This window comes from Alexandromys fortis, unplaced genomic scaffold (genome assembly GCF_014885135.2).
Source record: "Alexandromys fortis isolate MF-2015 unplaced genomic scaffold, M_Fortis_MF-2015_v1.1 scaffold_7, whole genome shotgun sequence".
NCBI classification, from domain to species: Eukaryota; Metazoa; Chordata; class Mammalia; order Rodentia; family Cricetidae; genus Alexandromys; species Alexandromys fortis.
In genome coordinates, this window is record NW_026067920.1 from 316,526 (window position 1) to 387,307 (window position 70,782).

General features: G+C 47.5%; 2 protein-coding genes across 4 annotated transcripts; one reads left to right on the top strand and one right to left on the bottom strand.

The window, feature by feature from the left end:
- Window positions 1–16,132: 16,132 nt before the first annotated feature.
- On the bottom strand, window positions 16,133–31,514 carry Lyar (Ly1 antibody reactive). The gene is made up of 9 exons (XM_050141370.1): window positions 31,363–31,514; window positions 27,332–27,504; window positions 25,992–26,106; window positions 24,031–24,138; window positions 23,861–23,944; window positions 19,835–20,258; window positions 19,489–19,569; window positions 17,093–17,178; window positions 16,133–16,439 (listed from the first exon to the last, which is right to left on the bottom strand). The coding sequence occupies exons 2-9, from the start codon at window positions 27,451–27,453 to the stop codon at window positions 16,305–16,307; spliced, it is 1,155 nt and encodes a 384-aa protein (XP_049997327.1). The 5' UTR covers window positions 27,454–27,504; window positions 31,363–31,514; the 3' UTR covers window positions 16,133–16,304.
- Window positions 31,515–31,550: 36 nt separating this feature from the next.
- On the top strand, window positions 31,551–51,321 carry Zbtb49 (zinc finger and BTB domain containing 49). Of its 3 annotated transcripts, XM_050141367.1 has the most exons (8): window positions 31,551–31,684; window positions 35,581–35,747; window positions 37,349–38,433; window positions 41,285–41,331; window positions 46,159–46,232; window positions 48,619–48,701; window positions 48,790–48,951; window positions 50,283–51,321. In XM_050141367.1, the coding sequence occupies exons 2-8, from the start codon at window positions 35,596–35,598 to the stop codon at window positions 50,939–50,941; spliced, it is 2,262 nt and encodes a 753-aa protein (XP_049997324.1). In that variant the 5' UTR covers window positions 31,551–31,684; window positions 35,581–35,595; the 3' UTR covers window positions 50,942–51,321. The 3 variants fall into 3 exon arrangements, with proteins under 3 accessions (XP_049997324.1, XP_049997326.1, XP_049997325.1); XM_050141369.1 differs by lacking the exons at window positions 31,551–31,684; window positions 35,581–35,747; window positions 46,159–46,232 and having other exon boundaries at window positions 38,040–38,433; XM_050141368.1 differs by lacking the exons at window positions 31,551–31,684; window positions 35,581–35,747; window positions 41,285–41,331 and having other exon boundaries at window positions 38,040–38,433.
- Window positions 51,322–70,782: the final 19,461 nt, after the last annotated feature.

The following is a 70,782-nucleotide window of genomic DNA, read 5'->3' on the forward strand; positions in this document are numbered from 1 at the left end:
TGACTCTGCAGGGTGCTCCCCACCCAGACAAGTGATGACACTTTTGTCTCCAGAGTCCACATCCCCCATATAAATAAACTTCAGTTTGCTTTGGTTTTTGGGAGTCAGTTTTGGAAGCAATTCCCCGTGTTCCCATTTGGTGCAAATAAGTTTTGCTGCCATGACTACTTGGTGTTCTGTTCCTTTTGATGTCCACCAAGAGGTGGACCCATTGAGTCTGGTGACGCTGACAAACTGGATGACCTGTGGACAAGAAAGGAACCTCTCTGAGACAGTTTGCTTTTCTGCCTCATAGACATTATACCCACCTCTGTATCTGACTTGCTGGGTTTAAGAGAAGCCCACTGGTTTGTGGCTCCTGTGAGCCCTCTTCTCCCTGCTGATGAAGAACAGCCCTGTCTAGACTGTGGGAACCAGACTGCTTTTCCAGCCAATTGCCCCTTCTACCACCCAGTGCCCATGATCTGCGTTTTACTGGATCACGACTTCTTCCTCTATCAATAACCCTATTGTTTATTCTCCTCCGCTTTCCCTGGTGAGTCATCAGCTGAGAAATTTTGTGCTTAACCATTCAAGCGTTTCTTGCACCTGCTATTTACTGAGAACTGTCGCGCATGAGGCCGGGCTATGGAGACAGTAAGAATTGACCTCGCACTTGAGGTGCCCCTGGTTGAAAAGTGACCCGAGACATAGAAGACAGAAGAGGACTATTAGAAATGTCCAGAAGTGTTTCAGACATCCACCCATTGTTTTCTGACCAGCTACTAGCAGTAAACCGTGAGGAAAGCAGTAGAAATGTAGAGTCGGAGACGATGTCAATGCGGTGCCCTAACAGAAATGCTGTGGGGGGAGGGGGAGGGGTGTGTGGAAGACAGGCGCTGTGTTCTGCCAGAGTGTGTGCGGAAGCCAGAGAAGTGGGCCGACTACAGCGCCACATCCCAGAAGGGAAATCCGAATTAGCCAGTGAGCAGTCTTTAATAGTGTCTATATGTGGTGGGCAGTGGTGAGGACATCATCGATAAAAGAGTTGAGTTCCTCTGAGTCTTTTTCCTGTTGTTACTTTAACGTTCCTGCACCCCTTGAGGCAGAGAGCAACAGCAGAGCAGATCGTATGGCCTTCCTCAACAATGAGTCCCCTTTCCTCGTTTTCTTTTCTCTCCGGGATCTGAAGGAGCTAGACTCAGCTCCTCTTTGCTTTCCCTTCCTTTCTCTTGTACAAGGTTGTTAGGAGTCTTGTTAACAGAAAAGTCAGTTTGTCCCATCAACTACAGACTTCTGTTTGTCTCCTGGAAGAAGGGTCACTGCTGGGCCTCCCCGAAACTGAATATTCCCCGGAGAACTGCAGTCATTCTGGAGTTCCCATAGGTGGTATATTTGGGTCAGGTCAAGTTTCCCCTCTGGTGTTTCCAGAGGCTTTGTATTTAGATGTGAAATCCTTCCAGGATTCCCCCCACACACAGGTATTTCTAAGAGCACTGCTTTTACACCATCTCGATGGTACTTAAAAGCTGATTGGAACCAGTCCAATAGGTAATGACATCGTTGTTGCCGGGGCCCATCTCCCAACTTCTACAGTGTGCTCACTGTGACACCGTAATTATAGATATGTGATATAGGCTGCAGCCAACAAAGGAATTTTCATTTTCAACGCTGATTACCTGTGGGAGAAAATGAATTTGACTGTGACCCAGTTTGCCCCATTAGCCATCTAGTTAAGTCCACATGTTTATAGACTGTTGAATCCTGCTCCATTTCTGTGGGTTCTTGATCGCAGGATTTCAATGTGCCATGTACCAGTCTATTCATCCATGAAGCTGTATACACTCAAGTGGAGAAGACTCCATTCTCATAGCGTTACTCCACGCCTGTTGTGGCCCTATGCATCCAAACGGTGACGCCATTCTGTACACCTGGATCTGACTTGCCAGCCTGCAACACCTGACACTTGCCTTTATGCGTGTTCTGTGTGTGTGTGTGTTGATGGTTGAACCCTCGGTTGTGCATTTGCCAGGGAAGTGTTCTAACCACTTATTTCCAGCCCTGTCCACTTGCTCATTTCTTTATGGGTTTCCCGGTCTCTGCACTCTAGATCCTCGCTGTTCCTGTCATCCTTCCAAGAGTTATGAAGCTCCATTGTCATTCTTCACCTAACCAATTCTCCTCGGTGAGGCTGGAGTGCAAGTAGTCATGTCTTCTTTGTCTAGGAAATATTGAGCACGTATCTGGGACTCCACCACCTAATCACAGACAACTCCCCCACCTTTCCCCCTTTCTGCCGTGCTCCTACTCGGTGTTCAGGAATCTTTCCCTATCTCAGAGGAACCTGACCCAGACCAGGTCTCTCGGTCCTGGGAATTGATGCTGAGCCATTGAGAAGGTCTTCTCTGTTACGTTGGTCGCCTGTGAGGTCACTGTGGACCTCAGGAGACTGTGGAGATGGCTTAGTGCTTAAGGGTACTTGCTGTTCTTCCCAGAGCCCCGAGTTCCATTCCCAGCACCCACACCAGGAAGCTCACTGCCAACCACTGTAGCTCTAACTCCAAGGTTTCTGATGCCTCTGACCTCCAAAGGCACCAGTACATAAGAGAACACCACTCACCCCCCCCCACATATGCAAATAAAAGCAAATCTCTCTCCATGTGAACTCTGGAGCCTGCGGCCTCACTGGCCATCATTACCGGCTGTGGTAGTTTGAATAAGAACGGCCCCATAGAGTTATATATTTGAATGCTTAGTCACCAGGGAGTGGCACTATTTGAGAAGGATTAGACAGATTAGGAGATGTGGCCATCCTTATGAGCCTCACGAGCAATGGCTCGGAGTTTACACATTTTTTTTCCTTAAATTCCCTACCACACACATGTTGATTTATTTGGTTTTTTGTTGTTGTTGTTGTTGTTGTTGTTTTGAGACAGGGTTTCTCTGTAGTTTTGGAGCCTGTCCTGGAACTCACTCTGTAGACCAGGCTGGCCTCGAACAGAGATTCGCCTGTCTCTGCCTCCTAAATGCTGGGATTAAAGGCATGTGCCACCTCCCAGCTCACGTTAATTTTATGAATGCGTGTTTGTGTGTTAGTGGATACACATTCATGTGCAGGTGCACATGGAAGCCAGAGGAAAACCTCCTGTATCATCCTTCAAAACTCTGGCCACTTCTTTGAGACAGGGTCTGCCTTTGGCCTGGAACTCGCCAAGTGAGCAAGGCCAGCTGGCCAGTGGATCCCAGAGATCACATCATCTCCATTCCCCCAGTGCTGGGATTACAGCCTTGTACCACTATCCAGGCATTTGCCCACGGGTTCTGGTGATCAAACGCAGGTCCTCACATTTGGAAGGCAAGCACCCTACCATCTGAGTCAGCTCCCACCCAATGCTATTTTGAGTGGTGTTGTGATTTGTATATGAAGTGTTCCTCCCCACCAGACTCCTTAGCCCAGACACTGGGTCCCTGGGTGCTGAGACTGCTGGGGGGTTGTACAGCCTTGCTGATGAGAGGCGTGACTAATGGGTGTGAATCACTGGGTGGCAGAATCTCTGAGGATTGTGGCCCTGCCCTGCTTTAGGTCTGGTCTCGTTCCCTGCTTCCATCTGCTGTAAGGAACCCTGCTACATAGTCTCCCTGCTGGGACCTTCACCATGCCTTCCCTGCCAGGATAGATTGTAGCCACCAGCCACAGATATCTTCCCTTAAGTTTCTATCAGCCATCCCGTCTCAGCAAGGAGAAGACTAACTAACACAAGTGGTTTCCAGTTCTTACAGCCCTGTGGCCAGACTGATCCACCCCTCTTCTTTCACTGTGCCCCGTAGCTGCCCCGTAGATGAGCAGAGAGGCTGTGAGAACTCCAGGAAAACTGAAACAGGCCCAGCTCTTAGTGAAGTGCCTGTCACCTGGAAAGTGCCCAGTAAGAGTTAATATAGATCGTTTCAAAGTCTTTCCTTCTAAGGAGAAAACATGGTGAAAAATAATGCCCTCACTCGTAAGAAAATTAATGAAATGGGTGTAGTTCTTCACACACGCATCTGACTATTTCCACAACAAAAGCTGTAGTATTACCACGGCCTAGAAAGGTCAAATATTAGCCTTCTGCAGGTTATCAATTGAAAGGGTTTACTTTACATTCCCACCAGCAGGGGGCAGAAGAAGCCATCGATCTTTAGCATTTCCTCCAACAATGAACTTGATCAGTTTAATAACTGTTTCCTAATAGACAACTGGGGGGAAATTGTGCGTTTAATATGCTTTTCTTTGTCTACATATTTTTCCCGTATTAGTTATTTATACATAAATGTGTAACTTTCTCAGGAGCGTTTCTTCCTTGCGTACTTTCACCATGGATATCTGTGACTATCAGATCTATGTTTCTGATTTCAACCTTTCAGTTCAGTCACCTTCACACCCTGCATACCTCCATCCTGCGCTTCACTTCCTACTGCTGGGACAACAGCTTTTGAAGGGTCCAAACGGAGAAGGGCAGTTGGAGGGCCATGCTTTCTGGGGTGTCGCTGACCATCGCCGGCAGCCATCCAGCCGAATTAACAGACCATCCCAACACTAAATAGTCCATAAGCTTGAAATTGTCCTTCTGAGTAGCGTGCCTTTGCGTCATCCCACTTTCTCCTTCCCGGAACACATAAATTGCCCCTTTGTTTGGAATATCTACATTGTATGTACTACCCACCGTGGAGGAAAGGATAGACAGACAGGGACACACACAGAGACAGAGAGCTTTATACAACTTTCATTTCAATACATTCGTTGTGATTGTTCTGTTTGACTCGTAGTTATTGTTAATACCTGACTCTGCCTGACATATGCATTGAGTGTTAACATGGGCACGTATTTACAGGAAAACAGAATGTATGTGGGCTTCAATGCATGCCACTGCAGCGTTCGGCCTTGCTGGATTCTTAGAGCATCACCCACAGATCAGAGAGCCCCTCACTCTAACACCCAGAGGACAGTCTACATCATACCTGTCACCTGAGCACAGCCATGAGCCTGGTTATTACTTCCCAACAGTTAGTCACTTAACTACCCTGGGAAAAGTTCTCTGACTAACAAGCAACTATGATAGACAGTCCCATTCACTCCCAAGGCCAGGCGGCCAGTGGAGAAGAACAGGGCAACCCCCTGGCTGTCTGTTTCAGGTAGACGACAGGTGTTGGTCCCAGCTAACAAGCCTGGCCAGAGAGAGTGCCATTCCTACAGCTACAAGAAAAGAGGCATCGGGAAGCAAGGAGCGGGCTGAGGACTGAGACACCTGATAGGTAGGCAGCCTTAAGTTTGTGTCCTCAGGTGCTCCTCAAGATTTGTGGCCCATCTGGGAGTGCTGGTTCTGTGAAGGGACAGTTTCCGGGGTGAAATTTCCCCATTTGAGTTGTAAGCCACTATCACGCTAGGGGAGATGAGTTGTACGCTGGTGAAACTGTTTGCACCCCCATCTCTACAGTTAGACTGCTGATACCAGTTTTGCTCACTGGTGTACATGGGGCCAAACAGAATGAATTCATTTTTTTTTTCTTTTAGCAGGAAAAAAAAATCTCTGGGGCTGAGGAAGAGACTCCATTGATAAAGTCCCTGCCATACAAAGGTGAGACCTGTATTCGGATCCCAAGCCCATGTATGAAGCTAGACGTGGAGCATGTGCCCATCAACCCAGAGCTGAGGGGAAGGTGTGTGGAGGCCGATAGATGCCTGAAGCTCATTGGCTGGCCAGCTTTGCCAAATCAGTGAGCTTCCGGGTCAGTGAGCAGCTCTGTCTGAAGAAAATAAAAGTAGACAAAATTAAGCAGGCATGAAAAAATTATGGATTGCAACTACTTGGTAATTTTAAAATGTAACTTAAGAGGAAAATTAATTTTATAGGCAAAGGTGAAAAGCCATTGAAGAAAGCTACCTCCTCATGCATGCTGATTCACAATTAATTAGATACTTCCAACATATAATGGCCTTGGATATATATATATATATATATATATATATATATTACCATTCCAAAATACAGGGAAGGGAGCAAAGTGAGGAAATACTGGACCAAAGCAAGACCAAAACCCAGCTGGGCAAGCTCCAAAGTCTGCATCCTCATGTCTGATGTCAAAACCCTCTTCAGAGCTCCAACTCCTTTCAGCTTTGTTGACTGTAACACACTTCTTTCTCTTGGGCTGCTTCCACTCCCTGTTAGCAGCTCTGCTTGGCAGGTATCCCATGGCTGTGGCATCCCTAACATCTTGGGTTCTCCAAGGCAATCCAGGCTTCAATTTCACAGCTTCATGCAATGGTCTCCCTGCTAGGCCTCCATTCAGGGATACCCCTAACACATGCCTGGTCTCAGCAGCTTTCTTTAGGCATGGAGGCAAATTCCACAACTGTTTCTTCTATCCTTAACTCTAAAGCCAGAACCATGTGGCTGAAGGTGCCAAGTTCTGGGGATGGAACATGGCTCCTCATTCAATTACATTTCCACCAGCTTTCACTGCCTAAGTTTGGGTGTCCTGAAACTTGCTCTGTAGACCAGGCCAGTGGTGTAGGAAGTCCTTCTTTCTATGTGTTGCTTATATTGGTTAATAAAGAAACTGTCTTGGCCTGATAGGACAGAACTTAGGTAGGTGAAGGAGATGGGAGAAAGAAGGGTGAAGTCAGGGAGATGCCATAGATCCATCAGAGACAGACACTGGGAATTTTACCTGGTAAGCCACTGCCACGTGGCAATACACAGATTAATAGAAATGGGTTAAATTAAGATGTAAGAATTGGCCAATAAGAAACTAGAGTTAATGGGCCAAGCAATGATTTAATTAATACAGTTTTTGTGTGGATTTCGAAGCTAAGCTAGCTGGGCTGCTGGGATGAAAAAAAGCTTCTTCTCCCTCCTATAGGCTGGCCTAAAATTCCAAAATCTACCAGCCTCTGCCTCCCCAGTGCCAGAAATAAAGATGTGCTCCACCACACTAAACTCTATGTAAGCTTTTTTAAAAATATTTAATTATTTATTATGTATACAATATTCTGTCTGCATGTATGCCTGAAGGCCAGAAGAGGGCACCAGACCCCATTACAGATGGTTGTGAGCCACCATGTGGTTGCTGGGAATTGAACTCAGGACCTTTGGAAGAGCAGGCAATGCTCTTAACCGTTGAGCCATCTCTCCAGCCCTGTAAGCTTTTTCTTAGTTACTTTTCACAAGTTTGAAATTTAGCTGGGTGGAATCTTGTCCTGAGGTCTCGACTCCCTTTATTCTATTTCTTAACCAGTTTATCTCCTTACACACAGATTTTAGCACAATTTCACTTTCTGGTGCACTTTTTCTCCCCAAATATTTTTCCTTGCTCACCTTGCTCCTTTTCATTATAGAATTAACACGAGTAACCACAAATCAGAATCTATATTAGGCTATTTTGAGTTTTTCTCTGCCAACAGAATTAATCTGAAACTACTAATTTTATCCTTAGGCAGACTCTTAGGACAAGGGCAAAAGGCAGCCATTTTCCTCACTAAAATATCACAAGAAGAATCTCTAGGTAACATACTAAAATCCTTCTTCTCTGAAACCTCTTAACCCAGCCCTGGAAAGTTAATCAAAACACACTCAGCACCACTGTCTTCCATGTTCCTATTAGTATAGCCCATTAAGCAGTACTTAAAAGCATCCCATTGTTTTTCTAACCCAAAGTCCAAATTCCCCCAAACAAAACATATTCAAGCCTATTACAGCCATACTCCATTCCTGGTAACAACTTCTATCTCAGTTTGGGTTTCTGTTGCTGTGCAGAGACACCATGACCATGGCAAGTCTTATAAAGGAAAACATTTAATTGGGGTGTCTGGCTTACAGTTTCAGAGGTTCAGTCCATTATCATCATGGCAGGGAGAATGACAATGTGTAGGCAGATGTAGTGTTGCAGGAATAGCTGAGAGTCCTACAACTTGCAGGCAACAGGAAGTCAACTGAGACACCGGGCAGTGTCCTGAGCATAGGAAACCTCAAAGCCTGCCCCCACAGTGACACACTTCCTCCAGCAAGGCCATATCCACTCCAGCAAAGCCACACCTGATAGTGCCACTCCCTGTGACATTATCAGGGCCAATAACATTCCCACTACCACAGCCTCATATTGAAAGCTGACAGATACTGAGGGCTGACTGTGTGTGACAGCTGGGTCACTGCCTTCTTATTCATGCCTATTGTGGTTACTACACACCAGTGACAACATTTCTTTTCTGGGAAGATGTACACAAGATTACTTCTACACCAGTGAGAATCTGTGTGTCATATACTTGACACCTGCTTTTAACATGAACCAAAACCCACAAAGATGGAATACAGAACTGTGTCCTGAAAAGGAAATCACCAAGTTTAGGAAACTCAAGTGGTCCACATTGGCACCGGGAGATAAGTCCCCCCATACATAAGTCGACTGAGTTCTGAGCCTCCCTGTTACAGGTTGAATCCAGATTGTCCCCGACAAAGTGCATATTTAAGCACGTGCTCCCCAGTAGTGGCACTACCTTGAAGCCATGGAAATAAGTCAGAAGTAGTCACTAGGGCAGGGCCTTTTAAGATAATAGCTTTCCTATGCTTTAAGAAAGAGAGAGGCCACCTGGGCTTGCTGGCCAACTAGCTCAGCCTAACTGGTGCAGTAAGCCCCACATACCAGTGGGAGACCCTGTCTCATAAGACAACACAGATGGCTCCTAAGTAACATGTGAGGTTGATGTCTGGCCTCTGTGCACACACACATGTATATATATACACACTGTACAATACGACCATGCCTCCTTCCATGGAGTCACAAGCACTTATACATACAGACACAGACACCGACACACACACACATACACCCCACACACACACACATACAGAGAGAGAGAGAGAGAGAGAGATTGTAAAAGTCTTATGACCTTCACAGTTTTCTGAATCCTTCAAGAGACTGCTGATTCAGGCTCAGTTGTCTAACACTACCCCATGCAAGGAGCCTCTGTGGGGCAGTCCCATGACAGGACTGTCTGTCTTCAGATTCAAGTTCACTGGCAAACCCCCAGAGTAACATTGTTAAGACTGTATCTTACCTCCCTTTGATCTGCAGAGGAGAAATCTAATATGTGGGTGACTGGGGGCCTGAGACAGAAGTCAGCCTGTGGTTACTGGGAAGGATAGAGAGGAGCAGGAAGCTGTTTCAGAGGCTCACAATGGCCACTCTGTGGCCCAACAAAGGCCTGCCCTCCTGAGTGATGCCTGACCTTTAAACTCCCACAAACATATGTATTTGCTCAGCAATTACAATTTAAACAACCGAAGAGGCTGTGTAAACCCTTGTATCAAAGGAACACATGAAAGCTTGCCAGGCTCCCGTAACAAAAGGAGGCTGAACAACACTGGCTCTCCTAGGAAAGCACAGGGGTCTCTTCCCCAGTGCACACTTTCCCTCAGAGACCCCGTGTTTCGTGACTAGGATGACAAAAGGCAGGCTCAACCCCTAGTAATAGAAGCTGGAAATCTGCAGGCTAAGAAGCCTGTGCGAGATGGGAAGTTCTTTTTTTAAATTAATTATTCCACTCTCCCCTCCTCCTGATCCCCCCACCTTCCCCCACCCCATCCCTCATCCACTCCTCAGAGGGGGATAAGGCTTAAATGATTATTTTTTTTTAAGACCAAGAACTTAAAAAAAAAAACAAGAACAGGGGCTGGAGAGATGGCTCAGAAGTTAAGAGCACTGGCTGCTCTTCCAGAGGTCCTGAGTTCAATTCCCAGCAACCACATGGGGGCTTACAATCATCTGTACTGAGATCTGGCGCCCGGGCATACATGGAGGCAGACTGTTGTATACATAATAAATAAATAAATCTTAAAAAAAAAGAACAAAGAACTTTTTTTAAAAGATTCATTTATTATGTATATAGTGTTCTGCCTGCATGGATGCCTGCAGGCCAGAAGAGGGCACCAGATCTCATTACAGATGGCTGTGAGCCACCATGTGGTTGCTGGGAATTGAACTCCGAACCCTTGGAAGTGCAGGCAGTGCTCTTAACCGCTGAGCCATCTCTCCAGCTGAGATGGGAAGTTCTTTAATGAAGAAAACTGAGGTGATGTGGCTCATGCCATTCTTTAGGCAAGGGAGTTCCATATGCCGTCCTGTGGTGTGTGTGCACGGCTGTGCACGTGGTGGGCACACACGCACACATATGGAGGCCAAAGAAAAAGCTTGAGTGTTATAATCAGTCACCATCCACCTCTCTCTCTCTCTCTCTCTCTCTCTCTCTCTCTCTCTTTTTCTCTCTCCCTCCCTTCCTTTCTTTCAAGACAAGGTCTCTAACTGGCCTGGAACTCGGGGATCCCTGCACTACCATGTTCAACTTTTGTTTTTCATTAACATGATGAGAGACAGGAGTTAGGCAGATAGGGACGGGGCCATGACTAAGTAGGCAAAGATGGTGACCTTCCAAGATGGCTGGCTTCTTTCTCATACTCCTGACCAGAGACAGGCTCAGGACGTATTTATGCCAAAGTTGTGGGCCTATCATCTGCCCTGTCTTTGTTCAAACTGATCAACCCTAATTTAGGGAATGAAGAGCCCTCAAAGATTCTTAAAATCCCCCGTTTCAGTTTCTTGAGTACAGAGGGTCTTTCTGTGTGTGCTTGCTGTGTGCATGCGTGTGCGTGTGCGAACACGAATGCACATGCGTGCTTCCTCGCCCCTAATGAAGCCTTTCTTCACTGGCTGATTCTGTCCCCTGCTCCTACTCGTTGTGCTCCAGAGTTTTCCCGTCTTTTAATTCTTTAACTGACAGAGAAAACAACCCCAATCATAGACAGAAACAATGGTTTCTGGGGATGGAACTTGGCCCCTCATGCTTGCACGGCAAGTGCTTTACCAAACCCAGCTCCTTGCTGTCTTTATGAATATCACGCAACACACCTGTGCTATGACCCTCACAGAGACCCTTTTCTCAGTTTTTCAGTGTGATGGTGGCTCCCCTCCCTAATGGCTATATATTTCAAGAACTATTTTGAGGAACGACAGAAGTTTGATAAATATTGGGGACAAAGTTCCCTCAAAGCTGGAGTGGCAGCGTAAGCTGGCAAGCTGCTCTGACAACCCCTTAGTTGGTGAGGCTGGAACGGACTCATCGCTCGGTCACACTCAGCCACAACAGACAGCATGGATGCGAAGTTTCATCTCCAGCCGAGGGGATCCACGATGGACAGACAGCAAGAGAGCCAGCATGGCTTCTGGCTACAGAGCATAGGGACGGGACACACACTGAGCCGGGAGAAAGGTGGCAGATGCAGATAGGCTAGGGAGATTTGCCTGGCAGCAGCGTGTCCTGAGAAATGGCTGTCCCTTGTCTATCAAGTGAAGTGTCATTTCAAACTCCAGCCATCCCCATGCAAACGCCCACACTGCTATGTGGTCCCTGACTGCTCCAGCGCTCTCACTAGCAAGGCTTCATGTAGGGAGGGAGAAGCAAGGCATCGGAGACTCTGCCCTGGGCCAGGGCCTACACAGGAAGCATAGCACATATTCCTGGATTTTATTTCCTGCTGCAGCCAGCGCAGCCTGGATAGCCAAGACTGGCGGGGGTGCCGGGATTGAGACGCGGAGGCTTCTTTTCAGGTGGAAGAACAGCAAGCTTTATTTTGCCCAGCAACTTTTATACCTCTACTCCTTCTGGGGAGACCCACCGGCCAGAAAGAACACAAACATCCTTGTCAATTACAGACCACAAGGAAGTTCTGCTGTCAGTCAGGGAGCGTGAGGGCAGCTGGATCACAATAATTTTCCATTTTTCTTCTTTTCGTGTGTGTGTGTGTGTGTGTGTGTGTGTGTGTGTGTACGCATGTGTGCTATGCTTTTGCATGCCCAGGCCGAAGGAAATCCTTCTCTCTCTTCCACCTCATTCCTTGAGGCTGGGTCTCAGTCACTCAGAGCTTGCCAATACAACCATTCTCACTAGTGAACTTGCTAGGGGATCCCATCTCTGCCTTCCCAGGCTGGAATTACAGGGATGCCATCACACCCACTTGGCATTTCCATGGGTTCCAGGGATCCGAACCTTGGTCCTCTTGGTTGAGTTGCTAGAACTCTTACTGCAGCGCCTTCACCCAAGTCTGTTTTAGATTGTTTCCGGACACCTAAGGCGTGCCAGGGACTGTATGTCCAGCACTCACGTTTGACTCTGTCCTAGGCAGTCAGTATGGGAGATACAATTATGGGGAGCAGAGATGCTCACCGACCTGCTCCAGCGGGGCTACTGACTGGAAAGATACATGATGCGGATTCAAGTCTCTTGTTTGTGGAGAGCCTGCTACTGCATTCTGCACAGGGAGCAGATGGAAAAGATGGCCGAACATGTCAGGGAGTCAATAACTACACACCACTCAAGAATGCAGGGGAGGATGGGGTTGCGGCTAAGTGGAAGAGTCCTTGTCTAGAATACAGGGCCCTGGGTTCCATCCCCTGCACTGCAATAAAGGCTGCTGGCGGGAGGCGGGGAAAGGTCCCAGTTGTGGGTTGGAAGTAGTGTGTGTGTGTGTGTGTGGGGGGGGGTGTTCCAGGTCTACTAAACTAGCACAGTCTGTCCCGACCTGGCAGGACTGCATAACACACATGACTTTTCCCTGAGTTAGACTTGATGTTTTCCTCCCATCCTGAAACCTCCATGTCCAAGCACCCAGTTCTGCCCAGGGCAAGCAATCTGGAATACTATAGTTTGCCATGTGACTCGGGGTAGGGGGGAGTTCAGAGTCAAGAGGCTTCCCCAAAGGGTACCCAAGGACTCAGCATTAAACTTAGGATAAGTGAAGCTCAGGGCACATGACAGCAGCCCGATCAGGACCCCCACATGCTGCGGTCAGAGGCTCTGCGATGGAGAAAATGAGTAACTCTCCTGCAGACCAAGTCTTTTGCCAAACACCAACCCCTTGACACACATAATTCAGAAACCACTACAAAGTAACACTTTCTACTCTTTCTAGAGTGGAAAATAAAATATGCTCTCCTTCGGGCAGCAAGCACTTCTGTAGAAGGCTTAGTCCAGCCATTTCCAGAAAGCAAATTGGAAGAAGGGATAAAGGCTGCAGATTCAGGTCTGGTACCCAGCAACAATGGGTTCTGCTATCGCCATAGCTATGTCCACGCAGGAGTCAACAACATGTAATTATCTTTGCTGGAGTCCATGCTCAGTGTGGAGACAAAGGAGCGTAAGACCAGTGAGGAGGACAGGCTTACCAAGATACACCATCCAGCGCTGACAGCCACTATGGAAATGAATACAATACTGGTCTCTTACAGCCCTTCAACACTTTGACATGGAGAGACAGCTCAGTACTGGGGAGTACCTGCTGCTCTTGCAAGGGCCTGAAATGCAGTTCCCAGCACCCATGCTCAGTGCCTCACAAGTGCCTGTGACGTAGCTCCAGGTCCCGACACTCTCTTCTGGCCTCTGCAGGCACGTGCACTTCTGTGCAGTACTCATATACATAATTAAAAGAAAAAAAAACTTTAGAAAGATGCGGCTAGACAGATGGCTCAGTGGTTAATAGCACTGACTGCTCTTCCAGAGGACCAAGGTTCAATTCCCAGCACCCACATGGCTGTCCACAACTGGCTATCTGTAACTCCAGTTCCAGGGGGATGATGCCCTCTTCTGGTCTCCAATGGGCATTGCATGCAGGTGGTGCATGTACATATATATAGAAAAAACATATGTATAAAACAATAGGATACATTTTAAATATATTTAAATATATACATATATATATATGGGCTAAAGAGATGGCTTAGTGGTTAAGATCACTGGATACTCTTCCAGAGGACCTGAGTTCAGTTCTCAGTATCCACATTGGGCAGCTCACAACCACCTCAAAACACTCAAACACATATGAATAAATCTTTTTAAAAAAATAGTAAAAAGAGGGCATGCAGAAGCTCCTGGGTTTGACACTCCAGTGCCAAAATGTTTAAAAGTTGTCTTAACAATAGAAATTAACATGTACTATCTTGGACAGAATCTATTTGTATCTATATCTTGAGAACAAATTATGTGTTCCTGGGTAAAGAGGCAATCCCAGGCTAGGAAATTATCAAAGGTAAGCATTCAGGACCAGTTCAACTCAAGTTTCAGCTTGGAAGAAAGGAGATGCTTACAAGACAATGACGAAACTTTACGAAAGTATTGATAAAGTACATACATCTGAAAAATTGCTATCCATCTGGATAGTGACTTCTAGTCACTGCCCTGGGGGCTGAGCTTAAACAGAGTGAAGAGCAGGGCTCTGGGAAAGCTGCCTCCTTCGAAGTTTCAATCAACCTTGTTAAACAAAAGCAAGACATTTGAAACTTCTCAGCTTTCCTCATATTTAATGCCCCTCTGTTGTCCACCATCCATGTTCTGACTTCTGCATTAGCCTGAGCCTGGATATTGTTGTCCAGCGTGGAAGAGAAGGCAGCTGAGCCCTCAGTGGTCCCATTTATCTTTTTGAGCCTATTATCAGTATCCAGTTGACTGATTCCATGAATATAAAAATCATGAGGCAGACTGGAGTGGTTAAGAGCACTGCTGCTCTCAGCACTTGGGAGGCAGAGGCAGGCCTCTGAGTTAAGAGGCCAGCCTGGTCTACAGAGCGAGTTTCAGGATAGCCAGGAATACACAAAGAAATCCTGTCTTGGAAAATAAACAAACACTGACTGCTTCTCCAGGGAACTCAGACTTAATACCTAGCACCCACACATTTTGGCAGTTCATAATCATCTCTAATTCTAGTTCTAGCTCTTCTAGCCTTTAGAGAAACCAGGCGTGCATATGGTGCAGATTTACAAGCAGGCAAAACACATAAAAACAACAAATTATTAAGGCATCAAGCTGAGACCGGTATATCAAAACACACCTTTGTGAGATTAGGGGACACCTGAGTGCCAGGCCCTGCCGATGAGCCTGAGAAGACAGCAGGTGGCAGCAGTGGGACTTGACACTGAACTGGGACAGGGACTTGAGCCCTGACAGGAAGGCTGCTTCAGTTTCTAAAGACCCTGCACTGCAAGACTGGGCATGTGTAAGTCAGGCAGGCAACTGGGATGGCTTTTGGGCAAGGACCATGGGATGATGGGCTGTAATGCCAGGGCACTTGCGTGGCCAGCCCTTCTCCCCATTGGCTGTAGGGGACAGCAGAGAAACCCACCATGATGCCAACTGCCGGAACTGACATCAGCAACCTGACTTCTTCCTCCCTGTGGAGTTCTAGCTCCTTTGGGCCCTGGGATAGCTGCTCCACCTGTAAGTCTACTGGAGCACAATATAAAGTTTAATTTTGTTACATCATGGAAAGTTGGTAAAGTAAGATTGCACACTGGCAAACACTGCAGCATTTGGGCATTTTATGAGGCTCCCTAGAGTTCCTTTGTATAAGCCCGTCTCATGTGGACAATGGGGTACACTCTGCTCCTTGGGCACTGGAACAGAGGGTGTCTCCGGCAGACCTCAACAGTCATAAGGCTTTTGTCCCTCGATAGGAGTGCTTTGCTTCATGGAATATCTAAGGATTCTCCCAGCTCAACAGTTAATTCCCAAGACAGCTAAGCAGCCATCAAATGGGCTGCATGCAGGCCTAGCAACTAACTTAGAATTCATTCCAATCCTAGAGAACCTTTACATCTAAACTGTCCAGATGAGAGAGTTACTGGGAAGGGACCAAAGCCACGCCATTTGATTTATCCCCACACAGTGGCGTAGCCTCAGTCACAAGCCTATACATCCCTCTGTGTTACCATCTCCCTTGGACACACACTCTTATCTATCCTTGCAGCACTGTTCTGTCTCCATCTTGTTCTCACCCCAAGGGAGAGTGAACAATGACCGGCCAGAGGGGATTGTGGGTAAAACGCCAACTCTCAGTAGGAGGTGGCTCAGAGCTTCAGCAGCATAGCCCCAGGGTGCACAGTGCCAGCACTGGAGTAGGAGCTGCTGAAGAGCAACAGGTGCAGACGGCCACCCTGACAGCTCACACTTCTCAGTGTCTTCCTGACAAGGCCAACACCTCCCACCTCATCAAATGGGAACCATCTTCACCTGTCATCACCACTTTCTAAAGCTTCCCACAGGGTTTTCTTAAAGCACACGGATTTTTTACCGTTGATAAAGAATTCAACAAGAATATATTTTATTTTTTCATAAAAGTTTAACAAAAATATATTTTTTCATTAACTTAAAAATACAGTTTCAGAAAGCAAATTCCGATTGTTATAATTCATTACACATTTTACAAACAGGAAGAAAGCAGTCAATACAAGTGTGTGAAGCTATGGTGTGCTCACTTCACAAGCTTGACTCTGTCTTTCAGAACCTTAAAGATGGGGTTCTTGTTAATTTTCTTGTTGAAGATGGCCAGGAGCTCCTCCTCTGACATGTGATGGTCGCTCATCACTGCATGGTACTGAGCTATGACCTTTACAAAGAGAAACAAAACAGATGTCAGGCGGGGAGGCCATTTGTAGATGTGCTCGGCAAATCTACCGGTCCAAGGTTCTTTGGGGATGAAGTACACTGAGAAAAGTCCAGATGTAGGTCAACAACACAAAATAAAAGAACCCCAGAAGTTAGTCACATAAGCAAAGACCCAGCAGCTGCCCAGGTGTGCACAAAACTGCATCTCACACAGGACTACAGAATTTAAAAAAAAAAAAAGGGTGGGTGGGTGGGTGGGGACGGCAAGATAGCTCAATGGAAGGGACATTCATGTGCTCTCTGTCTCTCAGGTAAATAAATGCAATAATGCTTTTTTTTTTTTTTTTTTTTTGAAAAAGCAATGGCAACCATTTATATCAGCAAAAGAGAGCAAAGTGCCTGGAAAAATCACTTCTGGTCATTTCCAATACAGTCAACTGTAGGTAATGCATGCAGTCTTTAGACAGGTCCAGAGTCAGAGAGCTACCCTGGCTTGGTTGCAGGATGGATGGGTTTGTTCCAGGCGCACAAGTGAGCCACTCTGGAAGTAGGTGTGAATGTCTGTCTCAGTGTTTTCAGGCTAAACAACACACATGTACACTTTAAAACAACCCCTCCCCAGCTATCCCGTGCCTTATTTGTTGCAGGATGTACCTTTTTCTTTAACTTCTTGACTGATATCTCGTTGTCTGGAGCCTGTTTCAGAACAGCTTTAATGGTCCCCTTCCAGTTGAATTTACCTACAATGCAAAGAATGATGCATAAGGCTCTTTGTTTTGTCTTGTCATCTAAAGAAAAAATGTTCCACAGTTGCGTGCTTCCTGGGAAATGACATCACTCTCCCACGAAAATAAGACACCAAGTCCTTAACTAGTTCAGTAAGAGGGGCCTCTAGGGACCAACTGCACGTTGGAGCGATGTACTCAGTGAGGAGAGATGGTCCTCAGAGTGTCATGGTAGGGACAGCCTCCTGGGAGAAAGGATCGACAGACAGAGCTGAGCATCCACAGAGAGCCTGTGGTACAGAAGATGCAGCTGAGCAGCTCAGCCTGTTCCTGCTTTTCCTGCTAGGCCCAGCTCTCAACTGAATGCCAGACTCCGACCTAAGACAACATGGAAAGGTGGTGAGAGACAGACCGGCAGTGTCTCAGGGCCTGCCATGGGACAGACTCTTTGTTCCATAGTCTAGATTTGGAGTCAAGAAGGCCACCAGGTAAAAGTTAGACCAGCCCACACCTACAGATAAGGAGCAAAGAAAAGGGTAGGCCTGGCTTGCCACCAACACTGATAGCACACCATTAACTCTAGGCTAGTGCCACAGCCTGTGTTCAACTGGTGACTGTTGGCCAAGGTCGAGTTGGGAGGCAGAATCCTGCCTTTCAAAGGCTGTGGCAGGGACAGGGGCAGTGCCAGAGATGAACAAAAAATCTGAGCTTTTGCCCGTATGGTGGGTAATGAGAAACAAGTTGCCTAGATATGGTGACAGCGGAGGCCACAAAAGGAATCCCTTTGGCTGTGACAAGGAACAGGGAACTTGGGACTTCCCACCTCTACCTGGCAGCAGAAACATGCACCACCTTAAGGTCTGGAGAGAAAACTAGGAAAGCAGGAAGTAGTAGGCTATAGGCACAGGCCAGAAATCCCAACTACTTGGGGGTTTGGCAGGAGGATCATAAATTCAAGGTCAGTTAGCCTGGCATACAGAGAAGGACAAGGCCAGCCCACATAATTTTAGTGATACTTTTGTACCAAAATAATAAAAAAGGCTTAGATGCAGCTCAGTGATGCACTGTTTGCTTAGCACAGACAAGGCTTAGTGTGTGTGTGGGGGGGGGGATGTAGACGGGCATGGTGGCGCACACCTTTAATCTCAGCACTCAGAGGCAGAGGCAGGTGGATCTCTGTGAGCTGAAGGCCAGCCTGGTCTACAGAGTGAGTTCCAGAACAGCCAGGGATAAACAGAGAAACACTGTCTCAAAAACAAAACAAATATATATGTATAACACATATGATATATAAAGAAGTTTCAAGTTATAATTGTGAGAAAACAAAAACCCAAAATCCAACCAGAAAAGGGACAGAAGGCCAATAAAAAACAACTTAATCCTTAAAAGCCTTCAGTCTACAAAGTCAGAGAGGCGTCAAGAGACCTGACTAAGTTTGGGCAGTCACTGAACCCTCACCAATGGCTCTAACTCCCATCTTGGCTCATTTCCACAGGCAGGAGAGGGTGGGAGTATACATGGCAAGTGCGGATTTGCCACTTCACAACAGAACTTCCAGCTTCATGAGGCAGGAGCTTTGTGTGAGAGGTGGTAGTTAAGAGGAGACCCACAGTCTTGGATCCTGACAGTGTGTGTGTGTGTGTGTGTGTGTGTGTGTGTGTGTGTGTGTATACATACATATATATATGAATGAGAGAGAGGTGGCCATGGACCTTCACACAGGGAGACACTAGGAACAAACCCAGAGGCTGAGAAGGAGCAGCTATAACTGCCCGGACCTCAGGTCATCTCTACAGGAGGCGGGGCTAGACAAGACACACAGGGAAGGTGGGAATAGAACAAGCCTTGGGAAACCACACTGGGCTCACTGCCAATTTAAGGGCAATATTACTGCTATGGTTTGGAACCATAGTGCCCCCTAAAGACTGGGACCCAGTTTGGTGCCACTGAGAATATTAGTAACCCTGACAGTGTGGGACACTAGTCTATCTTTGGGTCACTGCAGAATTGACCTGTAAGAGGCCGTGGGACCCTTTTGGCCTGTTGAGCACAGACCCCAAATCAATAGGACTAGTGACCATGAGCCAAAATTATTGGTTTTATAGTTTGATCATTGTTGCAGCAATGAATGATGGCCAACATATCTATATATTCAATCCAGATATCCCCTTTTCCATAAGAGAGGATGGAGGCACTGTAGTACCAACCCATACGCCTTAGTTGTGCCTCTAATGGGCATGACCCAACAAGGCGGTGCCTGGCCTACCCTTGGCAGGAGCATCTTTTTCCTACCCACACAGAATATACACAGCCAGTGAGTGGTACCTTTTGCTGGAACCTCATGGTCCTTGGCCTCTCCCTCCTCAGGCTGTCCTGGCAACTTCATCTTTTTTTTCTTGGACTCATCTGTTAGAGAAGCAAAAAGGTTTAGCTGGTTCCAGTTACAAAAGCCCAGCATGGCATAGGCATGCGAGCTCCCTCACCACACCCGGCTCAGCAGGTTGTTCTCATGCTTGCTGGAAATGAGCAATAGAAGGCTGAAGGGAGGTCAGCTGGACCTCTAGAGCTTCTGCCCTTCTCCGTACCTGGCCCAGAATGTGAGACCTAACACATTTCCCTGTACCCCACGCACAGCCTCACTGAGAACCCAGTGTGCAGGCTGAGCACACACCTTCTGAGTGTTTTCGCCGCTTCTGTTTTCCTTTCCCTGTCTTGATCTGCCCCTCATCAGCATTTTCACCAGGGGCCCCATTTCTGTCTGCATCCTCTTCTGAGGCCTGCCCACCCCGGGCCTTCTTCTTTTCTGGCGGGCCGTCAGCCTCTGCGGTCTCCTCCCCACCAGCCTCCTGTTCTGCCTCCTGGCCCTTTTTGCGCTTTTTTGACTTCTGGCCCCTCAGGTTTTCCTGTTGGTTTTCTGACTTCAGCTCTTTCTTCTCTTTCTTTCTATTCTTCTGTCGTTCCTCCTTCCTTTCTCTTTTATTTTTCTTTGCCTCTGCTTTTTCTTCCGTGGTGCCATTTGTTTCCACAGGTGGAACCTTAGCGGGGATCTCTGCATGAGGTTTGGCCACGTTGCTGGGTGGTTGCTGATCTTGCTCCTTATGAAATAAATAAGAATTATCTAAATATTTGGTCCAGTCACACCTACTGTCCATACTATACTGTTTGACTGTGACACCAGCAAGTTCATACCTCATTCTTGATCCTGTTTCATGTTATTAAAGGGTGAAATGATTCTGGCTCACTGTCACCCTTCACCTAGACAAGGACAGAACAGCCAGGTGCAGGGTGTCATGTTGTGGAATATTAGTTGAAGATGTGTTACGTTAGTTTATGCTGTGGAATATCTGTTTAATGATGCAAAGACGTGTTGCATTTGTTTAACTCTGTGAAGCTGTGTTACTTTGCCTGCCTAAAACAATAGTCTAGTAAAGAGCTGAATGGCCAATAGCTGGGCAGGAGACGGACAAGCGGGGCTGGCAGGCAGAGAGAATAAATAGAAAGAAAAAGAGAGAGAAAAGGAGAATGCAAGGGGCCAGCCACCCAGCCAGACTCAGAATAAGAAGGAAAGAAAAGATACACAGAAATAGGGTAAAAGTTCTGAGGCAAAGGTAGATGGAATAATTTAAGAAAAGCTGGCTAGAAACAAACCAAGCTAAGGCCAGGCACTTATAAATAATAATAAGCCTCCGTGTGTTTATTTGAGAGCTGGGTGGTAGGTCCCCAAAGAGCAAAGAGTTTAAAAAAAAAAAAGAAAGGAAAGAGAAAAAAAAAAAAAAAAAACCCCAGCTACAGCACCAGGAAGCTGTGTGTCTGCAGAGCTGGGCTCAAGGTCCAGTTCCACGGATATCTGGTTCCCAGGAGCTACTACTTCTTCTGTAGGACAGAGCATGTGGAAACTACCATTTGTGGCTGAGTCACCTGTAAGACAGAGTTCCACATACAGCTGACATACAGCTAACACGAGAAAAATGTCCTGTGTGGGGGGCAGTGGACACAATGCAAGTAAGTGTTCTGTAAATGAAATAGACAAAGGCACTGTCACATCCTCCTTCTCCCGATGAGATGGCCACCCTCAGGACTGTCACAGACAGTGGCCAGTGTCAAGAACAGAGAATAAAGTCTGCTAGGGTCTGAGTGCCCCTCGCAGGGGCATATGATGGAAGCAGAAGTGGCAGAACCTCAAGACAGAGGGCCTATGGCAGTTAGGTCACCAGGGATGCTGTCCTCAGTGAGTTAAGACCAAACCTACCCTAAACCTTGTTAGCTTCCTGCCAACTAAGTCACCACTCCCAAAATGCTCCTATTACAATACTACCTGTCTGCCAGAAGCTGAACAGAGGGAACTATCACATCTTAGACTTCCAACCTCAAAAAGTGTGAGCTAACCAAGCCTCTTTTCTTCACAAAGAGCTCAGCCTGAGGCTGTTGTAGCCAGGAACAGAAGGCACTACATGCACTGTTACAACAGACTTTCTGCCTACTTCCACACTTAGTAGGAATGGGCAACAGGTCCATGCAAACAGGTCCCGTCTCTGCTATACTCCTACCGTACTGATCTTTCAAGATGTATGAGAACAGTGCACTGAATTGCCGTTAGTTGTGGGCCTATGCAGAGGGACGGATTAGGCTGCTACAGGTGCTGGAATGCCTGGGTTGAGGCATCCACAAGCATAAGAGCAAGTCCCATTCCTTGGTCACTTCCAAATGACATGGAACAAGTTGCCCAGTCCTCTGCAATGCCAAAATGAAGGCAAACCAGCCTTCCCTTGGTGCACTAACTCAGTGCCAGGAAGGGCAGCACTGGGAAGCAGACTAACTGTTGTGGATTTCTCAGAAGCCGACAAGGCTCTAAGGGAAAGGAAGCTTCATGGGAATCCAGAAAGAAATCCAGGAAGAGGAATGGGAGACGTCCAACACTCTCTCAGAGGCATGTCCTCAATGTTCTAACTTCCTCTGACCAGGCCCCACTTGCTAAAATCTCCTCTCCTCCCAACAATGCCAGAAGTTGATGATGAGACTTCAACATATGGGCCTTTGGGGACATTCAATACCCAAACAGTAACACGTGACCACTGAGTGCCAGAATCTTCAACTTTCCTTCTACTAAGCTTAGACCCAATTTCCACCTGGTGTTAAACCAGCTCATGGCTGCGGGATGGACGGCATACAGAGGTTCTTAGAGACTCAGTTCTTTCCACTTCGTCCTACTCCATTGCCCCTGCTTTTGAGTGATCCCTAGCCAACTGTTTTGCAGTGAACACCCCCTTTCCTCTCTGCCCACTGCCTTTTGCTCTTCATAGCACTAAGCCTTGGCCTTATATGGAACCCCTCATCCAGTGCTGGTTCCACCACTCCCAGCTCAATGGAGGCAGAACAACACCCGATGATGGCGGCACCCATTGCACCCTGCTAAATGACACGGGGAGAAGCTGTACACCAGGATAGAAAACTCCACTCCTGCCACACCTGCAGTGCCAGGAGGATATGCCCAAGATATGCCCAAGCCACGGCTAAACCAAGCCAGAGGCCCTTTGGTCTGCAGTCACTGGGCAGAGGTATAGGGCCGCTGTCACCGGTCATAGCTTAGCTGTCGGAAGGAGCTTACTGATCATTGTCTTCAATTCTTAATAACTTAATAACTTCAATTAACTTAATAACTTTGGAATTTCATAAATTCCAAAGAACTAGAAAAAAGTCAAAACCCCACAGTTGAACTAAGCAATTTCAAATCTTTGATTTTTTTGCAAAAATAATAGAAATAACCTTTTAAAATGGTATGTCACATTCATGCCAATTAAATAATAGATGGTTTGAAGATTTCAATCTGTGCATTGTGGAGACAAGTGCAAGATATACCATAAAGGTGAACTTCTTTCTAATCTCACTTTGCTGCTCAAGCTACCTTTTCCTTTCTGGGTGTGCCTATACACAGAACACTGCTCATGTGTGCACATGTGTATCTTTTTAGTCACTTTCCACCCTAAGTTTTGAACCAGGGTCTCTCACAGAACCTGGAGCTTTTTATTTATGCTACACAGGTTAGCCAACAAGTCCTTGGGATCCACCTACCTCTGCTTCCTCATCGCCAGGGTTACAGATAAGAAATGCTATGCCAAGCTCGTATGAGAATACTGGGGATCCAAAGTCAGAGCCTCACACTTGGGCAGCAAGCACTTTATACACCCACTGTACCACTACAACATGCAGGGGGTCTGAGCCCCACACTCTTGGCTGAAAGATGCGATGCCCTCAGCCTGTTTAAATTTCTTTTACAGCACCAAGGCACTCCAGAGACATTTGAGGTCAGCAGTGAATGAGGAATAAATAAAAAGGGTAGAGTAGCACAGATGGTTTAGATTGGGAAACTGAGGATCCAAGCCTAAATGTGACCATGATCAAACACACACAAAGCACAGCAGAGTTCAGAATCAGATCAGCCAGACATCAAATCCTGGATCAATCCCATTCACCCAGCCCGACTGCTATGCCAATCATTCCACAAAAACTGGTCCCACTACCAAGCATGCATGTTGAAAGGCTGTCTCTGCACACCAGGTGCTCCCAGCTCATTCCTGCCCGTCAAGGAGTTGTAGCACAGAGGCTCTCTGGAAATGCCTTCTCAGCCTCCACACACAGCACCCCCATTCCACTATTCCCAGTTGTTCATTATAGTGCGATCAAAGCGGAGTGGACTCACACTGCTGGATGCTTCGGAAAAGATGTTCCACACCTGCTCCAGAACAGCGTCACTGTGCACTTTCAGGCTGTTCCTCATCCAGTTCTGTAGATACAGAAAGAAAGCTGCTATTCCTTGACAGGTCACTGATGGGGCACACCCCAAATTGGGAATGTCATTTAAATCCATACCTGAAACTTAGCCTTTTTTCTGGGAACATTGTCAAAAGCACTGATTTGCTGTAGAAGTTCTCGAACTTTAGGGCTGACATTGGGTTTCTTTATTAATTCATTAATTTTCTATTAAAAAAAAGAATGAACAATAGACATATTGGTACGGCCAAAGGGTTCTCATCTTTGAAGCCAAGATTCTATATTTGCATCTATGTATAATGACAAATATTCCTATTCCACACAACACTGAAGGGCTGCCCAAAGCTATTAGGCAAGAAAAAGAAGCCAAAGCCTTCCTAACAGAAGGGACAAAATCAGGTCAAATATTCAGAGGTAGTACTGGAAGGAATGCGGCTGCACATGTAGAAAGCTCTAGAGGGGCAGCAGTTACAGCTAATCACTCACTAAGCAGAGCTACAGGATACGCAATTCTCAAGAGACAAGCCATATCTTTATATACCAACAAAAAATAATGCAAGTGTGAGCATCAGGGAGATTTCATTTGCAACACAGCATAAAGAATAGACTAATTAGAAAAACCACAGTCAAAGGGGTGAAAGAATTATGCACTAAACACAGTTACAAGAATCAAAGATGGCATTAATCTCATAGGCTGAGACAACATTAAGATGCCAACCCGAAAACAGCTGGCAAAGTCAGCTGCATGTGTGATCTAATTTAAAAGGAACCCTGAGAGACTCCAAACGGACAATATTGAAAAATAATAGTTTCGTGGGTTTTTTTGTTTTGTTTTGTTTTCTTGTTTTTTCCAAGACAGGGTTTCTCTATGTAGCTTTGGAACCTGTCCTGGAACTCGCTCTATAGACTAGGTTGGCCTCAAACTCATAGATATCCGCCTGCCTCTGCCTCCTGAGTGCTGGGATTAAAGGTATGCACCACCCAAATTAGTTTTTTTTTAATTCAAAACTCACTACAAAGCTACAATGACTCAAAGAGTGTGGCACTGCCACAAAGAACACTGGAAAAATGCAGGAATAAGCCCCCGAGGATATGGCTAAAGGGTTTTCGACAAGGATGTGAAGACCACTCCATGAAAGAATGGTCCCCTTTTCAACAAACAGTGCTAGAAATAGTGGATCTTCACATGGAAATTGGACTCTTACGTTATATTACAAAAAAATAACCCCAAATGGATCAAAGACCAAAGCTTAAAAAGTTAAACTATAAAATCTTAGGAGGAAAAAAAAAAAACCTTTCAAGAGATCTAATCTGGTAACAATTTCTTACACATGACCAGACAACATTCAGGGTCAGCAGAATGGCTCAACAGGGAAAGGTGCTTGTGTGGAGGTCAGAGGACAACTTGTACCAATCACTTCTCTCCTACTATGTGAGTCCTGGGGATTAAGCTCAGGTTACTGGATGTGGTGGCCAGTACCTGTATCCCTTCTGAGCCATCTTGCCGGCACTCTACACATCTTCTCAACTGGGCAGCTACTGGAAGCCCTTCTCAAGGGTCATGCCAGGAGTATGAACCTTCAGAGAGCCAACACCCCAAGTTCACACTCACACTCTGCCACTCAATGGGGCAACTACTAATTTGATTTTCAAGAAAATGTAGCCTCTACAAAGGTGACATCTGTCCAGTGATCTCCCTTTTTTCAAACTGGAGCTCACGGCTTTTGTAAATATTTTCACTTTATTAAACTAGAAAATTCCTTGCATTTGTGAAAGTATTTACTTTGTTCAGATGTGACAGACTGACAGGGCCTAAGCTGTAAGCTCTCCACTGGGAGCACACCTGTACATGTTTCAGTTTCATTTTACAGCCAAAACAAAGTTAGCAGGAACCCTCAAACATTGCGAACAAAATCTATAAAAACACATCATCCAAAGGTAAATGCACCAGGATTTTATCTTTCTCAAGATGTTCTGACACTTCTGTTCTGGGACCTATCCCCGAAACCCCAGAAGGAAGCAGGTGCCAGGTGAGTGACAGGATGGGTGGAGACCCTTACCTGAATCCATGCCTGCTGCTTTGCATCACCTTTGTGAGTCTTGGCTTCATAGTCTTTGCCTCCGTACTTCTGGCCTTCACTGATGCACTTCACGTGGCTTTTATAGTCATCGCCCCTGCAGAGGGACCCAGCTCATCACTAGGCTGACAATGTGCTAGTGCACTTGACGTGGCTTTTATAATCATCGCCCCTGCAGAGGGCCCAGCTCATCACTAGGCTGACAATGTGCTAGTGCCTTCATTGACAGCACGCTGCTTACTGTTTGTGACTTTCCACCTGGCAACTGCACAGACAGCCTAATTCTTAATCTAATCTTTCTACTATTTGATTTCTTCGGAGCGATGGTATCTGATAGTACCATAACAAAGGATCATCTCCCCCTGATAACGCTCCCTCGAAAAGTCCCTTATTCTGAGTGCTCACTTCCTTGCACTGGATAATAATAGAAGTAAAATGCCAGTCAAGAAACTGAATGATCAAATTTTCTCTAAGAGTAAATATTTTTTTGATGGTGTTGGGAACTGGACCTAGGGCCTCATGCATACCAGACAAGAGCTCTGCCACTGAATTATAAACTATCTGCTCCCAAACTGTGTGTGTACTAAGTGCCACAGAGTAAACATGGAACTGAGAGGACAATTTGGGGAAGTCATTTCTCTTCCACCTTGAGTCCCAGGAATGGAACTTAGTGGTCCAGCTTGTAGGGCAGGTGCTTCAAAATCCGAGCCACCTTACTAGCCCCAAATTCTCTAACCAACAGGATCTTGTCCCTTTGGTCTTCACTTTCACAAGTTCTTAAAATGAAACGGTGCTGGGGGACAATGGTCTGTATCCTGTCAATTATATTTTAAATAAATGGTGATTGGCCAGTGGCCAGGCAGGAAAGTATAGGCGGGACAACCAGGCAGGAAGTAGAGGCCCGACAAGAACAGGAGAATTCTGGGAAGAGGAAAGCTTGGTCCACAGTCCTGTCCCAGCCACAGAAGAAGCAAGATGTGACTGCCCCACCGAATAAGGTACCGAGCCTTATGGCTAGTATAGACAAGAACAACGGGCTAATATAAGTTATAAGAGTTAATAAGAAGCCTAAGCGAATGGGCCTATCAGTTTCTGACTAATGTAGACCTCTGTGTGACTTCTTTGGGACTTAACAATTGTGGGAACTGGGCAGGACAAAGACCCTCGGACAACAAAAGCACTCTGAGGAATCACATCAAGTTTAGCCAATAGACTGTAAGGTTTCCTTCTTGGTCTCTGTCCTCATTTTTGCGCCTCTATTCTCCCAAGCTTGTAGGGTCTGAGCTTCTATCTGTGGATCTTCAGGAATTATCAGAACTTACCAGAAGTCCTTCCCACAGTCAATACAGGAGAGACATTCACAGTTTCGGCAGGCAGACACGTGCTTTTCCACCTGTGCTTTCTTCACGGATTCACCGCACGCATTGCATGTAAAAAACACCATCTTTGGTTAAATGACTAAATGTTCTATCAGAGACTGGTTTGAACTCTTGCCCTAAAAAACAAAACAGTAAACAAAAAAAGGTAAAGATAATTATAATAAGGGAAACCGTCTCCCAGTAAATGAATTCCACAGTACAAGAGCAGGCTCAAAGCTTGCCAGTAGTCTCAGAAGTAACCTACCACTAGTGTCAGAAAAGCATGTGCTCAGCACAGGCCAGGAAGTGTGCTCAGGAGCTAATGTATCTAGCCCTCACAAGGGAAGGACGTCACGGCTCAATGTTTCTGAGGCCACAGAGGCACAGGGAGTAAGGAACTTGCCCAGAAGAGCATAGAAGGATTTAAACCTGGAAGACTGGCAGCACAGATAAAGCTGTCACTGAAGATCTCAAGCACCCCCCCCATATAAAATGTACAAAATTAAAGTGGTAAAGAGTACCACAGTGCAGGTGTGCAGTGCAGATTGCTACTGTGACTGCAACAGCAACAAAGCAAGGGGCAAGCAGCAGAGCTTAGCAAGTGGAGAAGCCAAAGAACAATTCCAAAAAAGACTAAAATTATTCCTACAAGCACCATGATGAGTCATAATTGTTAAAATGAAGACATTCCCTTGGCCTCAGTGGACGGGGACAAATGAACACATTCCATTAGGACTTATACACATGAGGCAGGAAGAAACATATCACAGGCGCTCCCAAGCCCAGGTGTGCCAGCCTTCCTCTGTGCACTCAGCATGGAGACCATCTGCACACACACAGCCAGTTCATGTTGCATGCATGCTACTGTATGCTCAGGAGTATGCTCGGTGTCACAACTGCCACAGTAACTTTCCATGCTTACAGAGCCTTTTAATCACTGTACTCTAAGAAAGCAGTGCTGCTCTTAATAAAATGGGCTTTGTTCAGAGCTGCTTAACCCAGCACTTGCTTCCTCAGTATGAAACAGTGCTTGTGAGGTCATGCCAAAGCTAGATCAAGATTTTTTCTACTGAGCCCTGAATGGAAATCTTCCTGGTGTACAAAGTCCCTCTGCCTTCTGGAGCATTGTTGGACACTGGTTCATCTTGTATGCTAGATACAAACCACAGGCCCTTGACACCAATGTCCTGTGCCTCCCTCCTTAGCTTGCAAACAGAGCTGATTACCAAAGGAAGGCATGTGGACAGCTACAGCCTGGCACCAAAGGTCAAATGAGGTAGACAGGACCACTCCAGGCCATGTAAGTCCTATTGTCTAGCTTGGTTTGTGTAAAGACATGTGACACAGGCCCAGCTTAGAGAGCAGGGACCATGTTTAATGTTTACCAGTCTGGCTTCTGAGATGCTTACCAGCATTTGGCACAAAACAGGCAGGCAGCTGTTCTGCTGCACTAGTGAGAAAACACAGGAACAAGAGCCTACCTCAGGTGTCACCTAGTCTGGACATTCTTACACATTTATACAAGAGTCACTGATTAGATACCAAGAGACAAACTGCTGCTGTGCGATTAGCTAAAGGAGCCACTAAAAAATCAGAAAGCACTTCCACAATGAGGCAGACGAAGAAAACGCCCCTCCAACGTTACACGGCTTAGAGCTTTCCAACCTCCTCCACTGAGGACTGCTGTTTTTGGCCAAAAGAGGAGACAGCAGGCTTCAGCAAACCTTGAGATCCATGGGTCTGTTGGTTGGGAAACACCAGAATTAAAGGCCCAAGAAGGATACTGAAAACAAGATACAGGAAGTGACAGAGATGGTGTGTCAAAAAAATATTCACACGGCATTTATATAGAACAGGTCCCTATGGTCAGGGCACAGTGTGCACATCCAATCAGGTGAAGGTTGGAATCAGGTCATATGTCCAACTGAAACAGTCTGGAGCCATGCTCAACTGCTTTTCTATTTGACAGGAAAGGGGAAACAGTGTATCCACCTGCTAGGCTAATGAGATAAGATTTGTAAGGAGCTTATTCATGATCCAGGAAGGACAGTCCAGCTCCAGGGTCACCTTGGCTGTGCAGCACTGGGACGTGCTAAGAGTCAGAATCACAAAAGCCAGTTTAACAGTGTCACAAATGTGAAGGCTACAAGCGGAACCCTGGGCTAAGTGCAGCCTGTGCTTTCTTTCCAGTGCTGTGAGATATATACGTATTACTATGTATATATGTCTTACCTCTGTGAATGTGCCTAGTACAGAGGTCAGAAGAAGGCGTTGGATCTCTTGGATTTTGGGTATTGGGAATTGAACCCAGCCCCTCTGAAGGAGCAATGAGTACTTTTTTGAGACAGGGTTTCTTTGTAGCTTTGGATCCTGTCCTGGAACTTGCTCTGTAGACCAGGCTGGCCTCGAACTCACAAAGATCCACCCGCCTCTGCCTCCCAAGTGCTGAGATTAAAGGCGTGCCATCACCACCACAACCAGGAGAGCGGGCTAGAGCATCGAATACTCTTAATTACCATGTCTGTAGCCCCCTAAACTTCATCTGGGAGTTTTGCAGGGTAGCTGGTTAGTGAGCCGGAGGATTCATCACCACACACTGCTTTTTAAACCTGGGTTCAGATCCTCATGCTTGTTTGGCAGGCACTTTACAGAATGGACCATCTCCCTGTTCTCAGCATACTTTTTTACTTATGCACACATGCTGACTAGATTTGCCCTAAAAACAGCAATTTTCCTTTTTTTTTTTTTTTTTTTGAGACACGGTTTCTCTGTAGCTTTGGATCCTGTCCTAGAACTCACTCTGTAGAGCAGGCTGGCCTTCAACTCAGAGATCCTCCGGTCTCTGCCTCCCTAGTGATGGCTGGGATTAAAGGGGTGTGCCGCCACCACCACCTGGCTAAAACAGCACATTTCAAAGGCCAGGCTGGCAACTCCAGCACAAGACCCAGTGAGCAAGTCACTGCTCCCTTTAAGCTTCAAGTTCTCCTGATCCATGAAACAGGGAGTCAACCCACAATACTAGACACAAGCCCCTTCCAGGAGAATTCCCAAAATTCGCAGGTGCAAAACAAGAATAGACAGGCACATATCTCTGCCCTCCTGGGACCTGGAAGACCATGAGTAGGACACCTGTTTCCACTAAAGCTCAAGGAATCCAAGCTATGCCCCTGCCTTGTAGTTAGGGCCTCCCCACCACAACCTCACCTGAACGTTTTAGGCACTATGGTAGACACTATGCACCTGACCTGATTTGAGCAAGTCCCGTGTCCTAAGCCCTCAATGGCCAGAAGTTAGGCCTGCAGGCACACACAACCTTCTTACCTCTCTCTCCTAGGAGGTAGTTGCTGCAGAAAAATCCTGACATTTTCTTTCTTTTTTTTTTTTTTTTTTTTTTTTTTTTTTTTTTTTTTTGGTTTTTCGAGACAGGGCTGCTCTGTGTAACTGTCCTGGAACTTACTTCGTAGACCAGACTCGCCACGAACTCACAGAAATCCGCCTGCCTTTGCCTCCCGGGTGCTGGGATTAAAGGCGAGTGCCACCACAGCCCGGCAATTTTAACATTTTCTGAGCAACTACAACATGCCAAGTCCTTTACCCCTGTAATCTTCACATACACCCCAAGTTAGGGTCTCTAGTATCCCTTTTGGTCAGACGTAGAGCCGAGCACAAGAGGGCTTTTGTATCTAAATAGACTTTTGGGATTCGCGCGCACTTGTGGTCCGCTGGCGCTCCAGGAGCCCACAGGTCCCTCCTCAGAACTGAGTTCTCGAGACTCAGAACAGAGTTTTCTCCCCATCAGACAGCGGGTATGAAGCCCTGTGCGGTGGGAACCAACCATGCCATTTGGACCGCCCCGACTGCCTGACTTAAAACCAGGACGCAATTTCTCCCGGAGGTCGGGACTCCAGCCTTCGTCGGCGAACAGATCCGCAAGGAAGGCGGCCATGCCGCCAAGGTCCCCCACTACAGGCCCCGCTTTAAGCTGCCGCCCTCACCTCTCAGCAGACTTCGCCAACGGTCTTAACCGACTGCCGGGAGCACGTGGAGCCTCAGCCGCCCAACGCAGAGCCGCCACCGACTCTCTCTCTCGCTCTTCCAACTCACCCGCGCAGAATTCACGCCCGGCCGGCGCGCGCCAGTGCGCAAGCGCGTCGCGGCCACGCCTCCGGACGGAAGTGACGGCGACGGAAGCCGCCGATGAGCTGCAGAGGGGGCGTTGTCGGAATGGTTCCGTGGCGCTTGGAGTCCTGCAGTTGACGCAGAGGGTCTACGGGGACGGGTAACGAGGAGGCGGCCGGTTGGGAGCGGCCTCCGAGGGTAAGGCAACCCGGGACTCTGGCCTCCCGCGAGGTGCGGGTCTGCGTGGCTGGAATGTGCGCCGGCCTGCTGACAGCGCGCTGTGGCGGGCCCGACCGAGCACAAAGCTAGACTCGAGGCGTGGGAGCCGGGCTTCCTTCCAGCCCTTGCTGCGATCTGTGCGTCTCTTGATGTCCGCGTCGCCCCAAGATAGGAGAGGCGCTTATGACCCGTCCTCATTGCCGCGCCCTGCCTCATTCTCCACGAGACCATCTGTGCCTTAGTGTCCCATCTGTAGAATGCTGTCACTTCAGCGCCTACTTCTGGGGATCTTATAGGACTAGTCAACGAGTCGGTGCAGGTCAGGTGCTGAGCGAGTATCTGCAGTTTTAGTCAGGGTTCACTAAACGTTCTCAGCCCGTAAGACTGCATTTGGTATACGGTAGTGGTCACCGTTTGCTGCTTAAATGAGTGAGTCAAACAGGCTGTGAGCCGTATTGTAAAAAACAACCCCGGGGCGAACATTTGTCGGTGGTTGCCTGTTTGTTTATTGTGGCTGCCATCTCAGGGTACAACATGCGAGGTGGTTCAGATGAGAGAGGTTTACTTTCTCACAGTTGTGGAGGATGGAGGGTCATGAACGTGGTGTCATCAAGTCTGCTTGCTGTAGCGAACCGTCCCGGCTTACAGGTGGTCGGTCACCTTCTTGCTGTAGCCTCACATGATCTGTCCTCAGTGCCACTGCACCGCCAGCCTTTCTGCTTGTATCTACATCTCCTTATGTTAGGATGTCAGTCAGACTGAAACAGGGCTCATCCTAATGGGCTCTTTTAAGCCACTTGCCTTATTAAGTTCCGCTCTCACAGGTAATCAGCGTCTGTGGTTCTGGAGAATGCAATGGAATACCCCCATTTTGGTAACCTGCACTTGCAATCCCAGCATTGGGGGTGGAGGGTGGAAATAGGTGGTTCTCTGGGATCAGTGAGCCTCTCATCTCAATAAGGGACCCTGTCTCAAAGAACAAGTTGGACAGCTCCCAGGGAACAATGCCTAAGGTTGGCTTCTGGCCTCCAGACATGTGCACCCATGCATACATAAAACATGCACACACACAGAAGGGCTTTCGTTGTAGGAGCCCTCTAGGTTCAGATTCCACTAAGGCTTTTTTTTCCCTCGAGGCACCCCTCTTCATTCATATCACCCAGGCTTTTTTCTTCTGTTTCTCTTTGCCTTGGTATTTCCATTGTTTGCTGTCTTTCACGTTGATCTTTCTACTGTCGTATTCTTTTTTTTTTTTTTTTTTTTTCGAGACATGGGTTTCTCTGTGGCTTTGGAGCTTGTCCTGGAACTAGCTCTGTAGACCAGGCTGGTCTCGAACTCGCCTGCCTCTGCCTCCCGAGTGCTGGGATTAAAGGCGTGCGCCACCATCGCCCGGCTACTGTCGTATTCTTGATTTAGATTTTAGCTTGCTGAGCTAGAAGGAACCCTACTGAACACCTATGAAGCCCAGACACAGGTGTCAGAGCTACAGTGATGAATGAAGCAGATGTGGGCCATGTCTTTACCTCTTAAAGACTGTTGCTTCTGCCCACTAGGTTGCTCCTCAGCAGTCCATTCTGCTGTGAACTTGTCCAGTGGATCAACTCATCAAATGAGTGAGAGTCAAACTGGCTGTGAGCAGTATTATAAGAAACAACCCCGGGGTGAGCATTTGTCGGTGCCAGGGAGGTTGCTCAGTTTGTTTATTGTGGCTGCCATCGCAGGGTACAACATCCGAGGTGGTTCCGATGAGAGAGATTTACTTTCTCACAGTTATGGAGGAAATTCACACCCTCATGGTCCAGCTATCTCACATTTGAGCTCCGCTGCACTGAGCTTAACTCTATCATCTTTGGGAAATATTTCATATCCAAATTACATCAGGGTTCAGGGGCACTGTTAAAAGAATCTCTGAGATTGACTTTGTGGGTGTGACTTTGTCTGCAGTGTTTTTGCCCTAAACATGAAATAAAGAAAACCCATGACTTGTTTGATACTTAGTGTGGGAGGGTCTCTGCAGGCTTTATTGCAGGCAGGGAAAACAATCAGGGTGTGTAGATGGAGTTTGCTTTGGGCTGCCAGTTCACAAAAAATACCATGGAAGCTTGTTATTAATTATGAAAGCTTGGCCTTAGTTTAGGCTTGTTTCTGCCTAGCTCTTATAACTTAAATTAACCCATTTCTATTAATCTATGTGCTGTCACGTGGCTTGTGGCTTTTAATGCTCCTCTTGTATGACCTGCTTCCTCTGTGACCCACTAGAGACCCCCTTTCTTCCCAGAGCTCTCTGATGTCCCGCCTAAACTCTTCGTGCTTAGCTATTGACCATTCAACTGTATTAAGCCAATCAGAAGGCACTGTGGCAAAGACGCATCTTCACATTGTACAAAAAGATTATTCTACAGCAAGGGTGAGGGAAGAATGAAGCTTGGATCAGCCTGATTTTTGTAGCTGGTGCCTGGGCCAGGACTTCTAGAGTCTGACCCAGATCATTTTACTTTAGCCATATTTAAGCACAGCCCAATTTTGGGGAAAAATTTTTTCTAATAATAATTAACTCTGTCCCAAGTGCACAATAATTTTAAGACATGTTTACATTGAGATTCTTTTTTAAATTTTTATTTATTTTTTATTTTTTGAGATGGGGTTTCTCTGTGTAATAGACCTGGCTATCCTTGAACTCACAGAGATCCACCTGCCTCCACCTCCTGAGTGCTGAGATTAAAGGTGTGTACCACCACCAACTGGCACATTGAAATTCTTTACAAAGTAATCTGGTTTCTTTCATAAAAATGGGTACTGTTGATTCAGAGATAGATTCAGGGTCTAGGGAGATTGACTGAGGTAAACATAATGCCTGTGAGTGTCGGGATTGACCTGGCCCTAAGATTCATAGAAGTCACCTAGGCTGTTGTACAAATGACATCTCTCACGGGGATGAGTTTTATGGCCTAGAAGTGATGCTCAAAGTTTTAAGGGGAAAGGATCTGGGATAAGTAAAACATAAATTCCAAAAGATATGGGCAGGGCCTGGCTCAACAGGGAGCAGTGTTTACCAGGTTATAAACTACACTTCCCCGCAGCGTTCCAGGAAAGCAGCTAAGCACCTCATTCCATTGAAGAGGTAAGCTGCGTGTTTAACTTTCCTGGCTTCTCAGTGCTTAACTGTGTGCACAAGGCCATTTTGTCTTCCACCGTCTAGTGCACCAGATTGCCATTTAGACCCTCAGTGTCCTCCCATCCTCTCCCACTGTGTCTGGATGCCAGAGGCTGCACTGATTCAGGTGCTACTGCTTGGCTTCTTTCTGTCTTTTGTTCAATCTGGGATCCCAGCCTATAGGATGATGTCATCCACATTAGGGTGAGTCTTCCCTGCTCATTTATGCCTTTCTGAAGTGCACCAAGAGGAGAACATCCCTTGGATTCTCAGTCCCGTGAAGTTGAAGGTCAAGATTAATTATCACAGGGTGTTTAATAAGTATGGGTTTGGTCTTAGCTGGTTGGGTTTTTTCCCCTTTATGCTTGTTCGTGTATATGTATGGTTTTTTATTTTCAATTTGCATATTCATAGTTGACCATAACAAAATGCATACTCTCTTACCACAGCCACCTTCTATATTAGCAGACTCATGTGCTTTGGGTTTCAAATAACTAAAGACTTCCATAATTGGTCAGTAAGAGGAGGCATTTCCATATTGCAGAGAGGTGGGCTAAACAGCTGTGGACTAGATGCTGCCGAAACAGCTCAGTGGGTAGGTGTGTGTGTTAAGCTGTAACTTTGATACACCAGGCTGAAAGCTAAGAACAGTTTTGCATTTGGGGCCCCTTTTGCCCCAGTGGTGTCCTCGAGAGTCTCTTACCTACATTCTCTGCTGCAGGTCTCATGGTCTAGTATGGACCCTGTTGCTGTTCACAGCTGCCACCTCCTCCAGCAGCTGCGAGAGCAGCGGATCCAAGGCCTGCTTTGTGACTGCATGCTGGTGGTGAGGGGCGTCTGCTTCAAAGCACATAAGAACGTGCTGGCGGCCTTCAGCCAGTATTTCAGGTGAGTGCCTCACTCTGTGTCCTTCCTGCCTGGAGAACCTGGAGGAAAGTCCTGTGGCCACATCCCACTTTTCTCCAGAATGTTTCCGCCTTGCTCTTTGGAGTTTAAACAAAATGAGAGATTATGGGTTTTCTTGTTTCTTTAATTACTATCACTTTGTGTTTAGAGTATCCTGAAAGGGAAAAGAGACTCTTAGCTAGAGTGTGCTGGGGATGATTGGAAAGAATTAATTTCAGTATTCTCTCTGTATTTCAGTTCCTTTCCAAATAAAATGATTGAGGGATTGCGTCTGCAGTAGGGATTTTGCTGTGAGAAGAACTGTGAGTGGAGAATGCTGGCCGTCCTTTCCCAGCACATGGAGGAAAGAGCAGGAGGGTAGAGAGTTCCAGGCCAGCCAGGGCTTCATAGGGATGATTCTGTCTGGAGAAGGAAAGAAGTCAGCATGAGGAGAGTGTTCTGTATGCTTCCCCTACCTTAGGTCCTTCCCTACTTACCTCCCTCCCTACCTAAATTAAAGCAGTTCACCTTTTTTTTTTCTCATTTGAATATTGTCAGAAAATCTTTAGTTTAGCTTCAACTTAGTTATCCCTGCCATTATTTTGGCTTATGTGATTTACTTAAATATACTGAATAACACCAAGCAGTTGTGTTTCAGTGTAGCTAGCCTTTGTACAATTGCCTTTTCTTTAGAAGTGTATTCTGGTTAGCAAGTGTTTGGTCTTTAGATACCATGCTCCTCTTTGGTGCACATTTACCTGCTCTGCTCAGCCATTGAGTCTCTGCAAAACTTAGCAGCCAGACGGGTGTGGTGGCACACCTAGCCCTGGAGGAGTAGAGACAGGTGAATCTCTGAATTCTAGGCCAGCCTGGTCTACATGGCAAGTCCCCAGCCAGCTAAGTCTAATAGCAAGAATCTGTTCAAAAAACCAAAAACCTAACCAAAACAAAAACCTTAGCAGCCAAATTATAGGTTACATAGTGAGGGTATACTGAGGGTTGACTGTCTTTATCTTCAGAAGTTTTTCAGGTATAAGTATTTGTATGTGTGCTGTATGGTGAGGAATGTATTGTGTCAGACTAAATATAAAACACTGAGATATGTAATGTTCTTTTTGCTGCACTCTATCAGTGTGAAATTGGTGCATGTGGTTAATTATACTTGGAGCAGGGCGGATCATGTTCCATAGAGTGTTTGCATGAGGACCTGGATTTGATCCAGGACCCACATGAAAAATTCAGGCATAGTGCATTCTTACAATACAGAACTGGGGAGATGAGACAGGGGGATTCCCGAGGCTCACTGGGCAGCCAGCCTGGTCTTCTCTGCAAGCTCTGGGCCAGTTAGAGACTCCATTCTCTTAAAACAGAGTGATCGTGTCTGAGGAACAGCATCCAAGGGTGACCCCTGGCCTCCATACACACACACACACACACACACACACACACACACACACACACACACACTTGAACATACACACTAACCCAAAATACTAAAAAAAAAAAAAAAGGCAATAAAGGTGAAATAACCCCCCAAAATAAAAACATTAAAAGAAAATTCTAGCAGAATGTAAAATTAGCTACCATGTTCTTTCTTTTGTCAGGAGCCTCTTTCAGAATTCTTCCGGCCAGAAGAATGATGTTTTTCACCTGGATGTTAAAAATGTCAGTGGCATAGGGCAGATCCTGGACTTCATGTACACATCGCGCCTCGACCTCAACCAGGACAACATTCAAGTGATGCTGGACACAGCCGAGTGTTTGCAGGTACAGAATGTTCTGAATCTGTGCCACACGTTTCTGAAGTCGGCCTCGGCAGCACAACTACCAGGCTTGCCCTGTGCTGGTGCCTTCTCCCTGCCGAGTGTGACTCTGGATGGCACCTGTGCAGGAAGTGAGCACTACCCTCCCCACTCACTGCAGGAGTGCCCTGCTGAAGGCCCGCAGGCTAAAGTTCTGGCTGAACTGAGTCCTCAAGCGCCATCAGCAGGTCTCAGTCGTCCTGCAGGAGAAGTGTCAAAGCCAGCCCTGGATGCTGCAAGTGGAAGCTGCCCAGAGCTGCCCTCCAAACAGCCCAATTACTATTACAAACTCAGAACGTTATACAGCAAGCAGTACTACAAGCAGACCGCCTGCCCCAGCCAGGTGCCTGCCCCAGAACAGCCCCTCGTTCTCAGTGCCTCCCCAGACATTGCTGCAGCAGATTCGCAGCCTGCTGTGGAGGGCCGCCCAGGTGCCCCAGAGTCTTCAGAGCAGTTACCGCCTGGCTTCCTGGCTCCGGCCCTCAGGAACTCTGGCACTGACTCCCAGGAAGATGCCCTTTGTCAGCTGCCTGCCAAGCAGATGAGACTGAAGAAGGCCATGCACCTGAAGAAACTAAACTTTCTCAAGTCACAGCAGTCAGCTGAGCGCACCTCACATCCTGAGTCAGGTGATGGCTTGGTCAGGAGGGAGGAATCTGCTGCTAAGGAAGATGAGGGCCCGAGAGCCAGAAGCCCAACTCCTGAAGAAAAAGGGAGGGAAGAACTGGGTCCAGAGAGCGGCCATGAGGAGGAGATTCCGGGAGCCCCAGCCACATGGGAGGACCCATCCCAGACCCTCCAGTCCCAGAGACAGTATGCGTGTGAATTGTGTGGGAAGCCTTTTAAACACCCAAGCAATCTGGAGCTGCACAAACGGTCTCACACAGGTACACTGCCCTGAGTCCACAGACCTGGAAGGAAGCCGCGGTGCCCCATCCCCCTGCAGACCTTGTCTGTAAGACACTCGACTCCTCAGTGGAGCTGCTGATGTCTCTAATGAGGCTCCAGGGTGCTAGCTGCCCTCTCTGGTGCACTTGGTGATGGTGTGCACGTGTGTCCTCTACAGCGTGCCGTCCGTCCAGCTCACAGTCAGCTGCTTTGGTGCACTCAGATTCTAGCTCTAAGACAGACACTGTGCTTGGTCGTCTCTAGGGCTTTCTCAAGTAGAATGCAGACTGACAGTGAACTCTGACCGTTTGATTTGACTCATTCTTTTTTACTATTACATTCAGTACTTTAAATTTATTTTTATTTTATGTGCATTGGTGTTTTACCTGCATGTATGTCTGTATGAGGGTGTCAGGTCCCTTAGAGTTGGAGCTATAGACAGTTGTGAGCCACCATGTGGGTGCTGAGACTTGAACCTGGACCTCTGGAAGAGCAGTCAATGCTCTTAATCTCTGAGCTCTCTCTCCAGCCCCTTGATTTGAATAATTCTTAAACTTCTCTCAGAAGTAATTTTAATTTGAAAAGTTAGGATTTTGGAGGCAGGAGGTAAGTTCTTAAGAATCAACTTTAACAACTTGATTTTTTTGTTTTTGTGTTTGTTTTAGTGGTACAAGGATTGACCTTGCACCTACTGGACAACTGCCCTACCACTGAGCTGTGCTCCCCTCCTGCCAGCCCCATTCATCTGATATTTTCAAATGAAAATTCTCTCACCTTAGACATTGAACTTCTAATGGTTTATTATCTTAATTCACACCATTGCCTTCCCACACCACATTGTACAATACCTATGTCTCACTCTTCCCCCTGGTTAACTGTGATACAGTTCTTAGTGCCTCATGAATTAGTAACAATTAGGATATAACCATGAGCTGGGTGTAATGGTGCACACCTTTAACCCCACTACTCAGGAGGCAGAGGCAGGCGCATCTATTGTGAGTTTGGAGCCAGCCTGGTCTACATAGTTCAAGGAAAGCCAGAGCTACAGAGTGAGACTCTGTCTCAAACCACCCTCCGCCCACAAAATAAGGCATAGCCATGAGCAGTGACACACAGCAGCATCTTCCAGATTGCCCTGTTTGCCTGCTGCCTGCTGCCTGCCTTGACATGCTCTTCTCTTGGCACCCCGGACTTCCGGTTTGCTGATTTCTACCTCAGTGCATCAGCTGAGACATTTTCACTAGTTATAAAAGCCCTTTAGAGATGTCAGTGTATTCGAATGTAAAGCCTGTCATTATTTCATTACTAGTAGTTCAAAATAAGACCAGGTACACACCGCTCTCACTCAGTCTTACTACAAAAACAACTTGACTTAATTATTATTATTTTTTTTTGCTTAATTTTCTACTGCCTGAGGAATACTATCAGTTTTATTTCATTTTTGTTTTAGAAACTTACCTGTTTATAGCTTTAGAGGAGCAAAATCAAATTGCTAATTCCGGAGAACATCTGTGAGTGACAGATACAGTCATAGGGCAGAAACACTTCGTCGGACATAAATGCTGCATTGAAATGGTAGCAGAGCGTGGCCTGGATGCCAGGGATCTGTGAGGCCAGAGCTGTTTCAGAATGGTGCAGATGCCGCTACCTCGAGGTGTGCCATGGAAGCTCCCAGTGGCCACATGGTGTGGGATGATGTGCCGCTGGTGGCCAATGAGACCTGTGTTTCTCTGTTTTCAGAATGCCTTCTGTTTTATTTCTAATGTGTATTTGTTGATAGTCACAGCCCATAGGACCAAAATTTTCATAGTAAAAACGGCTTCCAAGACCTGTGGATATGGTTGTTAAAAACCTTGGTCCTTTATGACCCATGGCTTGTCTTTTTTTTTTTTTTTAACTTATCTCTCTTGTGGAGGCTTGAACTTACCATTATCTATTACCCCAGTAATTATAAAGCAAGGCAGAAGACAGGCTTAAATGGTGACAGTCATCCAGGGCTGAAGACTAGCTTAGTACAAGCCCAAAAGCTGCAGGTCATTGCCAAGGTCACAGGCCCTGCATGTAGAAGAAGTGTTGTTATTTTTAAGAGAGTCTTAAGGTAACCTCTTGACGTGGGGGAAGTGAGGAAATGACATTTCTTGGGGTTCACAGGCTCCCGCAGACTAAAGGCAGCACCTTCCAGTACACCTTCCAGCAGACCTCCATTCAGAACAGCTGCGTCTCCAGGCTGTTGTAGTTACTGTACTTGGTGGAGCAGACAGACAGGAGACCACACCTCTCTCTTCTATGAAGGCCCGGTCTCAGCTAAGGCAGGCAGGCAGTGCTGAGGGCTGTTCCTCAGGTCACCTGTGCCTCACCCTTTGGGCCCCAGTGTCCACAGCCTTCATGATGTGAAGGGACCGTCCACTCTGTTTGGAGTCAGAGTCAGAGAAAAGTCCCATTTGGTTTTGTGCTGAAGGAAAACTGAGCGATCTATTTATTTCACCCTAGGTTTGTATTTGGAGGAAGGTCTATAGATTGGATTTTATCATCTTTCTGGAGAGTCTCAGGGTAAGAGATAAGTATTTGGAAGTAGAGATGCCCTGTGCCTCACTCTGGGGATGAAGAATGTCACGGGCTGACGTGATGGCCCTCACATAGTATCCCAGCATTCAGGAGGCTAAGGCAGGAATTGTTGAGAGTTTCAGATCAGCCTGGACTATAGAGGGAGAACTTGTTCTAAAACAAAACACAGAAGAACAGAATGGGCTGTTTGGAAAGGAGAGACAAAGGGGATCAAATATTTTAAACAAAAATGATTGTGCAAATTTTTGTACTGACAACAAACTGTTGTGTTTTGCTTTGTTTTAGGTGAGAAACCTTTTGAATGTAACATTTGTGGGAAGCACTTCTCTCAGGTGGGAATACTCTTATTTCTGTTGATAATTGGAAGCCTGAACTCCGTTGCTTACTTACTTACCAATAAGACTCACTTTTGTCCTTGGGAGAGAAGCATGTGTGGTAGTGGCAGTTTAGAGACTTGTGGCTGGGTCAGAACCCACATTTCCAGCGCATTAGAAGGTCTGCTGTTGAGTGAGAGCCATCCAAGACCTTTCCCTTTCCTGCACTGATGGGTCCTGCCCTGGTGTGTCTTGAAGTTTCCAGCTGTCCACACTGATCTTCCCTGGAGCCGCACTGTATGATGGATTAGGTCCAAGACCAGTAGTTACTCTCACTGTGACTAGAGGCAGGATTTTGGGCAGATTAGATGAAGCCATTTTTATTCCCAAATCTGACTGCAGTTCCATCTTCCCACGCACTGGCATGGGCTAGTGTGCTCCGTTCACGCTTACCTCTCGGTGACTCCCCATATCTTCTCGTGGTTGACCCTGTCTTCCCAGAGTGATGACTTTGGGACAGTATCGTGTTGCAGTATTATCAGGAGCCCTCAGCTCTGGACAGGTGTTGAGTGTGCATCCCTCTGTCACTATTGCCAGGGAGATCTTCATTGCCTTCCACCTCGGCCTCTGGACTGTCAGAGTCTGAATTGAACCTGCCTCTGTCAGATTTACTGTCCTGTTATCCTGGACAAAACAGTGTCTTGATCTGTTAAGCAAGGATGAAGGAGAGTGTGCAGGAGTAAGGAGTTGATGTGGCAAGGTTCTTAGAACAGCATGTGCCCTCCCTCTTGGCTCTGCACCCCAGTCCTTGTGTGGTCCTCCCTAACACCAGCATCTTCATCCTAACCACCTAGGACTGGGCCTGGTGAGAGAGCTTAGCAAGTAGGGATGTTGCTGCCAAGCCTGACAAACTGATTCCAATGCCTGGGGTCCACACAGTAGAAGGAAAGAACCAGTTACCTCAAGTTGTCTTCTACTCTTCACATGTGGCTTTTGATGCTCCTCCTCCCCCCAGCAAGATAAATAAGTAAAAATTAAGAAAAGTAAAGTGTAAAACTGTTTGTGACCATTGATAATAAGCATCATATTCTCTTAGAGTATGGCCGTGTCTTGGGTACTGTGCTTCCTATGTGGTGCACAAAGACACCAGTACATTCAGGGCAGTGGGGGAAAGGGAAAGATGGCAAGTCAGCTGTCTTTGGAGAAAAGCAGAGCCAGGAAGATACTTTGATTAGCTGGTACCACATTCTGAGAGGCAGAGGGCAGTCTTGGGAGCCATGTTTTCTGGTAGTACTGTCTGGATAGGGGTGGCTTTCCTTGTTGCATGTAGTATGCCAAGGAAGCCCTCCGGAGAAGTTCAGAGGCAGAGTCCTGGTGCTGGGCTGACACCAGAGCAACCACACACCTCATCCTTGGTGAAAGTACAAGAAGCAGGGACATCTTGGCCTTGTTCCGAAGTGCTAACCTGGGGCTCCGGTGATTCTCAGGTTCAGTAGATCTAGTCACGTCATTTCATAACACCACCAGAGAAGTGTGTGTTTGTCCTGTGTGTTTTTTAAAATTTTACTGTTATCTGAAATTCTAAAGACTTGGAACGCAGCTAGATGACTAATGTGTGCAATGCCTTCTGTCTTTTGAGTTTGTACAGCCCTTGTTCTTACTCAGCTGCCATCTACAGGAAAGGGAGGCCTGGTTTCTTTATGGGTGAATACTAAGGTTTATTATAAGAGTGACTCAACTCAGATGATACGTTTAAAGATACTTTATATTGTTGGGGGGAGCCACTTGTTTGTCCCGGCTGCCCAGAACCAAATAACCACACAGAAACTGTATTAATTAAATCACTGCTTGGTTCATTAGCTCTGACTTCTTATTGGCTAACTCTTACATCTTAATTTAACCCATTTCTAGTAATCTGTATATCACCATGAGGTCGTGGCCTACCAGCAAAGTTTTGGCACGTCTGTCTTTAGCGGCTTCATGGCATCCCCCTGACTCTGCCTTCTTCCTCCCAGAATTCAGTTCCATCTTCCCCACCTATCTAAGTTCTGCCCTATCAACAGGCCAAGGCAGTCTCTTTATTCATTAATGGTAATCACAGCACACAGAGGGGACTCCCACATCACCATATTTATGTATTTATTTACTGGGGAACACTTGTACCACAGTGTGTGTGTGTAGAGGTTAGAAGACAGCTCTCGGGAATCAGTTTTCTCCTTCCACCATTAATGTGGGTCCTGGGGATTGAATTCAGTACATCAGGCTTGGAGGCAAGCTGCCTTTACCTGCTGAGTCCAGATGTTACTTCTTTTTTTTCTGGTGGGATTTTTCTCTTCAATATTCTGTCTTAACTTAAAAGCAAGTAGAAGCAAGATTCTTTGTTTTATTTATTTATTTATTTATTATTATTTGTTTTAGCTCATATCCTCAGAATTTTATTAGCACAGGTTTTGAAGTCAGCAGATAAACTTGAATTAGGCCGAGAGTGGTGATGCATGCCTTTAATCCCCAGCACTCAGGAGGCAGAAGCAAGCGGATGTCTATGAGTTCTAGGCCAGCCTGGTCTATGTAATGAATTCCAAGCTAGCCAGGGGTATATAATGAGACCAGGTCTCAGAAGAAAAAAAATCAAAACCCAGGTGAATTAGCTCTCCCAGTCTTGTGACTCAAGGCATCCCAGTGCTCCAGCTGACTGCTCTGTAAAAGGCAATGCAGTCCTACAAGCCTGCACTTGGTGCGTCTTTGCTGCAGAGCTCTGCTCCCGTTCATAACATTGTCGTCGCTGCTTGGCACAGTTCTGCAAACACAACTGCAGATATTTCTTAAGACGTGGTCTGTGCACTTTGGATACCAGCAGCGTAGCTACGGTTTACTCAAAATAAAAAGTATGGATTGATGCCTAAAATAACAGGGCCAGGACTCCTGGGTCATCTGTACAAATTGCCTACATGCACCACGGTTTGGTTGTTGGGGTGTTGTGTGCAGAACATTCCATTGGTCCTATTTTGTCTGTGTTTGTACAGTTTGTCACCCCGGTATGTGCTGCTGTGTGTGGCAAAGATTTACTGATTTTCATTTTGTATTTCCATATGAAATGATAGAGGCGTGTTAAGGTTTTTGTTGCTGTTGCTTTTCTTTCGTTGTTTGTTATATTTTGACTTTTTGAGATAGTCTCCCTATGTAGTCTTGGCTGTCCTGGCACTTGCTGGTATCCCTGGCTTACCTTAAACACAGTAGTCTTCCTGCCTCAGGCTCCTGAGTGCTGGAATTACAGGCCTGTACTCCCACATTCGTTGACTACAGCTTATCACACTGTACATTAGAAGCGCATTGGGTTATATTTGCTTTGAAACAAGTAACACCGCCGGGGAGGGGGTGTGTATCCTATAAATGGCTCAGACTGTGTTTCATGCATATTTACTGCACCTTTAGTGCTACAGAGGGTTCTCCCTGGCAGTAGAGCAGGTGGTACTGTTCAGATTGTTGTGTGGGTGCATCACATTGGTTTTTCTGAAATTTGGATGTTACTGACCAAAGCAATTAGTATCTGAAACCCAGCTCTCTATGGACTGGTATCCAAGGTAGCAGAGTGGTTGTTGTGCTGACTGTTCAGGACACGTCAGTTTCCTGGGATTTGCAAAAGCAGAGAAGACTTGCACCTAGGGTAGACCAGTAGTAATCTGCCCAACCATAGCCGTGGGCAACTGCTCTAGTCGCCAAATCTGTTTTTCAGCTAGAAAGTAAAATACCAACTGCCAGTGCTTATAAAAGCCTAGGTAAAATTTCAGCTGTGGATTTTGCTGTTGGCGTTTGCTGTGGTCCTGTTATTAATAGTCACTATAAAGCGGGCTCTTCTGCTAAGATCCCTCTGGTTATTCAAAGTCCCAGTTTTCTCTCAGCTGTGTTTATCACAGTCTTGAATGTAGTGTCTAACTGAGGCTTTCCTGGATCAGATTCCACAGGCAGCGTCTTTTCATATTTGTGAGCTGTGACGCACAGATGAACTATAACCAAAACTGTTTTTGCAATTTGTTTGAGGCAGCTTGCAGAGGTAAAGAGCGAGTTTATCAGCTAGCTGCTTATTCTCTTTTCTGGCTCTGCTGTGCACTGCAGTGTGGCCCATAAGGCATTTTTGTTTGTCACCGTGGGTTTATTTGGCAGGAGGACACTCTGAACAGCTTGAGCTGCTCAGGTATAGTGAGGGAAGACTTTGCCTCACTTTGGAACTTCTCCAGGGAGGAATTTACAGCTTTGCTTTCACCATGTTATATAGTTTCCTGGTTTCATACTGATGACTGTGTGGAAGTCTATATGTGAAACCCTGCTAGCTTCACAAACTAGAGATGAAAGACCCTGCAGTGCTGCTGTGGTCCTCCTGAGATGCGCTCTTGCACAGAGGTAAAAATGAAAAGCAGAGCCAACCTTACTGTTAGAGGACACACTTTCTGGAAACATCTTTTGCTTCTTTTGAACAAAATCATTTGTTTTAGAGAGAGGCTGTGAACACTGAAATAAGCCCCACAAGTGCCTAACTCCCCATATAACCCTGCATGTGGGTGCTCCAAATTAACCATATCAAGGTCTGCTTAAAATTAGGCCTGGGAACCCAAATTCCTCCCCAGAGTAACCTGCCCTTTTACAAGGGAGGCATCACAGAGTGGGCACCGGTGTGAGGCCACAGTTGGGGCTTCTTGTGCAGTGGGTGGCTGCCCTTGGCTTTAGACACAGCTTCCTGTCTGCCCTTTACTGGTAGTGTTGTGGGATCAGCTAAAACTGTCAGTTCCCTTTGAACACTTACAACTTTTTTGGTTCTTCATTATTGGTGTGTTTCTTGTCCTCTTGTAGGCAGGCAACCTTCAGACACATTTACGCCGGCACTCTGGGGAGAAGCCGTACATCTGTGAAATCTGTGGAAAGAGGTCAGTGCTGGGCTCAAGGTGCCATATGTGAGGGACTGTGGGTGGTTCAGGTGTCTTTGTCCAGTGCCACATCACGGGCTACCAGGCCTCACAGCCATGGCAGAGAACAAGGGCATTCACTCTGTGACACATGGGAGAGGAAGAAGAAAAGTTCACGGAGAGCACGAACATCTAGGCTAGGGCCCCAGGAAGGAAATTGGCTTTACAGGAAACAGATTAGTTTATGCCAAAATGTTCTTTCTTAAAAGGTCCCCATGGAGGAGACTGTCTAGTCAGGGGAAACAATGCCCGAAGCCTGTGTGACTAGGCACCCAGAGTTAAGGCATCAGAGGGTACCTACGATGTGTTGTCAAACCAGGCTGTTAGCTTCAGGACAGAATCTATGACTCTCAGCCTTGGCAGCTGAGTTTTGACCTGAAAACTGAGTGTTGGCCTGCCAGCAAAGAATTAGCCCCTTTTGGTGGGTTGGCACCTGTGCAGTGATTCCTTTACAGGGCATGGGGTAAGTGAGGAGCTTCTCCATCCCTCCTGTGTGCACGGCCACAGCCTCAGCCTCCATCCCCTTGCTTGGTAATAGTCCAGGAGCTTCTTCCTCCACCATCCTGTGCTAGAACTGCAGGCCTCCACCAGTAGCCGCAGGCATCCCCATTGGTCCGTGTCTGGGTTCCATCATTGAATTACTCATTCATCCAGCATCCGTAACTCCCACCATCTGCTCAGTGCTGTAAGGGGAGCATAAGCGTCAGTGGCTGAGATTCTCTGCCTTTCACACATCCTCCTTGCAACCTTGTCGGGAAGATTAAAGATAGACACAGGATCATTCAGAAGTCAGCGTCGTCCAGCACGTTCCGTAGCACATTCTATGAGCATAGCAGAGGGAAAATCAAGCTTCAGTTGAGTTTTGAAACATGTCTGCCTCTGCATTGGAAAACGGAACAAAGCAAAGGCTGTCATGCTGACCCTGGCTCCCTTCTGTTGCAACTACCTGAACATAAAGCCAAGTTCTGGGTGGTACTCTCTGGTCATGGCAGGTGCCCAGCACCACAGACAGAACTGTCTCACATGGTGTTACTTCCCATGGGCTCCTGAGAACATTTTGCTGTGTGGAAAATTAGGATCTTGGAAATTCTGTGTAAGATCTTTTTTTGTGGGCTAGAGAGAAGGCTCAGAGGTTAAGGGTGCTGGCTGCTTTTCCAGAGGTCCTGAGTTCAATTGCCAACAACCACATGGTGGCTCACAACCATCTGTAATGAGATCTGGCTCCTTCTTCTGACCTGCAGGCATTCATGCAGACAACACTGTATGCAAAATAAATAAATACATCTTTAAAAAATAAAAAAGATCTTTTTCTGTGCCTCATCTTCCTTGGACCAACCCAGCAGCCATCAGAGGGCCAGGAAAGAGTATCGATCTCCACATGGCTGAGAGGTACTTGTTGCCCGCCCAAGCTCATGCCTCTCTGCACTCACTGTTTCCCATCCAGAAGGTGGGGTAAAAGGGCGTCCTGGTGTGCGGAGACAGTTATGGGAGGTACCAGTTATCAGGCACTCATCATGTCCTGGGCTCGGGGTAGCTGCTCCATGAACACTGGCTCCTTCTTCATTCCCTTCTCTGTACCTGTCTTAGGGTGGATGTGGAGGGTCTCCAGTGTGTGCTGGAGGTGAGTGAGCTCATTTTCTAGGCTAGGTGAAGGAGGGCCAGTGTCCCTGGCTCCTGAAGCCTGAAGTCTGTGTATTTCACACTAGATTGAGTAGAGCTGGCTTCATTGCCAAGACATGCAGAGCCAACCTTGTACCCTCCAGTGTGAGCCTTGGGCTGTCACACTACACGGAATGCTTCCCACTAGTGCAGTGATCCCAGCAGGATCTTAGCACCACACGGTTTCATGTTCCTCTGAACTGTGAGACTTGCCAGTGAGATGATTCAGAGAGTAAAGGCACTTTCAGCAAAGCCCAGTGACCTAAGTTATTAGTTCCTGGGAGCCATATGGTGAGGAGAGCTAAGTCACCCAAGTTGTCTCTGACCTCCACATGCATGCTGCAATGTACATACACATGCACTAAATAAATAAATAAATAAATAAATAAATAAATAAATAAATAAATGTGATTTTTTAAGGTAAGAGAGAGTGAACTGTGAGACTCTGGTCTTGTGCTGTTGGAAACTGGATAGAGTATGATGATGCAAGCCGGAAGCTTCTTAAAAGAAAACACTGGCATCATTTTCTGCTTTCCCTGAAACAGAGAAATAGAAATGTTTTACACACAAAGCAGGCCACACCCAGCTCTGTGTAAAACAGGTAGAGCAGTTTATGCCCTCTGCATGGCCCTGGTCTTCAGGGTCTCGGCAGTGTCACCAATCTGATAGGACTTTGCACTTCTTGCAGGTTTGCTGCCTCTGGTGACGTCCAGCGCCACATCATCATTCACTCTGGAGAGAAGCCACACTTGTGTGACACGTGCGGCCGAGGTATTGCTGAGTGAGCGACTCCCTGTGCTCTCACGGTCACTGCTGCGGGTTCCTTTTGTCCCCCTAACCCCTGCTGTGGTCTGTCTAGGGTTCAGCAACTTCAGCAATCTGAAGGAGCACAAAAAGACGCACACGGCTGACAAAGTGTTCACCTGTGATGAATGTGGGAAGTCCTTCAACATGCAGAGGAAGCTGGTGAAGCACCGTGTGCGGCACACGGGCGAGCGGCCCTACAGCTGTCCTGCCTGTGGTGAGTGTGATGCTGGCCAGCCGGCAAGCTGACCTCATCCTGTACACGGCAGAGTTACCCACTCTGCTGTTGGCTGCCATAAGTCACTGTTTCCTCTCATAGAGTGAGTGAGAGGGGCAGTCCCTTTGCCTCCTCATCAGACACTGCATCTTTGAGGTGTCCGGAACTGATCCTAGTGCTCCAGATACAAAGTGACCAAAGCCCTGTCACTAAGAGCTGGCAAATCCAATGGGAAGCGATGGAGTGCCGGAACACACTAGGAAACAAAGGGCATTCATTGCACCCCCACTCCACACATGCACTTGTTACTTAACAAATCAGACAGTGGCATTCGGTAAAGTGAGAAGGTCTCAGTATGGCCAGTGTGTGTGTGTGTGTGGGGGGGAGGTTGGGTGTTTCCCGTGAGGGAGTTCTCGACATTAGGGCCTTTGCAGTTACCCACTGGGTTTCCACTTGTCGCAAGGGAACAGGCTGAAGGACAAGCATGTGCACGTCACTGGTACAAACTTGTAGCGCCCATGCCACTACAGGTCAGTTTGCAAGTCTCAGCAAGGGGCACACAAACACAGAGACAGGGACACGGGTCATCCCTGATACAAAAATGCCAACGTTACTGTGCTCAGGGGCAGCTTATATAGGGCTCTGGCCAGCCCCCAGCTCTCAGGATCTTTCAGCTGCAGGCCTCACCAGAAACCACTCTCCTGCCATCAGGGTCTCATGCTCAGAGCAGCTGCAGGCCCAGGTAAACAAGTTGTTTTCCTCAGTTCACTCCAGCAGGCAAAGGGTCTGAGGCCGGGAAAGAAAGTCAAGGGGCCAGGGGTCTGCAGCCCCCAAGACAAACTGGCTGAATAGACATCAGAAAGGGGTGTCCTAGGTCCTGGGCTGGCCGTATGGCGCTGCTGTAGTAACAGTTGCTCTTACCTGGCTGCCACCACCACTGTTCCTGACGGGAACTGGAGAAGAAAGATTAGTTTGGGATCAAGGTTCCTTCAGAGGTCTAGCCCTAACGACTCCCTTTCACCAGCTGGGCTCCATCTCCTAAGGCTCCACATGCTTCCGAATAGCATCGTCAGCCAGGGAGCATTAAGGGACACTGCAGGCTCAAATGACAGCAACGTAGCCCAAAGTAACTGCTGAGATCTGTATTTCAGCCGATAAGGGAGCAGCCGCTGGGCAGCACTGAAACCCCAGAGTCTTGTGCTAAGTCTCAAACTTCAAGGGCCATCGGAGAGGGACCTTATCCAAAGTGAGGGTACCATGAACTATCCTTAGATCAGTTGTTCAGAAGGAGAGGATCCTTCCATTTCTAAAGTACTGCTTTCTCTCTTCAGGCAAGTGCTTTGGGGGCTCAGGAGACCTGCGCAGGCACGTCCGCACTCACACGGGGGAGAAACCTTATAGCTGTGAGATCTGCAGCAAGTGCTTCACACGCTCTGCCGTGCTGCGGCGGCACAAGAAGATGCATGGCAGAGCTGACGCCAGGAGTCCAGCTGCGCTGGATGAGCTGAGCCAGGCCATTGAAACCTCTGACATGGATAGGTCTCAGAGCTCCGACTCCTTTTCCCAGGATGTGTCCGTCACACTGATGCCTGTGTCTGTCAAGCTTCCTGTACACCCAGTGGAAAGTTCTGTGGCAGCATTTGATGGTCACTGTACTGGCTCCTACTGTAAGTTACGCTCCATGATCCACCCTCCTAGCATGAGTGAGCAGGACGCCAAGCTAGCCAAGCCCCAGGAGCTGCAAAGCCAGCCACACGCCTATGCCTACTCAGATGTGGACCCCTCGGCCCGTGCTGAACACTCACAGGCTGATGGTCTGGCTGTGACCCGCTCTTCCTTGGCCACTCTGGACAACCACTGCACCGAGCCGCTGGGCAGCCGGGCACCTTCCGTGACGTACAGGAACTCTGAGGGACAGTTTTTCTCTAGCATGACTCTCTGGGGGCTGGCAATGAAGACGCTGCAGAATGAGCACGAGCTGGAACAGTGATGTGCCTTCTCAGAACCCTGACGAGAAGCACCCTGCTAGGCCGGCTCCCCTCCAGTGCTTGTGGGAGCTCCATCTGTGGCCCAGGAGCTCTTGCTGCCTGCTGGTCCCAGAGAGGAAGATGGTGTGGGGCAGTCTCCACAGCAGCCTAGGCCCTAGGCTGTGAGAACAGCCGATGGACATCTGTGTGGCAATGGACCTCGCATCAGCTACTGTACATTTGGGTCCTGTTAAATGGCATATGTATACATAAAAATACAGATTTTATTTTTACATTTTTATAAGAGAAATTTTTAGTATCTTATTTTTTAAATATTTATACAGATTCTATTTGTATATGGAACTTGTAATATAATTTGAATAAATGAGCTTGCTTTCCTGTATCATATTTTATATTTGTATTTTTTCCCCAGGACTTTACTCTTTATTTTTTTTAATGCAGGGTCTTACCATATAGCCCTGACTAACCTCAGACCATCTAAGTATGCCAGGCTGACCTTGAACTCACAGAGATCCACCTGTGTCTGCCTCTCAAGTGCTGGGATGAAGGGCATGTGCCACCATACCCAGTTCTCTAGCATTTTTATTAATCTTAAGACCTTAGTACTATAAAAATACATAGTCAATGCAGAAGATCATGGGTTTGAGCTCAGTACCAACCAGAAATGAAATAAACATGACTGACTTGGTTGTATTAAGCCAAGTCATTGGCTTAACTTAAGGCTTAAATATTAAGCACTGAGTCCAGTTATGTCACCAGCCTGGTATGGGGGCCTCAGAGTCCTCTGAACACCCTGACTCCTGGCAACCCAGGATCTTCTCTTGGTTGGCTTGCTTCAGAGTGAGATGGGCTCTTTACAGGCCTGAAGTGGTGTAGCCCCACTTGGAAGTCCCCGTCAGCTTCCAGCATTGACGGAGTTCCTTAGCCTGAGTTTACTCCATCCCTCAGGCCTCAGGGACTCTGCTGATTTGACATGTCCATGGTACTGGCTCCGGGATGTGTTTGAAGCTACCATGGGAATGGTTGCCTTGTAGGACACTGTTGATTGCCTGATGGCATCTTTGAGAGCACCCTATCGCAATTCTAACTCAGAAAAGTAATGAACCTGGCAAGACAACCTGGCAAGGACAGGATTCCACAGGGAATGGCCAGGTCTAGGGAACTGCCAGCCATGAGTGACATCAGGTTCTCTTCCCAGTTTCCTAGCCACTCACTACGCCATGGTTCCCCGAGGGTGGCACAGCAGACAGACCTAGAGCTTCACGAGGGTTGAGCATCCTGTCCATGGGTGTGCCTAAGTATGGGTACTTTGAATAACGTGCCTGGATTGAACTTGAATGAGATGTGTGGTTGCTGGTGGATGGTAGCCCCTTCCATCCTGCCCTCTCCTCCCATCTCCCACGGCCTTGACAGCAACTCATTCCAGTAGCTCCTCCCCTCCGGGGTTTTACTGCCCCTTGACCCCTCCTCATCCCATCCTTAAGGATCCCTCTTAGCCAGGCTACATGCCATAGTCCTCATGTCACAACTCCCCTGCCATAAGCATCTATGGAGGGATGTGTGTGCCAAGGACAAGATTCTTAGGGTCTACCATACAACTCTGTCACCCTTGCAAAATTAAAATTTTATTTTAAAAGTCACTGATTGTATACTTGCCATGTGTAAGCTTTATGATGCATAAATGAAACTGAAGATTAAAAACTATGAAAAATAAACTTTAAAAGTTTGTTGGCACCCGGGTTCTGAATGCCTGTGTAACGCCTTAGTCCAGTGATCTGTCAGCTTGATGGTGTCTGTGATGGACTGCTTACATTTCCCTGTCTACTTTGTGCAGGTTTTCATTCGGCCAGCAGATGGCAGCAGCATCACCCCAGAAGCAGGCTGGGCCAGTGCTAAGGCCAGTGGCTGCTCTGCCTGAGAGCTGTGGGATCCTTGAGGTTCTCTGCAGACAGCAAAGCATATTTGCACACCTCAGCCTCCTCAAGCCTGTGGGGACACAGGACCACCCCAGCCCCAAAAGGGAAATTACAGGCTCGGTTGTTTTTCAAGCTTACTGGGTGCTGTCCACAACTCTGGGTCTAGTATTCACCCTGGATTGCCTTGTGGATGATTCATTCAGACTAGGAAATGTTCCTAGCAGCCTCTGGGACTTCAGATGCTCAGAGCTTACTTGGCCAGTGGATGCTCCACACAACAGCAGTCTGATCTTGCACAAGGTCCTTGGGGTCCTGGCTCTCTGGGACTCGGAAACAAACAAACAAAAACTGTAAAACATAGGTGAGGGCTGGAGGTGTAGCTCACTGGGCCTCGCATGCCCAGAGCCCTGGGCTCAATCCACAGCATGGAAGAAAACAAATGGCTCTGTGAACCTTGAGCTGTGTGAGCGATGCCGGACAGAAAAGGCCATGCACTGCATGTACTGCATGACTGTATGATTCTCTGCAATCTGCATGCACTGCATGACTGTATGATTCTCTGCAATCTGCATGCACTGCATGACTGTATGATTCTCTGCAATCTGCATGCACTGCATGACTGTATGATTCTCTGCAATCTGCATGAACTGCATGTACTGCATGACTATGATTCTCTGCAAGCCGTCAAGATCAGAGAAATCCGGGAAGACAGAGAGCAGGTAGCTGGTTGCCAGCTACGAGGGGAATGAAAAATGGATGCTTAATGGGCCCAGGGTTCTGTTTAGGATGGTTTGAAAATTCTGGAATTAGCTAGTGTTTATTTAGGACTGAGTTGTGCTGATGCCCTAATTTATGCCCCTCCCTCCACAAACTATTTGGAGACAAGTTCTTACGGAGGAATGTAGGTTTGGACAGGTCATAGGGGTAAGACCAGTGTGACCATGTCCTAGTAAGGGATCCCCCTACCACTCCCCACCCTGCCCCTCTCTCCTGATACCCTGTGTTTGATTAGGCAGTATGGAAGTTATCGAGAACTGACTTAGTTGAGGTCAGACATTGTCCCAGCCTGCTGCAATGGGTTCAGAGTGACCTGCCACCACCCATCACCTCGGCTCTCCCTTGTTTTCCTCCTCTGTAAGATGCACCTAAAGGGACTTTGCCCACCTCAGGGTTAGAGGTGGTGACCCAGAAGGCCAGACTAGAGCCTGCAGGGCAAATGGAAGACCAAGGTGCACCTTGCCGTTGCTCTTTTGTGGGGGTGACAGGAGAGTGGCTCTCCCAAGTCTTGCTCACTGATGTCCTCCCGAGCCCTGCAATGTACCCAGCACATAACAGACATGGAAGTCATTGGAAATGGAGGAGAGATGGTGTTTGTGCTGAACAACAGTCTCTCCATGACAGTTGTTGTTCAAATGGCCAGTGACATTCTGACATGAAGTACAAGCAAAATTTAGTTACTACCATGGGTTGGACACACACATACCACCATCACCACCATTCCCGCACTGAAGTCCTAACCCCCAGCACTTCAGAGTGTGACCTTGTTTAGAAACTAGGTCACTGCAGATGTCATTAAGAAAAACGAGGCCATGCTGGAGGAAGGCCCCTGCTCCAGAGACAGTGACTGGTTTCTTAGAAGGGCATTTTGGACATAGGGACAGGCACATGGCAAGAACTTTATCTGAGGATGGTGCAGGGATGGGCATGCTGCCTCCATAAGCCCGAGAGCCCATGTGGCCATCACAGCGTGGCCGTCACAGCCCTCAGAAGGAACCAGCTAACCCTGACCTTGGCCAGATCTCCAGCCTCCGGGCACTGTTGGCCATCAAGGGGATTTTTGTTTAAACCACCAAGTCTCTGCCTCATTATGGCAGGAAACTAATTAAGTCCCTGATGTTTGAGAGACTCAAATGCCAAGTGTTGAGGCCTCAGACTAATTCACACCACACACGGATGTGCAGATAATTATAAATTTCTTAATTCTTTCTGAATCAGGGAAGAGCAGGAAAAAAAAATAAACACAGTCTCTGGCCCAATTTTAGGCTCAGGAGACTGTAGTTTTTAGGAATCACTAGCTCTCCCCAGACACCCTGTCCCTGGCTGTTCCCCCTAATATGAACTTGGAGGTCTGAGGATCCATGAGCCATGGTGAGGGGAGGAATCGGGTACCGGGAGTGTGTCCTAACCTCAGGAAGCTGCTGTCCTACGGCCTCTGCTCCTCCTTGCAGCTGGGGATCCCAGTTCAGGGGTTCTCAGCCACCCAGTGCCTGAGGACACTACACTGCGGCCCCCCAACCTCCCACCCCACCTGCAGCACCTGGGTGCTACCAGACTGGCCACCTCCCTGCCTGTAGTGACCCTGAAGGAATGGGCACTATGCATGACCTACTGTCATCTGGGCACCTACCAAGCCTTAACCTAAGAAAGGCAGGGAGGCCAGAGTATCTTCTGTGGCCTGGCCCTGCTGTGTCTTGAGCAATTCCTGGCCTGTTGCCATGGGGAGAGGCCACTGGAGCCTCCCTGTCCAGTCCCATCAAAGTCAGGGAGGATGACCATTGATCTTGATTGTCAACTTGATAGGACTTAGAATCACCATGGAAACAAACCTCTGGGCATAGGGGATTATCTAATACGGGTTAACTGAAGTGGAAGAGACCCACCTTCAATACAAACATTCCATGGCAGGAGTTCCAGAGTGAAAGACAGCCAGCCGAGCACCAGCACCCGGCGCTGTGCCTCTTGACTGGATGCTATGTGACCAGCCGCCTTCTGCTGCTGCTGTCCTGCCTCCTCCGCCATGATGGACAGGAGCCCTGCAACCTTTCTTCTCTAAGTAGCCTTTGTTGAGCATTTTGTCACAGCAACAAGACAGGAGGTGAGGGAGGACAAAAGTGGCCTTTGAGCCACAGCCACTGCCGGGGTCAGACAACAGTTCAGCCCATCTTTTGCTGTCCCAAGTCCTGCTTTTCTGCCTCAGATGCTAGATCTACGTCTCTACCGAAGTCTGGCTCTGAGGTACAAAAGCACAAAATGAAAGCTTTGGAAATCCCTTTTTCTGAACCCAACTCTGGCTTTTGACTATCCTGACTTCTGCAAGACAAGCCATCCAAGTTAAAATAGGCCCAGGGCCTTGCTCGCTATCTATACACTCTTGGTCGTCTGACCTCACCTGTGCCTGCCCAAGGCAGGCAGATGCTTTGGGTAGCCTGTGGGAAGACTATGTCCTCAACAGTCACAGAAGAACAAATCTGATAGCTTACAAAGGAACGCCCTTAACATTTGTCCTGCTGGGGAACCCTGATTGCTCTTTGGGCTGACGAGGGAGGGGGACTTGATTGGGAGAGGGGGAGGGAAAGGGGAGGCAGCGGTGGGGAAGAGACAGAAATCTTTAATAAATAAAAAAAAAAAAACATTTGTCCTGCTGATGCTAGACATGAGCCCTACCCAGCCAGGGGGTCAGGAGAGATCTTGACATTGACTTTGCTCCTTGAGAGTGGCCCGCCTCTCCATCTGTAAGATGGCCACATCCTGCTTGGCCGGTAATAAATGTAAACCTGCTATTGCCCTTTGCTCTTCTTTTCCTCATTCAATTATCTCAATGTTATTTTCTCTTATGCACACAGCAGGAAAGGAACAGGAAATGTTTCAAGATGTGCACCGTGCATCTTATGAGTGTGTGGCTTTGTGCCACTTCCATCTCATTGTGGACGAAGTTGCATCTAGATACAAACTGAGAGTGAGCATATGCATGGAAAATTGAGAGGCCAGGAGCTGCCGGGGCCTGAGCCTGCCTTGTGACAGCCAAGTATGAATATTAGCAAGTACTGCACCTGCAACCTTAGCCTTACGGGCTGTCCAACTTGGTTTCCACTCCTGTGATACACACCATGAACAAAAGCATCCAGGGGAGAAAAGGGTCTGTTTGGCTTACAGGTCCTAATCACAGTCTCACAGATGGAAGTTAGGGTGGGATCTCGAGCAGGAACCTGGAGGCAGGAACTGATGCAGAAGTCATAAAGGAGCTCTGCTTCCTACCTTGTTCCACGTGGCTTGCTCAGTTTGCCTTCTTACACTGCTCAGGACCACCTGCTCAGGGGTCACACTGCCTACGGTGGGCTGGGCCCTCCAGCATCTATCGTGATGCCCCTAAAGCCTTGCCTACAGCCAATGGAATAAATTTCACAATTGATGATCACTCTTTCCAGATGATTCTAGCTTGTGTCAAGCTGATGAGAAACTAAAGAGCACAGAGGGTGAGGCAGGCCAGCCTGGACTACACATGGAGAAAGAAAAGGAAGGAAGGAAGGAAGGAAGGAAGGAAGGAAGGAAGGAAGGAAGGAAGGAAGGAAGGAAGGAGACTTCTGCAACAAAGTAAGATCAACAAGAGAAGAGCAAGCAGAGTTGTTAATCATGCACTACACCTCACGTAATCACAGACGATACAGGAGGAAGAGAACTAACTGCAGCAGACTTTTCGGATCGCCAGCCCCCAAATCATGACACAGGGGCTTATTATTAATCATGAGAGCTTGGCCTTAGCTTAGGTTTGTTTCTAACCAGCTCCTATAACTTAAATCAACTCACTTCTATTGATCTACGTGCTACCATGTGACTTGTGGGTTTTACCTCTTCTGGGTGTCCTGCTCTCTCTCCATCTTCTCAGATTTATTTTCTCGTTCTTTCTCTGCCTGGAAGTCCTACCTAACCTCTTCCTGCCTAGTTATTGGCCATTCAACTCGTTATTCATCCAATCAGAAAGTGCCTTGGCAAAGATACATCTTCACAGTGTACAAAAAGGGTATTCTACAACTAAGTAGGGGTGTGGCCTGGGTATCTGGCTTCTTAGAAGAGAACAAGAAATACACTTTTGAGAATGAGTGGGGTAAAGAGATGCTGTGACTTCTAGAGGCAGAGCCTTGCCTGTTATCGGAGGCTGTTCGTTTGTTCCCAGTCACCCAGACCCAAAATAATTACATAGAATCTGTATTAATTAAAACACTGCTTGGCCAATCACTTAAGTGTATTTCTAGCTAGCTCTTATATCATAAATTAACCCATTTCTATTAAGCTGTGTATCTTCACATGGTTGTGGCCTACCATTAAGGCTCCATCATCCAGCATCTACCTCCTGCAGCAGCTACGTGGCTTCTCCTCGACTCTGCCTACTCTCTCCTCCTCTATCTGCTTGGAATTCCTGCCTTGCCCTATTCTTCACTGCAATAAGCCCAAAGCAGACTCTTTATTAACCAATGGTACTCACAGCATTTGCCTTCCAGAAGAAACAACCAGGAGCTAGCTGAACTTGCAGCCAGCCTCTTTGCAGACTACAGGGAGAAGGGTTGACATCTGGATCAGACTGGAAGAGTGGAAGGTGGGGCAGGAGGCCCCTCTCTCCTCTTGCTCATTTTCCATCACCTTTAGATCACAATGATCTATGTCAAGTAGGTACTTCTGGGGAGACACATTCTGCTCCCATCAGAGATGATGGAAACAGAGAGAGCTGAGGATTCTGGCACTGCCAGCCAGCACAGCTGTCTCAGGGAGGTCTCACTGTAGCAGAAACAGACAGGCTGGTAGCCTGAGAAGAGGACGACTTCAGATTGTACCTGTCACAATGGCAGCCTTTATCTGACAGGGTCTGGCCTGGGGCTCAGGACCTTACAGAAGAGAACAAGGCACCTGGAGTTATTCAGAGGTGCTGCACCTGCTAGTCCGTGTCCAGGAGGAGTCATGGTCAGACGGGAAGGCGATCATTGGCTGTGGCCCAAGGGCTGGAACATTCTAGAGGTAATGGCCTCCTGCCTTCTCCAGGGATTCCTTGTCATTTGATCATCAAGGAATTCATTTATTCAACAACAACAACAACAACAGCAGCAAACTCTTGGGGACTCATTCATATTTTCTCTGTGGGCATTTTGCTGTTTGTCTCCTCATCTGAGCTCCTCTCAGCAGGCTGCCATGCCCATCCAGTCAGCAAGAAGAATGGGAAATGCTGCTCCCCCAAAAGCCAATCAATTGTCCTCCTTCCACTCTCCAGGTGTCTCCCAGCTGTCCCCGTGAAAGAAGCCACTGGCAGCTTAGCCTCCCGGGCTCTGTACCTGGTGTAGGATGGGGACCAAAGCACCTCTCCTCTGAGCCCATTTTCTGGGTGAGTCTTAGGAGAAAACTCGGGGCCACCTCATAAAAACCAGTTTCCTACAAGTGTGGACCAGGACCCCATTTCTAGTCAGCTCCTGGGTGGAGCCCACACTGCAGGTCAGGAGCCAGGTTTCGAGGAGCAAGCCCTTCACAGACTATCATCTTTTACCACAGAGTAGTTTTGGTGTGTTTAGACCATGACCTTTTGCTGGAAATGCACTCGGTGTTACATGTAAGACCCAAGCTAATACCTCAGTAGCCCTATTTGGTAAATAAGGACACTGGGACTTAAAAGTATTAGTGGCTTGCCAAGTCCCAGGGACATGTGGAGCTGGCCTTGGAACTGGGGATGCCTGATGCAAACCCATCTTCAGAAAAACATGGAAGAAAAGAAGGACTATCAGTGAACTGGTCAATTTTTGTTTCTTTTTTGTTTGTTTGTTTTGAGACAGGATTTCTCTGTGTAATAACTCTGGCTGTTCTAAAACCCACTTAGTAGACCAGGCGAGCCTCGAACTCACAGAGATCCACCTGTCTCTACCTCCCGAGTGCTGGGATTAAAGGCGTGCGCCACCACTGCCCAGTGGTTGGTCCCTTTTAATTGTCACCAAGACACAATCTAGCATCACCTGGGAAGCGAGTCTCAGTGAAGGATTGTCTAGATCAGGTTGGCCTGTTGTCTTGGGGAATTATCTTGATTATATTGATGTGAGAAGACTCAGCTCACTGTGGGCAGCACCATTCCCTAGGCAGGGTTCCTAGACTCTGTAAGTGTGGAGATCAAAGAGACCTAAGCTGAGCACTAACAAGTGTACAGGCATTCATTCTCCTGCTTTCGACTGGATGTGACCAGTTGCTTCATGTTCCTGCCTTGACTTCCCCACAGTGCTAAACTGTAATCCGGAATTTTAAACCATTAAGCCCATTCTTCCTTGGAGCTGCTTTTATCCAGACATTTTATCCCAGCGACAGGAAACTAAAACAATCATTATTGGCTAACCAGAGTGAGTCAGGCTGGAGGCCTTATGGGACATCTGGTATTGTCATAAATTTACAGAAGGGGAAACTGAGGCACTGAGAGTAACTGAGCCAGCTTGTCAGTACAAAGTGGCAGAGCTGGGATTAAGCTTGTGCTCCCTGATACCCTCAAATGCTCAGCACTGGCGTCTCCCAGGACTGATCACACCAGTAGCCGGCTCTCCCTGCCACAGCAATGAGCCTGGATTAGCTGTCTGTGACTTTCAGACCAAATCACCACCAAGAGGTAGCTTAAAACAACAATTTCCCCCTAATTCCAAAAGGACAGAAGTCAGAAATCAGGGTGTCCGTGTGTCCATGCTCCTGATAATAGCTCTAGGTGTTAGGATCATTTGGAGTCCTGGTCCCCAGCTGCTCTTCCCTGCTAGAGATCTTTACTTTCCTTCTGATTTGAGTTACTAAAAGCTGTGTCAAAGTTGTTTACCAGCTCTGCTTCACGAGCACGTGTTGCCTTGGCTTTGAGGATCAGAGGATAAGGTTTTCACCTGTCGGCCCACCTGACTGTTGGGTGTATAAGCCTCCATGGTGCTATTGAATAAAAGGCTTCTTACCAGTGACTAGAGGTCCATGTCTCTGTCTTTCTGTCTGTGTGTCTTTGTGTGTTTCAACCTCCAGCCCCTTGCCCGAAGCTCGTGAACTGTATGGTAGCACATAGAGCGCAAACAGGCCTTGTGTGCTGCACTAAGGAGGTCCCTTCCCCATCTCCTGGCATTTGGGGATCCTGGCTACATGGCCCTACTCTCTATGTATACCACATCCTCTTAGTACTAAAGAAGCAGCCAGGGAGTCCTGGAGACCCTGTGGTGCCCAGCACACTGGCCCAGGTAGCACCAGCTGTACACTGTGACCCTGACCAAGCAGGGATGTGAGCTCTCGGTTGGTTCATTGTCCTTCCCGTGAGCACTTTATCCTGTGGGTATTAGGGGCTCCCATGCTGGACCAGTGCTTTGCTCTGGGTCATCCTGCCAATCTCAGCAGATACAGCTGATTCTCTCAGGGCCGGGGAGATGGCTCGGTTGGGAAAGTGCTTGTTGTGTAGGGCCTAAGGTTCAGCTGCAGAAACTGTACACAAAGCAACGCCAGGTAGAATGACATGTGTTTGCAGTTCCAGCGCTAGGCAGGCAGAGGCAGGAGGGCATCTGCGCTTATTAGCTACCCTCAGGCCCCAGTGAGAGATTTCGTTCCCCCAAATAAGGTGGATGGTGCCTCTGAAGAATGACGTTTGAGGTTGACCTTTGACCTCCACACAGACATGCACCACCATCCTTGAACATGCTCACACATACACAAACTAAAAATCATTTTGTGTCCTTCAAATTAGTGGAAGTTATTTACTATTAATATTTATTATTACTATTATTATTATTATTAATTTATGTGTGTGTAGAGGGGCATGTGTGTGCAGGTGCTTTTGTCGGGCAGACAGTGAGCTCTCCTGGAACTGGAGTTACAGGCACTTATGAGTCATCCCGATGTGGGTGCTGGGAATCGAGCTGGGCTCCTGTACAAGAGGAGATGTAGAGCCATCTCTCTAGCTCGGGGAGTTACTATTTTTCAGTAAAGTGGGCATGTCAATGCCGGCTATGCTCTTGACAGGTCACTCCCTGAGCCATCTAAGCAGTCAAGAGGCTGAGGCGGGAGGATCACAAGTTCCAGGAAAATCTGAGCCACATAGCTAAACCCTGTCTCAAAAGCCAAAATGTAAATGAATAGATAGCCATTCTTTTCCATTGCTGTGGTCTCTTTAGGGGAAGTAATTTGATCACATTTCCCAAGTGCTTCCAAAAGGCTCCTTCTATTTGATTCTGTGATTCACTTCTAAAAATCTCTCCAAAGGAAATAATCAGACATGGCCAAGGTTTCTGCATAATGATGTTATGGCAGTGTTTAAAAAATAGTGGTTGAAAACAAATTAGAGATGGCTTAGATGACTAACAATAAGCGATTGCTTAAATAAACAATGGCATATTGTCAGGGCAGGACCATGTTCAAAGAGTTGTAATAACTTGGAAGAATGCTTATGCTGTGGAAAACGATACCGAATTGAATGCCCAGCAGGACCGCAAATGTGCGCAAAACCATGCAGAGAAGAAAGGACTTGAGCTGCTCATTAGAACGAACCTCATCAAAGGATGTGTCATCTCCCAGGATGGCATCTCTGGGACAGATGTCGGCTCTGCTCAAATGTGGATTGGGCTGTGTCTCTGGCACTGGTGCCTCCCGGAGCTTTTAGCCTTGGAATTTCCTGAACAATCGGAGTCGTCAGTTCTTCATACAGAACCCAAAGTCAGCTTGAGTCTGGGCTGATGAGCTGGCTCAGGGCAGAGCTGTATGGACTCAGGATGGAGCTGGGTTCCAGGAAGGCTGGGCTATCAGGAGCTGACCCCACCACGGCTCTCTGAGAAGGCTCCATCCTAGGTGCTTTCTGTGACTGTGATAAAATTCTCTGACAGAAAGCAGCTTAGGGGAGGAAAGGGCTTATTTTGCCTTAAACATTTGCAGGTCACTGTCCATCATGGAGGGAACTCAGGGCGGGAACGTGAAGGAACTTGAAGCAGAAACCTTGGAGAAATGCCTTTTACTGTCTCACACACTTATGGGTAGCTTGCTTGCCATCAAACCTAAGTTTAGTTTCCAGTACCCACATGGTCACTCAGACTTAGACACACACACACACACACACACACACACACACACAATGGTCGTTGCATGCATTCATCCATGCACATGCACAAAAAATAATTTTTTTTAATATAAAAAAACTGTGTTCCAGTTCCTGAGGTGGAACTGACCTAAAGACGTCCTCCCTAAGGATTAGATTTCATGGCACCAGAAGGTGCCATGCGAACTTCCAAAGGAAGGAATCAAGCAGCATTCTGGCCCAGCAATGAAGCCTATGAACCCCAACAAGGACCACCATGGTACACTAACCCTAAGAGTGCAGTAATGGCATATGTATCTTGGAGGTAAACAATAGATTTCTTGAAATGAAGACTGGCTTAACAAAAGGAAAATCACTTCTGGTGCTGGAAACTTGAATAAAAACTCAGGGCTAGCGAAACCGTGGATCTTGGAGGAGAGCCATGGCTACAACGCTGACTTTACTAAACCAGCATAATCCCTTGTAAATAGTTGTCCTTGTACCCATAGATAAGTGTAGTCCTCATCTCTCAGCAAGGAAACTTCTCTTTGCAACAGTTGGAGACCACTGCAGAAAACCACACCTATCAAAATGTGAAGCTGTAGAACCCAGTCCAGATGGGTAGAAAACAACTCTTATATCCAAGACTCAGGGATCCTTGCCAAAGAAGGGGCAGGAAGATTGTAAGAGTCTGAGGAACAGGGAGCCTGCTGTGAGAAACTACACCATAGAGTCTCCCCAACATGACTGCCCAAATCTGAGCTGAACAAGGACTCTACAATAGACATGCCAAAGTGGATGAAAGAAGGACCACGAGGCCCCAACCCTCATGAACCCCCAAAGAACTATAGGCAACTGAGGACTGCTGGGAGACGGAGAAATAGTCTTCCCCAGGGGAGAGTGCATCAGTTGATTACCCAGTACCAACAGGACGTTGTGCTCACCCATTTCTGGACCCCTTCTGGCAACTCTGCTCTCACTTGCCAATCACCCCGAGGCTCCGCCCCTCAAGCATCATTTTCCTGGCCTCCTCAACTTGCCTCTGGTGTTGTGTGAAAGCTGCCATGGTCCTGCAGCTCTGACCTCCTGCGCACCTTCAGATGCAGGCCTTGTGTACGTCATGGAGGTCTGCTGTCACAGGGCTTTGCCTGTTCCAGCCATGGCCACAGTGACTGTGAAACATACTACCACATCTAGAGTCCCGAGCTGGTGCAAAACAGGGGCCTTTGGGGGACATTTCCATCTTTGAAAATGAAAAATATATGTGCATCTCTCAGCTCACGAAGGGATAAGCAGCCTCTGAGTGTCCCGATGTCCACAGGTCCTTTTCCAGTTGGCCTAATATTAGCTTGTCTGCTCACTTCTTTAGTAGGTTGTACAATCTCCTGATCAATCATGCTTTTGATTTCCTCTTTGCCTGGCCAGAATCCTACAAATCTTTATACTCCATATATATATATTTATGATCCCAAATCTCACTATACATCCGGCCCAAAGCAGCCTTTAATAGCTGTGAAATTGCTGGAATGCTCCACATTGCAAGATTTTCCAAGATGAATTAGCCATGGACAAAAGGCAGACAAGCTCTTTGCTGACTGAAGTGATGTTTGTGTTGTGAAGATGGGCTCACATCCTCCCTCCCTCCCTCCCTCCCTCCCTCCCTCCCTCCCTCCCTCCCTTCCTTCCTTCCTTTTTTCCTTCATGTTTTTATTCTGGAACTCGATCTGTAGACCAGGCTGTCCTCAAACTCAGAGATTTACCCACCTCTGCCTCCTTAGTTATGGGATTAGGCACTGGCTTCCACAGCCCAGCTAGTGTCCTCATTTCTTAAGACCTCCTCAGTATCTGTCCAGACTCCTATGAGCATCCGGCGACTTATTGTCCCTATGCTTTCCACTCTCCTTCTCTGAGCCTTCACTGGGATCACTCCTGATGCTCTATTTACAACAGCATAGGCGTCTGTCAGCTTCCAAAGTGTGCCATTCTCTGCCTCTAAATCGATTTCAGGCTGCCTCCATGTTTTCAAGCATAGTAAAAAGTCCACTCCTTGGTACCAACTTTTTGTATATGTCTATTTTGAATGACTATAATATAATACCCTAGACAGACTAACTGCAAAGAAAAGAGGTTTAAGCCGGGCGGTGGTGGCACACGCCTTTAATCCCAGCACTTGGGAGGCAGAGGCAGGCAGATTTCTGTGAGTTTGAGGCCAGCCTGGTCTACAAGAGCTAGTTCCAGGACAGGCTCCAAAACCACAGAGAAACCCTGTCTTGAAAAACAAACAAACAAACAATAGGTTTACTCAACTCAGTTGTACAGGTTCAAGGATATGCTCATGTGATCATGATGCTGATATCAGCTCAGCTTGGTTTAGGACTCTGTGGCTGCACACAAGGTGGACACATGTGTGAGGAAGCTTCCACATAAAAAACGGGGAGCCAGAGAGCACAGGAGAGACTAGACTGGCTCTCATTAGTCAGACACCACCTATCAGTAAACACCAGCCCCCACACTGAGCTTTGGTGACCTGTCTCATACTCCTGTCAAGTCCCCTTGCTCGGCTCCTCAGATGCAAGGTCTGTCTAGCACATAGGCCCCAGATCACAATCCCTGTTCATTCCTCAATAAACTCAGCTTTCTTTGGAGAATCTCATTTCACTTGTTCGGGTATCATTTATTGGGTTTTTTTTTTTTTTTTTGGTTTTTTGAGACAGGGTTTCTCTGTGGCTTTGGAGCCTGTCCTGGAACTAGCTCTGTAGACCAGGCTGGTCTCGAACTCACAGAGATCCTCCTGCCTCTGCCTCCCGAGTGCTGGGATTAAAGGCGTGCGCCACCATCGCCTGGCATAACATCCTTTATGATAAACCGGTAAGCATGAGAAAGTGACCCACCAGACAGATTATCCTGTAGATTCTATCTGTGCATCTGTTAGTGTTCTTTAGCCTCAGATACACATCCTTTGGACTTTATAATAGCAAACTCCTAAGCACCTTTCAAAACCCAGCAGGGTCACTACCTTCTCAGTGAACCTTTGACTATCTATCTGCAATGGTTCTTTGCTCGGCTTCTAACCTATTCTACCTCCCATCCCAATTCTCACCTGCTTACACAGAAATGACTCATTTTCTCCAGGCAATGGACCCATGGGGTGTGGGTAGGGGGCATCATTTCTTCCCTGTGAATTTCCAGAACCCAGGTGGGAGGCAGCCTGCAACAGGCCTATGCAGGCATCTGCTGGAGAGCAATCACATGTCTTGGCCCAAGAAGTTCATCTGTCCTGCATCTTATCACAGTGGCTGTCACAGGTAGGAGTCAGGATCCCCATCCAACCCCTGAGGAAGAGGGCTTTAGGTTTAGGGATCCAGCAGGAGTCAGTGTTGGCATTGTCTGCATGGAAACCAGTGCTCTTTCTGCTATTGTCTGCCACAACTATGTAACATCACTGTAAACTTTGTAGGCAAAGCAATTGAAATCAGCCTTCTTGTTGGAGGCCAGAAAGTCAGAAAGCAAGCTGTGCATGAGGACCCTCTGGCCTGGGCTACTCAGCCTCCTAGGGCTCTGTCTCCAACATCCCAGTTTCCACCCCCACTGATGAGGCCTTCTCTATTTGTGGGTCACAGGCACAACTCTTGTGAGGATGCTGACATGGGTCTGGGGTACACTGCACAATCCAGGATGTTCTGACCTCAGAGCCTTAGCTTGGATTGGTGAGATGCTTGCTGCCTGACAAGAGAATCAGCTCCCTCAAGGATGTTCTGACCTCAGAGCCTTAGCTTGGATTGGTGAGGTGCTTGCTGCCTGACAAGAGAATCAGCTCCCTCAAGCTGTTCTCTGACCTCCACACGTGCACCCTGGCCTGTGCACTCTCACAACACACACATACGTGTATGCATGTGTGTATGTGCACACGTGGTAGGGGGTTGGGACAATGGCTCAGTAAAGGGCTTGACTGTGTGAGCAGAAGGGCAGGAGTTGGACCCACAGAACCCACACATTTAGTATGGTGCCATGAGCTTATAATTGCAACACTGAGGAGGCAGACTCAGGAGGATCCCTGGGGCTGGCTGGCTAGCCAGCCTAGCTGAATCAGGAGAGAGAGAGACCTTGCCTTAAAAAAACAAAGTGGAAAACAGCTGAGGAAGATACCTGGGGTTGGCCTCTGACTGACAGACAGACAGGCAGACAGACATGTGTGCATGCCTTCACACACACACACACACACACACACACACACACATGGCTGGGGGGGGTGTCCAAATAAGGTCACCTTCATGGTTCCAGTGATCACCACGTGGGCATCTCATTTTGGAGTCATCTTTCAGCTTGTTGCAGACATCTGGACTCTGTTTGATTCTTCTCAGTTCATTTCATTTTCCAGTGTTTTCTTTTAATCCAATTCACTAGATCAATATTGACTTTACATTTGCTGTGTTCCAGACCTGACAAGGTCCTAGAGGTGATAGTCATGGTTTCTGCCTCAAAGATCTTTGTTTAAGTGAGGGGGGCTACCTCTTCCTGTGGGCCCTTGTGCCTTCTAGGAAAGGTTCTCAGGGTGTTAGGGCTGGATGAGAAAGAAGCTGCGGTTAGAAACAGGCTGGCTCCTCAGGCTCACAGCACTATGGCCGGCCTGCTCTGGGGAATGTTAGATTGCCAGGAAAGGCTGAGGCAGGGGGACTGTTGGGGGCTCACCTCTGTGAGGTGGCTGCTAGGTGACAGCTTCCCCAGGGCTGTAACACTGGGCCAAGTCTGGGCTCTATCTTTAGATGGAGGAAAGCGGCTGCCCAGCCTCAGCCCCAAGGCAAAGCTGTTAAGGGTGGGCTTGGATGTGGCTGTCGACAGCTTCCTTGAAAGCTCTTTCCAAGGTTCTAGCCATTCTTCCCTCTGTGCACTTCCTTCCCGGAGCACCAGAAAAGGCTCAGACATGCAGATGGGGTCAGGGCATTAGAACCTCTTCTAATGCCTTTCCAGGAGGGCTCAGCCTTTGGGAGACACTCCCAGAGTTCAAATCAGTTGGTCCTACGCCAGTCCAGACATGCTGTGCCACATCTTGTTGAGCAGGAACCTGGTGCTTAGAGCCCACGCGGGGCACTTCTGGAGTGCAGCTGAGTCTCCTACACATCCTGGCACTCTCTCCCAGACTCCAGCTTCCCCTGCTCAGTCCCCTCACCCCCAGGCCCAGAGCCCCTGTGCCCCCTGAGAGCCACAGATATCTCTCTAAGGGAAATTTTTCTGTGTGCTCTGCGGGGTGTGACGTGCTCTAGGTACCTCTTACCTTCCTCCCTCTCTGGGTGCATCTGTAAACCAAACAGAACAATCAATGTTTGTTTATTTATTTAATTTTATTTGGTCTGTGTGTGCACACATATGTTCGTGTGTTGGTGTGTGTGTGTGTGTGTGTGAGCACAGGCATATGTGTTTCACAGTGTGTGTGTGTGTGTGGAGGTCACAGGACAACCTCAAGGGTTGGCTCTCCCTTTCCACCTTGTTTGAAGCAAGGTCTCCTGTTCACTGCTTCAAGCACCATGACAGCTGGCTCATGAGTTTCCAAGGGGATTCTCCCGTCTCCACCAATCCCGTCTCCACCTCCCATCTCACCGTAGGAACGCTGGGGATTCAGACACTGGGAAGCATGCGCAGTTTTGTGTGGGTCATGGGATCCCACTCAGCTCCTCACACTTGCACAGCAAGTATTTATTTCACTCATTGAGCCATCTCCCCAGGAGCACGGGGTTTTAAACATCTATAGATACTCATATTAATATATGTATATAATATACATAATTTACATGTCTCTTATAAAATTTGCTACTTAGCCATTCAAAGGGTCCAACTTGCTGACCGTTGGCCTGATGCTGGGTGACCATCACTTCTATCCACTTCCAAAGTCTCTCCATCACAAAGCAGGAACTGAGCCAGGTGGTGGTGGCACATGCATTTAATCCCAACACTCGGGAGGCAGAAGCAGTGGATCTTTGTGAGTTCAAAGCCAACCTGGTCTACGAGAGCTAGTTCCAGGTCAGGCTTCAAAGCTACAGAGAAACCCTATCTCGAAAACACCAACCAACCAACCAACCAACCAACCAAACAAACAAACAAACAAACAAAAAAACAAGCAAAAACCTCAACAAAGCAGAAACTGTGTCCAGTAAGTACATGCTGTCGCCTGCCCAGGTCCATGACCTCTACTCTACTTTCACACTACGGGTCTGACCGCCGGGTCCTCATCTGGGTGTAATTCCCATTAGCACCGTGTCACCTCAAGTCTGTGTCTCAGCACCCTGTTCTTAGGGCTGCATATAGAAAGAACACACAGGCTTTCCCTATACTGGAGGGAGAATTTGAGACTGGGAATATTGCAGACAGGAGGTTGATCACTCAGAAAGACTGTACTCTGGGATTAGAGGTGTGTAAGCAGTGTGCACTGGACTCTGGGATTAGAGGTGTGTAAGCAGTGTGCACTGGACTCTGGGATTAGAGGTGTGTAAGCAGTGTGCACTGGACTCTGGGATTGGAGCTGTGTAAACAGTGTAATCTGGACTCTGGGATTGTATAAGCAGTTGCACTGGATTATGGGATTAGAGGTATGTAAGCAGTGTACACTGGACTCTGGGATTGGAGCTGTGTAAGCAGTGTGATCTGGACTCTGGGATTGTATAAGCAGTGTGCACTGGACTCTGGGATTGTATAAACAGTTGCACTGGACTCTGGGATTAGAGGTGTGTAAGCAGGGTGCACTGGCATCAGCATGCACTTGTGGTGCAGCTGTGTGCAGCTGTCTGCTCCCTGATCATTTGCAGAGGTCTTCTGTAGTGGCTAATCTTGACTGTCAACTTCCCCGCTCTAGAATCAACTAGGAATCAAGCCTCTGGACATGTCTGTGAGGGAGTTTCTAGGCTGGTGGGAAGACCCACACTGAACACCGAACGTGGGCGGCACTGTTCCAAGGTTAAAGAAAGAAAGGGAACTGAGCACCAGCATTCACCTCTGCATCCTGACTGCGGCTGCAATGTGACCAACAGTCTCACACACCTGAGGCCATGCCATCCCCCGTGATGGACCACACCCTGACTGTGAACCGCATCGCACCTCTCTTCCCCACTTTCCAAGCCTCTGGTGCCGGAACAGCTGACTCAACCACGCGGAAGCCAGCAGTCAGAACCATCTTGCTGTGAGGCGACAAGGTGCTTCTGACCCTCCTGTCAGTTCTATAATTTGCCTGGTTGCTGAGCAGTTTACCTTACAAGCACTTGCAAGGTGCCCTTAGAGGCATTTAAGGCACTAATCATTTTCAGCCCAGAGCTCCCTGTCCTGAGGTAGCCCAGAAATAGACAGGCCTGCTGCAAATTAGGCTGGCTGCAGCTGTGACATACTCAGGGGTTCCCAAGACACAGCAGGGAGCTTGCACGCTTGTCTAGCCCCCGCAATAGAGTCCCCTGTGTCTTTGCCAGGGCCACTCCTGGATTCAGGGGAGTATGATTGACGGTCCTATGACATGTGGCCACTGCTCTTTTTTCTGGTTGCTGTTCCTGCATCTCTGAATTCTGGGGCCCCAGAATCTTTACACTCTTGGGAATACCAGAATAGCCCTCACTCTGTCCCTTGAATACTGGGTGTGGGCAGGATCTGTTCTAATTTTCCCAAGGAGTCTACCTGCCTGCCATACCTTCTCAGGTGGGATCTTACACTTTCTACTCCCACTCTGAGTTCCTGGAATTTAGGCCTTGTCTTTAGTCACCATCCTTGCCTGAACTAGGGCCATGGGCTGCCCATTGTTTTTTTTTATTTTTTTTATTTTTAGATTTGTGCTATTTTATGTTATGAGTGTTTTGCCTGCATGTATGTCTGTGAACTATGTGTGGGCCCTGTGCTTGAGGAGATCAGAAGAGGGCACTGGATCCCTTGGAACAGGAGTTATAGGTGACTGTAAACTTCCGTGGGTGTGTTGGGACTCGAACCTGGATCCTCTACAAGATCAGCAAGTGTTCGTAACTGCTGAGCAATCTCTCCAGTCCCGAGGGCTGTCTGGTTAAATTCTTTCACTTATCTGAGGGACACAGGACCATAGCTTGTCTTTGTCACCTTGTAACCCTTATCACAGAGACAATGTTGA

Excerpts from the sequence above, each read along its gene's own strand:
- Lyar (XM_050141370.1), bottom strand. The coding sequence starts at position 27,453 with ATGGTGTTTTTTACATGCAATGCGTGCGGTGAATCCGTGAAGAAAGCA. Across the intron at positions 26,107-27,331 it reads GACTGTGGGAAGGACTTCTG|GGGCGATGACTATAAAAGCC; the intron begins GTAAGTTCTGAT and ends GTCCCTCTGCAG. Across the intron at positions 24,139-25,991 it reads AGCAGCAGGCATGGATTCAG|AAAATTAATGAATTAATAAA; the intron begins GTAAGGGTCTCC and ends TTTTTTTAATAG.
- Zbtb49 (XM_050141367.1), top strand. The coding sequence starts at position 35,596 with ATGGACCCTGTTGCTGTTCACAGCTGCCACCTCCTCCAGCAGCTGCGA. Across the intron at positions 41,332-46,158 it reads GTGGGAAGCACTTCTCTCAG|GCAGGCAACCTTCAGACACA; the intron begins GTGGGAATACTC and ends GTCCTCTTGTAG. Across the intron at positions 48,702-48,789 it reads GTGTGACACGTGCGGCCGAG|GGTTCAGCAACTTCAGCAAT; the intron begins GTATTGCTGAGT and ends TGGTCTGTCTAG.